Source organism: Podarcis filfolensis (genome assembly GCF_964270895.1).
Source record: "Podarcis filfolensis genome assembly, chromosome: 14".
In the NCBI taxonomy this organism is placed as follows: Eukaryota; Metazoa; Chordata; class Lepidosauria; order Squamata; family Lacertidae; genus Podarcis; species Podarcis filfolensis.
This window is the reverse complement of record NC_139616.1, coordinates 33586637-33658271: the sequence shown is the minus strand read 5'-3', so window position 1 is coordinate 33658271 and position 71635 is coordinate 33586637. Positions and strand designations below refer to the sequence as shown.

Here is a 71635-nt window from a genome sequence, read left to right as displayed (position 1 = left end):
TGACAATTTGGGTGTTTCCCCCCTACTTCTTAATACCTTTCCGCCTACATGGAGGAGCCTGCTGAACAACCTGCCCTGTCCTGGGATCTAATTGAATGGTTGCCACCAAGAGGAGGAGGAGGGCCGCCACTTAACATATCACCAAAAAAGGAAACCAAAGGAGACGGGTATTTGCATCACATTTGCATATGCCAACTTACGTGTCCTGAATCTGCATGTTTAGGGTTGTTGCCGGTGCTAGTCCTAACCAGAGTAATCCTACTGAAGTTAAAGGGCAAGACTTACTTTGGCACATTAATTTCGATGAGCCTACTCTGAGCAGGACTTGGAGAGAACCCTGAGTGTCAAAAGAGGAGGGCCTCCACCCAGCCTTTCTGGCAGACAAGAGCTCTGTGCTTTATCAGACACATATTCAGCTGGTTCTGCATTCCCCCAGCTTTGCCAACTGGACCGCTGCCCATCACACTGCTGTTAAAGAAACAACTAGCAATGAGTAGGGGGAAATTGTTCATTTGCAGGATGACCCTTTGTTAGGTTAGCACCTTATTAATCCAATGCTGAGCTTCTTGCCAAAATAGAAACCTCCTCGGCGGTCAAAAGTACAAGAGGAATCTGTCCTGTCCCGCCAAGCCCTGTTCCCCCCCCCAACCCCACTTTTGGTTAGCCCAGGGTGTTCCTTCTTCACGTGACACACAGGTATGCGTGGCATTCTCATTTCACCCATCCCTCAAGAGGGGCGTGAATCACCTTTCTGGCACTTGGGCTATGTGGGCAGAACCGGTGCCGCATTGTCCGAAGCAGAAGAAATTTAAAGACCTGGTGCAACGCTCTGATTTTAAATGCCTGCACAAATGGGCTGCTGAGACTCCGGCACATGTTGGCTCCTCTTCTCGTCTTTGTTTGCTTGTTTCATTTTTGTCCCCACCCTTTCTTGAAGGAACTCCCACGGGCAGACTGGATGGGCCTTTGGCCTAATCCGGCAGCCAGGCTCATGCATACACTCCAACATTTCTCCAATGAAAATAGGGACGTCCTATTCAATTATTATTATTATTTATTAACTTATAGCTTGCCATCTGACTGGGTTGCTCCAGTCACTCTGGGTGGCTTCCAACATATATAAAAACATAATAGAACATTAAACATTAAAAAAATGTCCCTATGCAGGGCTGCCTTCAGATGTCTTCTAAAGGTTGAATAGTTACTCATCTCTTTGGTTCAGGGGGCACATAACTCTATACCCTCCAACATTTCTCCTTAGGGATATCCTAAGGAAAAGTGTAACATTCCAGGATCGGATCAGAAATTGGGACGGCTTCTATAAATCTGGGACTGTCCCTAGAAAATAGAGGCACTTGGAGGGTCTGCTTATGGTTCCTTCCAATGCCCCAGTTCTATGATTCTACGCATTGTTCAACTCCAGAGAGGCCTGGAGCAGAGCTGGCTCTGTCATTAGGCAGACTGAGGCAGCTGCCTCAGGCGGCAGAAGTCCCTAAGGTGGCACAGAAGCAGCGCCAGTGTTAGTGCCGATTTTGACTGAAATCGCATCCAAAATTGCATGAGATCTTGTAAGAGCGTGCAAGATCTCATGCACTATCGGCAAGATCTACTCAAATCGGGGGCGACCTTGCCCCAAAATGGGAACGATGACAGCACTGCTTTTCCACCAGCAGCTGAGGAGGTGGGTGGAGAAGCAGCGGTAATGGTGGCACCAATGGAAGCAGCAGAGCAGGACAAGGTGGCACTTCCCATTGTGCCTCTAGCAGCATAATACAATATGTTACCCCTAGCCTGGAGGTCTGCATTTGGCCTCTGGACGTGAGGCTTCTCTCCCCCTGCTCTAACCACTTCCCCACAGGGGGACTGAGCTTTAGACTGATCCTTTCTCCAACGGCATTGCTATGCTATAGGAGAGGGAGTTGCCGCTGTCATTCCCTGGGCTTCTGGTCGGTGTACAGGTGCAAGCCCTCCTGACAGGGCAGGTCTGTGGGCCTGCTGTTTCTGTGTTCGCACACCTGAAACCGCCACCGACCACAGAGCACAGGTTCCCTTTGAGCGTTGACTTTCCCAGCCTTGACTCTTGGCAGAGCCTCTCCCTTGACGAACCAGCTCTGGGGTTTCAGGAACAGGTTGGGCCTGCCCTGCGGAGTTGCCTTCACCCCTCCCTCATTCCATCTCTAAAGAAAGTAGAGGGTTACACCCTCCCGTGTGTTGCATCTCTCTCTCTCTCTCTCTCTCTCTCTCTCTCTCTCTCTCCCCCTGTCAATGGATTGGAATCTGCAGCCCATCCCTGAGAGCAGAGCTTGAATCTGTGGGTGACAGCATCAGGCCCCAAAGAGTCTCTTGAAGCCCCCCACCCTCAAAGCCTGTAGAGGCAGCACCCACCTCTGCTGCCCTGTCAGATGCATTCAGATGGGTTGGGAAGCAGAAAGAAGACTCATGAAGCTGAGTGCTCCTTCCAAATGCCCTTCCGAGTATGGTGGATCAGGCCCAGGAGCAGGGAACTTCAGGTCAGGAGGTCAACTCTGGCTCTCCAAGCTTCTCCTCGGCCCACACCCTTCCCTGGTCTTAATTTACACCCTCCTTGAGAGCTTTTGCCTGGCTGGAATGTGCCCTTGAACTGGGATGGTGCTTCTTCTCTGCCTTGATAGAGGATGGAGAGGTGGGATGGGAGATCCCTCTGACTTTTCCCTGGCTAGAATGTAGCCTGCTGCACCTACGTAAGGTCTCGTGTCTGCACTATGCATTTAACACAGTGCCACACCCCTTACACCAGGGGTCCTCAGACTTTTTCAGCAGGGGGCCGGTCCACTGTCCCTCAGACCTTGTGGGGGGCCACACTATATTTTTTTGGGGGGAAATGAACGAGGGATGATGAGCGATGCATGAAAGGGCTCGGGAGAGGGGTACTTTAAATGGCAGCTGCTCGAGAGGGGTGCTCAGCCAACTGCGGCTCCTGTGTCTTGTGAGCAGCAGGGGCTGGCAGCGGCGGAGGGACAATGAGAGGCATGCGAAAGGGCTCCGGAGAGGGGCTGGCACCAACAAAGCCCAGCCCCTTCCTCCTCTAGGCTGGGTGGGAAGAAACCAGGAGGGGGGGAGGTGCCGCCGCCGCTGTGTGAGGGAGCAGGAGGGAGAGGGAAAGAACGTGCGCACTGGTGATCCACACACTGGCAATCCACGCAGCGATTCCTGGAACATCCGTGGGCCGGATTTAGAAAGCAATTGGGCCTGATCTGGCCCATGGGCCTGAGTTTGCCAACCCATGCTTTAAACAGTTATGGCTCCCACCCCAAAGAATCATGGGAACTGCAGTTTGTTACAGAGCTGCAATTCCCATCATGGTTGAACCATCAATCCCTCTTCCCAGGGAACTCTGGGAATTATAGCTCAGAGATTAACAGGTGTTGCCTTAGACCAGCAATGGAGAACTTGTGATATACTCACTGTTAGCTCTGTGAGGGACATAATAACAGCTCTCAGCTCCCTTGGGAAACTACAGTTCCCAGGCATTTTGAGGCCCCTGGATGGTTGCTCATGAGGGAATGGCTGGCCATACCTGATCTGGCCTAGAATGCTATGTGTGGGTCTCTGACTGATGAATTGCTACTGGTTTGAATGAACGGCTTCTTCTGCAAAGAGGTGTGCTTGGCTGTGACCTGGAGATGGGATCTTTCCCTGAATCTGACACTGTGGGTGAGGGGCCTTAAAGTTTCCCATCCACAGACTGAAAAAGACAGAGCAGACCCTAGGGGACAGGAAAGGAATGTAAGCCAAAACACTGCTCTCCTTTGACATCCAGCAACCCTATCAAAAAGCAGAGTGATCAGGTGCAAAAGGCAACAGATACTTGAGTCATATCACTTCCTGGAAACCACAGGAGTGGGGAGTGTTCCAGTGCCCGGATCCTGCTGGCCACTTTCCCACAAGCACCTAGTTGGCCACTGTGAGACCAGGATGCTGGAGTAGATGGGCCATTGGCCTGATCCAACAGGCTCTTCTTATGTTTATAGTGGAAAAGACAGGGTGCTCACCCATTGGCATTGCGGCTTGCTTTTGATATATCTTATTTTTATTGCATCGCATTCTCTTTGCCTCTCAATATTTGCATGTCAAATATTATCACAGCTAGAAACTGCCTTGACACTATGAGGTCTGACAAGGAATGTGCATTTTTGTAATAATAATAATAATAAGAAGAAGAAGAAGAAGAAGAAGAAGAAGAAGTAAATATAGTCCCTTCACCCCTGCTTAGGGCTGGCCCAAAGTGCCCTTGATGTAGCATCATTTTTGGGGTGTTGTGGGTACAGTGGTACCTCGGGTTACAGACACTTAAGGTTACAGACTCCGCTAACCCAGAAATAGTACCTCCGGTTAAGAACTTTGCTTCAGGATGAGAACAGAAATCACGCAGCGGCGGCGGGAAGCCCCATTAGCTAAAGTGGTACTTCAGGTTAAGAACAGTTTCAGGTTAAGAACAGACCTCCAGAAAGAATTAAGTTCTTAACCTGAGGTAGGTAAAGTAAAGGTAAAGGGACCCCTGACCATTAGGTCCAGTCGTGGCCAACTCTGGGGTTGCGGCACTCATCTAGAGTATAGCATCTAGATCAAGGGAAGTAATAGTGCCACTGTATTCTGCTCTGGTCAGACCTCACCTGGAGCACTGTGTCCAGTTCTGGGCACCACAGTTCAAGAAGGACACTGACAAACTGGAACGTGTCCAGAGGAGGGCAACCAAAATGGTCAAAGGCCTGGAAACGATGCCTTATGAGGAACGGCTAAGGGAGCTGGGCATGTTTAGCCTGGAGAAGAGGAGGTTAAGGGGTGATATGATAGCCATGTTCAAATATATAAAAGGATGTCACATAGAGGAGGGAGAAAGGTTGTTTTCTGCTGCTCCAGAGAAGTGGACAAGGAGCAATGAATCCAAACTACAAGAAAGAAGTTTGTTCGACAGTGGAATTTGCTGCCAAGGAGTGTGGTGGAGTCTCCTTCTTTGGAGGTCTTTAAGCAGAGGCTTGACAACCATATGTCAGGAGTGCTCTGATGGTGTTTCCTGCTTGGCAGGGGGTTGGACTCGATGGCCCTTGTGGTCTCTTCCAACTCTATGATTCTATGATTCTCGCTTTATTGGCTGAGGGAGCCGGCGTACAGCTTACCACTGTAATTAAAATGGCAGCTAGATTCAGCCAAGCAGTGTTGATTGCAACAATGGCTGCCTAACAGAAACCTACAGGGCCTTCCTGACAACGGAGGGGACTTTCCAGGGTTCACTTCGGACATAAGAAGAGCCTGCTATGTGAGTTCTGTTCTCACACCGGCCACCCAGATGTTTGCAGGAAACCCTCAAGCAGGCCCTGAGCCCAAGAGCACTGCCCCACCCCCGTGGTTTAGAGCAACTGGTATTCAGAAGCACTACTGAAGGCAGAGCATAGCCATTGTGGCTAGCAGCCACTGACAGCCTTCTCCTCCATGAATTTGCCCAATCTTCTTTTAAAGCCTTCCGAGTTGGTGGCTATCACTGCCTCCTGCTGCGGCGAGTTCCATAGTTTAGCTATGCTCTGCATGGGTCTCTCTCAAACTTGCAGCTTCCCCTGCCCATCAGTCTTGGGGTTTGCCTTTCCTTTCTTTTTACGGGACCAAATGCCCACTTCACCTTCTTGCTTGTGGATTTGCTTGCCTTACACTACTGTATTTCTCAAATGAAATGCTTGGCTGAGAAACAACAAAGGCTAAAGGAGGCGAGCCTTTTGCTGTGACAGGAGCTGCTGCAACGCCCAATATCTCAGCAGATTTGTTGGGGGAGGGCCGGCTGAGCTCCTCGAACCCAGAGTCACCTGGGGGCCGGGCTGGATCCTGAACAGTTTCAACAAAGCCTCCCCCAATTTCTGAAGGTGGAGCCAGTTTTTGCCAATCGCCTCCTTGTGTGCCTACTCGCCCCATGGCTCTCTTGCAAACAGGAGAAGGAATTGGCTTTGCAAAGAAAATAAATAACACTTGTGGCATTGTACTTGTGACACCAGTGGCCCATCCCTGAGAGGAACAATAGAAGGAATAGCTGGGCCCGAGAATGGACAGAGAAGAACACAGGGATGTTTAAAAATAGAGTGGGTTGGGCTCCCCAGGTTGTCTGGCAAGGGGGTGAGGCTGCCTCAGCTTTGATTGCTACACCAGGGCTGATGCCTTTGTGAGGCTTTCAACATGACAGAGATCAGAGAGCGCCCCCTGGAGGCAGTATGTTTGCATGCATCAACAAATCTCCAGGAAAGCACGTTCCAAGTGAGGGAAAGGTTATAACCACAGATGTGAGGAAGGAGTGTAACTCAGTGGCAGAGCACTGGTTTTGCATGCAGAAACTCCCAGCATCTCCAGGTAGGGCTGGGAGAGATCCATGGCCTGCAACCCTGGAGAGCTTCTGCCAGTCCGTGTAGACAATACTGAGCTAGATGGACCAATGATCTGATTGATTAAAAGGCAGTTTTGTATGTTTCCCCACAATGGAGAACCTGGGCCCTAAGCGTTGAGCAAGTATGATAGATTCTCCAGTATTTTGCACACAAGACCAGAAACTCTCTTTTCTAAAGAAAAAGAAAAAACCACCCAAGATCTGTCCTTGGTTAACAGGCAGAACTAAAGCTCACAGCACTGATCACCGTACGTGGTCCATGTTGCCAAACCATGCTAAGCGGATGTGCTCTATGTTGCCCACAAGAGGGAGCCCCTGGGCTACATTCAGTTGGTGTCTAGGGGCTTTTAAATAAAGGTGGCCTTGCCAGCTAAGTAGGACTCAGATGTTCAGTTTGGTTCGAGTGCTGCTGCTGCTGTCATGAGTGAGAGGCTGGGTTTTCAGTTTAGGGTGAAAAGAGCACGCTAAAATGCTGGTGATTTTTTTTTTTAAAGCATATTGTTGCACAAATGTGAAGAACTGAATTGAAGACTGGAAAAATGAGAAGATGAAAGAAAATGATATTGACAGATTTGTCTGTCCCCAATCTTGGCTTAACCAGCTGAGAACTCAACAAACATTTTGCCCAAGCACACAGTACCTTTGCTGCAAACTACCATTGTTCCCTATTTTGTCCACAGAGCCTAGCGCTTGCCAATCAGAAGATCGGCGGTTTGAATCCCTGTGACGGGGTGAGCTCCCGTTGCTCGGTCCCTGCTCCTGCCAACCTAGCAGTTCGAAAGCACATCAAAGTGCAAGTAGATAAATAGGTACCGCTCCGGCAGGAAGGTAAACGGCATTTCCGTGCGCTGCTCTGGTTCACCAGAAGCGGCTTAGTCATCCTGGCCACATGACCCAGAAGCTGTATGCCGGCTCCCTCAGCCAATAAAGTGAGATGAGAGCCACAACCCCAGAGTCGGCCACGACTGGACCTAATGGTCAGGGGTCCCTTTACCTTTACAGTCAGACTATGGTTTAAGATCCTGGCTTGCTCTGAGCCTGGTAACCTGGAACATAAAGAGGCATGTGCTGATTTTACAAATGAGGGAGTGAGGTGGACAGTCCTCTTGATGCTAATAATAACAATAGCAATTACTACTACTACTACTATTTGTTATTATATTTGCATGCCTCTGCCTGCCACTCCATGCCTCGGTGATGCCACAGGACTCGTGATGTGGAGAGAGTGTTGTTACGTTCAAGTCCTGCTGGCGGACTTCCCATTGGGGCATCTGGGTGGTCACTGTGAGAAGAAGATAATAGACTAGAGGGACTGATCTAGCAGAACTCTTTTTAGGTTCCTAGGCTCTTATGCTGAAGGTGAATGCAGAAGACACCATCTCCCCAACCAAGTCTAATATAGGAAGCCGTATTACGCCAAGTCAGACCCTTGGCTCATTCTGCTTAGCATTATCAACAGCATTATCAACCAGTACGTTTCAGAGCACAATTCAAAGTGTTGGTGCTGACCTTTAAAGCCCTAAACGGCCTTGGGCCAGTATACCTGAAGGAGCGTCTCCACCCCCATTTTCAGCCCGGACACTGAGATCCAGCACCGAGGGCCTTCTGGCAGTTCCCTCATTGCGAGAAGTGAGGTTACAGGGAACCAAGCAGAGGGCCTTCTTGGTAGTGGCACCTGCCCTGTGGAACACCCTCCCACCAGATGTCAAGGCAATAAGCAACTATCCTACTTTTAAAAGACACCTGAAGGCAGCCCTGTTTAGGGAAGTTTTTAATGTTTAATGTTGTATTGTGTTTTTAATATTCGCTTGGGAGCCGTCCAGAGTGGCTGGGGAAACCCAGCCAGATGGGCGGGGTATAAATAATAAATTATTATTATTATTATTACTTGCTGGCAGCTCTTCTGCAGGGTTTCACAGAAGGGGCATTCCCAGCCCTACCTGGAGATCCGGAGGATTGAACCTGGGACCTTCTGCATGCAAAGCAGATGCTCCACCCCTGAGCCCTTCCCCTACACAGATCTCTCCTTGGTTCATTGAGCAGGTAAAGTGGGATGGGGAACCTGTTCCAGCTGGAGGGCCACATTCCATTCTGGGCAGTCTTTGGGGGGCCACGTCAGAAGAAAAAGTGAGTGGAGCAACAAACGTGAATTTTACTTCAGGCCACTTTCTACACATGCTGGCACACCCTTCTCCCTCCTCCATCCAGGCAAGCAAGAGGCATCTTCAAGGTTCAAGGACACATGCCCGCTGTCAGGAGTGAACCAGCAGTAAATCATACCATTCAAATTGGAGGTAACTCCCTGTTAGCAAGAACCACGATCTGCACTGACAGTGTCAGGCCTCATGAGTACAGCAGGGCATTCCCAGTAGGTCTTGCCCCATGGATCAGTTGCTGAGATTGCAAGTCCCCACCTTCCCACAGTTTCTAAGTCCACTCCTCTCCAGGGCTTTTCCCAAGTAATCTGAGACTGCCCCAGCATGGAGCCATCTTTCCCTACGCTCTTTTCATGCCTCTTCTTGTTCTGGGAGACAGGCAGGGAGAAGGGAGCTTGTCGCTTGCAGGAGGGGGAGACACCCATGACTCTTCACTGGCCTAACTCATCTCTGCCTCTTGGCCTATTTCCTTCCATTCTCCTGCTTCAGCTTCTGCCTCTGATTTTGCGCTTCTCTCTGCTACGGACTCTCCCAGGTCTCTAAGTCCTATCACCACTTCAGCTTCTGACACCTCCTCTTCCTAGCCTTCTCCCTTTGACCACTCACGGTTGTCCGACCACCACTCCCCTGGCTCTGAGCCTCCTTCCCTTGGGGGTTCCCCAGCTGGTTCCTTGCACCATTCCTCTGCGTCCAAGCAGTCCATGAAACCAGCCAACCAAAAATGCTCAAGTCAGGTGAGGGGTGCAGCCTGGAGGGTATGTGTGGTCTAAGGAGGGGTGAATCCCAACAGTGGCATTCAGCGCCCAAGCCTGGAGTTCCCCACCCATGGTGTAAAGGGGGCTGCTCGCCTGTAAAACAGTCCTCATTGGTGGGCTCAGCACTGTTTAATCACAGCAGTGCCTATTAAGAGGCCTGGAGCTTCAGCGTGGCTTTGTGCCACTAATGCCTTTGCTTGCCATCAACTCCATCAGGAGCCCCTTGCCAAGGTGTGACACATCTCCACCAGCGATTAACCTCTTAGCTTCACTAACACCCGTGATCCAATAGACCTATGCACCCTGGCAGGTTCCGTGGTTCTTCACAGCTCCATGCCCACCCACCTGCAGCTTCCGCTCATCTCTTTAACTATGGCAGGGGGAAGTTCTTGCCAAATCTGAAAGCTCTTTCGTTGTGGTGGATCTCAGCCGGCATTTGCGCAAAGGAAGACATTTGAAAGAAGATGCATACCAAAGGATGGACCAGTCTTGTCAGTTTCAATTCTCTCTCTGTTCCTCTTCCTTCCAGTTTTCTGTACATCTTTGCCCCATCCATTGCTGATTTTTATACATTTTCTTTTTAAAAAAAAAACAGCTATATTCTCAGGTTTGCAGGAGGTGGCAGTCTTAGGTGTGTGCAAACACTCCTTATGTTTGGCATTCTGTGTCCTTTGCTGTGTGCTACATAATACTAGGGATCATGATTCAAAAAGCGCCTTCAGCTAAAGACAGTCAGAAGGTCATATTCTTCTCCAGTTTGCAGTAATAAGCTGTAGGGTCACCAACCATTTACTCCAAGATAAGGTCCTATGTCTTTTATAATTGCTTTACAAGCAGAAATCAGTAGGTCCCCCAGCTTACACTTCTAGGGGAATGCTTCATGGGTTGAATTTTTGAATCACTCTGTGCAGACTTAGATCTTAAGATATGGAGGTCTAAGCATGCAGCCAACATTTTACCTAATCGCTCACTAAGAAGTAACACAATTCAGTAAGTTTAAACATATTGGGCTACCTCATCTCCTCATTTTTGGAAAGCAATTTCCCCTGATATATTTTGCACACTATGTTCACAAACATCTGGGTTCTTATGCACACTTCCCCGATAAAGACATTTTTAATTACTTGATTGCAAAAATGTGCACATTTGACAATATACTATACAAAAATATGTGTATTAGCAGGAAGGTTCCCTAAAATGTAGACAAATTTTCACGAGGACCTCTTTTTTTTTTGAAAATAAACATTCCATGCTGATGTGGAAATGTATTGAACTGAACCATAAACTATGAAAAATGAGAACCTGGGAGAAACCGAGGCAGATACACCCACCTCTCATAGGACAATCATCTTGGCCTGTTGCTTGTCTGTGTGATTCTATTAATCACACTGTGAACTATCCCTTTCTGAGGGTAGGCCAGTCATGCTTCAGATGATATGGAAGCTCTGCTATTTGTGGCTTTGCTAACTCGTATCCCTCAAAGCAAATACAGAAAATGTGACAAGCAGGCATGCATTCCTAAGCACCCAGGGAGTAGCGATGGGCAAATATATCAGTTTCCAATCCTTTCCCCCATCTTAAGTTCAGTTCTCCACCTTCCCACATCAGTCTGTGATTTTTTAAAAAATAAAAGGCCTCATGGAAATTTGTCAGCATTTTCTTGAATTTATCCTAATACGCACCTTTAGTTTATACACGGTCTTTCATAATTTTTGCAAAACAACTTTCCCTAATAGGATGCACTTCTGTCCATCATTTTTGCAGTGTTTTTACACACAGCTTAGTATATGTATTTTTGCACACGTCGCCTGGCTGGAGAGCTCTGCAAAATTCTGAGAAGTGCAAATTTTGAAGGATGCCTGTGTTTTGCTTCATGTAGTGTTTCGGAAAGTGTGCATTAGGTTTGCCTTTAAACATGAACTGAATTGAATTCCCCCCGCATCCCTGACAGGGAGCTCTGATGGACTACCAGGCCACTACATGCCTGAGAGCATGTCTGTTTGCAGCTCTTCCCACACGGCAAATACTGTTGGAATGCAAATGTGTATCCATTGCAAACATGATTGCCGTGAAAAGTGTGAAGGCAGCTCTCTAATCTATCTCTGGGCAGCCTTCGAGGGGGAGGGCTTGAGCTATCCATTAATCTGTTTTCCTTAGCTGTTGAAATTGGATTTTTAAAGTTTCCAAGAGGGACATTTCTATTCTCTTTAATCTCTTCTTTCCCAGCCTGAATTTTGTTGTTGGGGACAGAGCGGGTGAGCAAATTTATATATGTGTATATATTGCGATTTTAAAAATAAATAACATGTGATCAACAACACATGTGATCTAAAAGAGTTTTCTATATTTTAAACATCCTAGAACAAACATCTCTCTCTCTCTCTCTGCCTCTCTTTTTTCTTTTAACTGGCTGGCGGGATATTTGGACTGTTTACATACTAAATAAAACCATAAAATCTTCTTTTCCTTGATCTGCTCTTGGGCAAAGGATATTTTATCAACTGAGTGGGAGGGAAGGGCTGCCAACTTGATTGGCAGCATCTGTAAGTCTGGAACGCGGGGAGCAATGAAAAGGCTCCGTGCCAATCTGCCGTTTATTGCGTCCCCAGTGTGATTCCCAAGGATACCTTGCGGAGGGCTCCTGGTGCGCCTTGCTTGTCTCCCCAACGCATGAAACAGACTCATGACCCACTAACAGCAGCATCCACGATGCTCCCGGGAGCTCTCCTTCATGCAGGAGGGAAAAGGAGACACAGGGGGTCCCTCTGATCCTAGCTGTCCCTTCCAGGAGGTTTTTACAGCCACCCTCTTGTTGTTATGTCTGGAGCCAGAGCTAAAACCTTTGGAAGCCCTTGGGAATGATTCTGCCCTTGACGGACCTGCCACTTAGGATTAACAAAGAGTCACAACATCTGTTCCTCGCACGCTGTGCCCGAAAGGCTGCCAGAATGAAATGCTCAGGCCAAGACCAGCCCACCTTTGTTAGCCGATGCAGGAGGGAGTTGAGGGCATTGCCCTTTTGCAAATTATTCCTCAAATCAATTCGCATTTAGAGCCAAGAGGCCTCCAACTCTGGGGAGCCCGCCGCATGTCGCGTATTTTCCTTGGAATTAGAGGCATCGGATCCCACCCCTCAAACGCTCCCGTGATTCTGTAGGTGTTTGGATTGTCGGGGAAAGCGCTTGCCGTCGGGTCACTGACATATGGCTTTGCAACTCAGCAACCAGATTTGTTGCACGGTCTTATTCCATCGCTGGGGACAATAGGAGGGAGCCAGTCATTCCGGGGCCACGAGAGAATGTCCTATCTTAAGCCGACTGGCAGGGAACTTGAACGCTTTGACGGACTCTCTCTGATTTATTGGTAAGAGGGGCTGCTTGTGGTCTGGGGAGTGGGGAGTGGGGAGAAGGCTTAATTGTCTTCCTGCACAACTACTTGTCTTTTGCACGTCAGTGGAGACGTTTCGGGGCTTTTAGGAAGCATGAGCAGAACCCTGCCAAGGCAGGGTGTGGGGTGTGTGTTTTTGTGTGGTGTTGTGTACTTTGGAATGTTCGCCCAAGAGATTCGTGAGGCCGGACCAAGTTGCAGATCAGAATGTCTTTTCATAAAGCTTCTTAAAAGGAGGGTAAATGCCAAGATGCTGGTACACAGCCAAAAGACTGAATCAGAGGATACTCTGTTTTGGAAAAGGCGAGGATGTTCCTGGGCAGGTTTCCTTGGCATAAAATACTTGCAGGGAGATATAGTGAAGTTCCAAGCCTGTTAATGGACAAATTGGGAACCAGCTATCCTTTGAAAACCACTCTTCTGCTAATTTTGCAGTGTAATTTTCCAGCTTAAAAATGGGCACAAACATGCATGCACTGGGGGGGGGTTATTTATAAAAATGCTCATATTAGTAAAAAAAATGACCCAGATTAAAACCATTATATTATGGGGAAATTATTGCGAAAATTTGTGTATGAAGCAACGTTGCATGCAGGAAGTGTGTAGTTTAGAAGAAACATTTAAATGCTGACAAATTAAATGCTGATGCAGAAATATGGTGAACAAGGCTGGGGAAATGAGTTGGGGGGGGGAGAGAAACAATTTCCACCCATCTTTACCTCTTCTAGTGTTGCATTGGTACCTCAGTCAACAGATCCTTACACCATTCAAAGTGTGTGGCATGTGATGGGCTTGCACAAGAATTCTGTGCACACGATGACCCCAGATATGACTTCTGGTGGGTTGCCAGGTGGGGGAGAAGCGGCTTAGGGAACTCAGTACATTTAAAGGGGTGCCTGGGTGACCAAAACAACAATGAAAAGCTTGAGGAACATTCCTCTCTAGGGACTCGCATCTAAAGATCTGTGGGAGAAATCAGTAACGTCTGGATTACAGTGCAGACATCTATTTTAGACTGAACATTGGTTTGGGACAATGTTTTGAACCTTGTTGGTATTGCTAGGGAGACAAAATCCTAAAGTTCCCCTTGGCAATGCAGTTGTGGTACTTGCAGCCTACAGGTCAAGCCTAAATCTGCATGGAGCGTGTCCACCACCCACATGCCAACATCTTTAGGCAAGGCGTGGCTGTATACCTATTGCACGGGCAACTAACTTGTATCCTTCCATGCATATGTACCCGTGTGTATCCTCTTTTGTGCACACAGAGTTTGGGTAAGCGAGCCACGTGTGGGAGGGGAAAATGTTTTGTGCACACAATGGCCCCAGTTTGCATTCATGATTTTTTCCCCCCTTGGGGGGTCTCCTCTGTTATATTGCAAGATACTTCTGTAGGAGAAGGAAAGTCCTGATGTGCACACATAGCCCGCTTTTGCATGTAGACATGACTGAAGGCTATCCTGGCTGACGGCTATTTTCTCTGTAGATTTGGGTATGTCCCTGGATGGATGGGGTCTGCTTGGGAATATTATTCATGCCTACCTGAATGCCTTTCAGTGATGTGCATGCAGTTGTAAAAACCCTGGGTCAGTCTACTTCACAGGATTGGTATGTGTGCCTTGAGTCTGTGTTTGCACAGATGCATATGCTGTGGTTCGTGCAAGCTGAATGGAGAATGTGCAGGAACACTGGTCGTTGCACAAGTTCCTGCAAATATATTGAACTGTACACAAACACGTAGTATTAACAGGAGATATTTTGCAGTCTCCAAGTGTAACTGGAGACTCTGCAGAAACAGATGTCAGTCAGGTAGTATGGACATCACTAGGTCCCGATGTACATATTCTGAGCCTGACCAATAACTATTAATGGATTTTGTCTAAAGCAAGGGTGAAGAACTTAAGGTTTGGGATCCAAATGTCACCCCCTAGACCTCTTGATCTGGCCCTCAAGACTCTCCCTGGGGCACGCCCCCTCCCAGACCCCATATACCTCTGAAGGCAACCTCCCTCATTAGTCCTCCCCACTCTTTGATCGGCGTGCATGAATGGAGACATGTGTGGCATGTAAAACCCTGCACCCCTCCTCCATGCGTTAAGATATTTGCCTAGTACACCTGGTAGAGACTGATATGCATCGGGTTGCCATACATCTGGAATTTCCCAGACATAGCCTGAAAACGGCAGTCAGAAGTAGTGTCCGGGAGGGAAGTCCAAACAAATGGCAACCCATGTCAAAAGTCTAGATTTTGCTAAATTTCCTTTAGCTCAAAAACTTTTTTTTTTTTTGAGATTTTGCAAAAGCAGTTTTGTGTCTGGGTTTTCACCTTTTGTAATATGGCACCCCAGATATGCAGGTACAATGGATTCTGTTTGCCGCTTTTTGGTGGTAGCACAGTGTGGAAGGAGAAGGTTGGTGGTAGCCAATTGTAGTAGGTTGTAAAAGAGAGCTGCTGTGCTGTAGTGGTTAGAGCAGGGGTCAGCAAACTTTTTCAGCAGGAGCTGGCCCACTGTCCCTCAGACGTTGTGGGAGGCCGGACTATATTTTTTTTGGGGGGGAATGAACGAATTCCTATGCCCCACAAATAACCCAGAGATGCATTTTAAATAAAAGCACACATTCTACTCATTTATAAACATGCTGATTCCCGGACCGTCCGCAGGCCAGTTTTAGAAGGTGATTGGGCCGGATCTGGCCCCTGGGCCTTAGTTTGCCTACCCATGGGTTAGAGTGGTGGACCTGGGACACCAGGGTTCAAATCTGCCCTCAGCCATGAAGTTCATTAGGTGACCTCAGGCCAGTCACTGTCTTTCAGCTTAGCCTACTTCACCGGGTTGTCATGAGGATAAAAAGGGGGACATGGACTGATGAGCCAGTGTGGTGAGCAGCAGGCTGTGAAAAGACCCAGTAGCAAAGGAATGACACCAGCCTACAGAAGAAATGGGAGGGAAACATCCAAAAGTATGGTTACCAGATGTCCCCATTTCCCAGGGACAGTCCCCAGATTTACAAATCTGTCCCCAGACAAAATCCGTCCCTGGAATGTCCCTGGATTTCATTTAATGTCCCCGGCTTTATATTTTACGTGTTGTAGATTTATTAGTAGGGAATGAATGTTGCATGATTGGTTCAACGGCACAAGACACATCATATGGGGACTTTCAGCAAGGCAAAATGGCGGGTGCCAGGGCAGCGAGCAGCTCCTGAAGCCAGCAAGAGCCAGCTGCCCTACCAGGCTGGCTCCAGGCTGCTGAGACTGCCACTGCTGAGGGGGAACTGGGGACGACCGGTGCATCAACTGGAGGAACCGCTGACCCTCTCCATGACCCAAATCGAGCCAGGTGAGAGAGCACCTGGCCACCTGGCTGACTGCCCAGCAGCGTTCCAGGGCCAGTAAAAACCCCAGAGCCGACTCAGAGAAGGAGGAAAGGAGAAGGAGGAAAGAAGGAGAAGGAGAAGGCGAAGGAAGAGAGAGAAAGAGGAAGGAGAAAAAAGAGGGGAGCCCCAACCTTGCCGCGCTGCTCTGGCCGCTGCTGCTGAGGAAGAGATGTAGGAGAGCACCAGGAGAGCAAGGACATGTGGCCAAGTCCAGGCCCGACCCGAGCCTACTTCATGGCAGATAGCGCTCCAAGAGATCAGCCCAGAGAAAAGCTGCACAACAGAGGAGACCCAGAAGAGAAGATATTACTTCTTAATTTTTTTAAAAAATGGTTTTTTAAAAATAACTTTTTTTCTCTTATTTTTTTTAAAAAAGTGTCCCCGGATTCTTTGGGGGGGGGGAAATCTGGTAACCTTAGCCAAAAGTGCTGCAACAGAATGTTATCTGGTGCATTTGAAACTTGCTGCTCTTTTCAAGGGTATTATGTTTTTGCAGGAAAGGGATTCTTTTACCTTTTGATTAGATCAGGGGCGGGGAGCCTCAGGCCTGGGAGCCAAGAGCAGCGCTCCAAGCCTCTCTAGCTAGCCTTCAAAACTCTCCTTACACCACAGCCCCTTCCCAACCACACCCCTTCTCCGCAAGCCACGCCTCTCAAAAAATCCTGGTTTACACCCCCACTTGAGTGTTTTCGCCTGGATGGACTGTGCCCTTGAACTCTGATAATGCCTCTTGATTGTCTGGATGGAGGACAGAGAGACTGCACTTTTTTGGTGTAGCCCAGCTGTTGTGTACACATGTACACCCATTGAACATTGCATGTGAATAACTGTATGAGTGTACAGCTCAGCTATCTGTGTCCGCAGGTACAAAGATTGTACACTCGTTGAACGCAATGTGAGAACGCCCCATGGGAATAACAATACAAGTGTACAGCTCAACTATTAGTGTATATAGACACACTGATTGTACACTCACTGAATGTAACACGTGAACACCTCTAGAATGTGCACAGGCTCAATGCATTGGATGGGCAGCATGTTCACAGCCGCTGTCCCCAATCTCATCTCCCTTGCTTTGAGTGACTCTAGAATGCACAGGGCCTTTAGCTTCTCTGTGTACAGGCACTGCACCCAAACTTAATTCGGTACCCTGCAAAATGCAGCAACCCCAACTCCCGCTGTAGAGTCGCATTATGTGCTGGAGCTACAAGTGAGATCAGCAGGTGCAATATCTGCTCTTGCTCTGAGCAATGAGCCTAAACAGTCTAAATATGTGGAAATAATTCCTGTCCCAGCTGAGAAATTTGTATCAAAAGGAATATATTATTATACTATCTGGGAGGACTCTCCCACACAGCCTGTTTATTGAGTGTCCGTCCTCATTTGTTTGCACAAGATTTGCATGGTAGTCACACAAAGTTGCTGTCCATTGGGTGCTCTTTGCGATTGGTTCGTGCGGAGGTTATTAGTAAGCTGCTCAGCATCGACATTATCTCACCCTTTTCCAGGGCATTTGCCCATCACTATCCTTAAGGCAAAAAACTTGAATTTTGCACAATCTAAATATGCTGGTATAAAATGGAATCATACCTAGGAAAGTCTGGAGGCAGCTGGAGTCTGAGTTTGGGCAGAGAATGACCAATGGGTCTGAAGTGCCTTTTTAAAAGTGCATTACTAGCCAGTTATACTACTGCCAACCACATCATTGGTTAGGGAAATTACAACTATAATGGGGCCAGAAGAGTAGAAAGTAGCTACTAGTAGCATGGTGGGGTGGTGATGCTTGCCTGAGATCTCTGCAGCTTATCAGGAGAGAGATTGGGAGGAATGGCACAGCAGCAACACACCAGCAGAGCCAATATAGTGCTCCCACCAGGGTGTCTACACCATACTGAACTCACTAACACCTTGACCCTCTTCTGCCCAGTTAGCTGCTGTGATACTGCTGGTGGGAGGTCAGGTAAGCACCCTCTGCAACACTGACTACTTTGGGTAGCTGCTAGAGATGCTTCTGAAAGGGGGGAGCTTTCCTTAGAGTTGGTCTCTTAGGCTGCAAAGGTGGAGGTGTGCTATCTTCACACTCACAGGGGTGGGGCAGGAGAAATCCAGGTGACTTTCACAGTCAAAAGATCATTGCACAGTTGAAGATCTCTTTTTTTCTTAAGCTCCTCCTTAGTTGCTTGCCTGAAACAGTTTTTGCCACAATTTTCCCGTTTACAGCTGCATTCCTCCTGTATTTCAGATGACCTGCAGCCAGGGGACATACTTTTGGGGGAGAAGTTGGCTTCGGATTGTGTTGCAATGCAGACCTGTTTAATTCGCAATCCATGAATCTATTTGTGAACTGAAGCACAACTATCCTTTGAAGTTCGCTCTTCTCTAAATTTTGCAGTGAAATTCTCTGATCCCCAAATTCTTATATTAGGGGAAAGTGTGTACAAGAATGCATGCATTGGTGAACATAACAGGCAAAAAAATGCATCTTCTTGCACACAAATGCATACAAAACTGTGAATATTAGGAGAAAATCAGATTAAGGTGTTGGTGAACTTTCATGAGGACTTAAAAAAAATAGAAAAATGAGAAACAGAGAGAAACTGAAACTGACAGATTCTTGGAAAATGAGAAAGTGAAGTAGGCAGATTCTTTGAAAATGAGAAACCAACATTGACTCAGTGGCGTAGCGTGGGTTGTCAGCACCCGGGGCAAGGCAAGTAATTTACGCCCCCTAACCCGTGGATTTGCGCCCCCTAACCCGTGGATTTGCGCCCCCTAACCCATTGATTTGCCCTAACCCCAGATGTTGCGCCCGGTGCGGTCCGCCCCCCCTGCACCCCCCACGCTACGCCACTGCATTGACTGGTTCCTCCATCCCTATTAGAGACAGTAGCATAGTCACCAGCTTCTTCTTTTTAAACTTCCCCTCCATCTTTCCTTTTAAACAGTTTAGGCTGCCACTTTCCCAGGGCATCAGTGACCTGTTCTGAAAAATGTGTGTATTACTTACTATTTCCTTGAAGGAGAAAAACAATCTGCTGGTAAACAGCTTCCTTCAGCTGCTCCTCCAGCTGCTGCCCTGTGGGTGCAGCAGTGGCTGGTAATGGTGCTGGTGGCAACCAGCAATGGCGGCTGCTGCAGTCGGCAATGGGGGCAGCTGGCAGTGGCAATGCTAGCAGTTGGCCATGGCCTGCTGGCTGAGGCAACCACCCATCTATGCATCATGAACACACCAGCCCTGCCAGATGCTTTGTGGGACAGATGCCACAGGTGCTGGCCCCAGCCTTGGCTGATTCCCTGTTTCCCTGGTCCCTGTTGTGGACCCCTTCCTGCTGTACTGGACCTCCAGGCCCCTTAGGCACAGTGCATGGGGCAGATGCCCCACTGTCTCAACTACTTCTTCCATCACCATGGCCACCACCTTCCCCTTTCTCTTCTAACCTCTTCCAGCTGGTGCAGAGTGCCCGAATCACTGCTGTTGGCACAATGAGCATCAGGGAAAGGGCTGCAGCTCAGTGGCAGCACACCTGCTTTGCCTGCAGAAGGTCCCTGGTACTTCCAGATACAGCTCTGAAACCCCGGAGAGTCACTGTGTAGACAATACTGGACTAGATGAACCAGTGGTCTGACTCAGTATAAGCCCCTTCATGTTCTTCTAGGAGAAGAGCTGCAGCTCAGCGCTAGTGCATCTGCCTTGCATGCAGAAGGCACCGGATTCAATCCCCAGCATCCCCAGTTAGGGCTGGGAGGGTCACCTGCCCGAAATCCTGGAGAGCCCCTGCCTGATGGCACTGAACTAAATGAGCCAATGCTCTGACTTGGTGTAAGGTAGCTTGCTATGTTGCACTGCATCATGGCTTTGTGGTCTTTAAGGCCTTCTGGCAAGGAGAAGGTACGCACTTGCACTGCATTGAGACTATGTAGTCTTTAATGCCACTCAGCACCGGCTGGTTCTGGGAGGTGCTGGGAAGGGTGAAGGAGATCTTAGCAGACTCAGCAGCTTGCCTGCTTCTGGGGAGGAAAGCAGGGGGCAGCCATGGTTGACAGTGAGCCTTCTGTCAGAGTGTGGACCCCAGCAGATGCCAGGCCCATCCCAACCCTGGCCAGAGAAAGAGAATAAGAAATGGCAGCCCTCCCGGCAGAGGCTGCTCTGTTTGTTCTCCAATATGGGGATGATTAGATCTGGTGACGCATCAGCGGCAAGTTGCCCGCCCTGAGCAAAAGCCGGAGCTCTATGGCCAGAGCGGCCCCCTGCGTGTGAAAAGGGCCAGCTGTGCGGCCTGATGTTCAGCTGTCCTTACACTTTTATTAGGATTTTGTCCAGCAAGCCAGCTTTGGAGGGCAGCAAACAGATGGCCGGGGAGATAATGTGTCCCCATCACTTTGATAAATATGGCCCAACTCAGTGACTGATTAAAAGATTAATTTGTTAGAGAGTTTGGGGATGTGAGGGGGAGGAGGAGAAGGAGATGGAGAAACAGAAGGAGAAGGAGAAGGAGAAAGAGAAGAAGGAAAAAGATCTTGGCCTGGTACTTTTCCAACCTCCACATGTGGCAGAATTTGATACGGAAAGGTAGGAGATAATGCCCCATTACCCTCTCTTTCTCTCTCCCCCCAGAAGGGAGCATGCCTAGCCAAATTCCTCTCCTCCTCCTCACCATTTCAAATAAACAAGGAAATTCAAGGATGCAATATGATGCCATTATATACTGTATGGTGCATTTTTACAATAGGGCAAAAAATGTTGTACGGATGAATATTATCATGGATTCTGATGATGATTATCATGATGATGATGATGTAAATGCATAGGATTGCAGCCAGTGTTAATTTTACTCGGAGTAGGTTCATTGAAATGAATGAACATGACTTGGGTCTATTACTCTCAATGGGGTTTTTTATGTAGCAAACAGGGATGGGGGAGAAATTTGGCCCAGTTCACATTTAAAGGCCAATCTACCCAATACTTGCCTTTTGAAACCATAAAAGAACCAAAACATAGCCATCCTGCAAAAATTCTCATTTTTCTGAATTTTGCAACGCAGTTTTCCAACCAATTGTGCACCTTCACTAGGGTATTAGAATCTAAAAGAATAAAAAAATGCACTATATTAGGGGAAATTGCTTTGCAAAAAAAAATGTGTACATTAGGAAAAACTGCATACAAAGATGAGTAGAGAAATTCGCAATAAATGCAAATAAATTTCATGAGGGGACACACACACACACACACACACTGCCAACTGAAAAATGAGAAACAAAGATATAGACCAAAATTGACATATTCATCCATCCCTAATAGCAAGTGACTAAACCACTCTATTGTTGTGGTGGTGGTGGTGATGTTATGACTTCCTTAATCTTAGTTGCACAAGGAGTACTTTTCTTACTCTGTGGTGAGAAAGACTCTGTACATGCTCAGCATCTTCCACTCCTATCACATCACTTCTCATTTCCTGCAAGGGCTCTGAAAACAAGGTCCAGGGTCTTAAAAGGTAAAAGTAAAGGGACCCCTGACTATTAGGTCCAGTCGCAGACGACTCTGGGGTTGCGGCGCTCTTCTTGCTTTATTGGCCGAGGGAGCCAGCGTACAGCTTCCAGGTGATGTGGCCAGCATGACTAAGCCGCTTTTGGTGAACCAGAGCAGCACACGGAAATGCCGTTTACCTTACCTATCTATCTACTTGCACTTTGACATGCTTTCGAACTGCTAGGTTGGCAGAAGCAGGGACCAAGCAATGGGACCTCACCCTGTCGCAGGGATTTGAACCGCCGACCTTCTGATTGGCAAGCCCTAGGCTCTGTGGTTTAACGCCACCCGTGTCCAGGGTCTTAGGCCTAATTAAAATTAAGCCCTGTTTAAAATGGATCTAAAATGGACAGCAAGTAAGACTGAAGCTTGCCAGGAACGAAACCCATTCTCACAGAAAAGTTCTTTCCCCCATTCTCAGATGGGAAATGCACTCTGCACATGTTTACAGATACCTTTGTCTTGCTTATTATGTCAGCTGTTCCTAATTGAGCCGAGGGGGCATGATTACTACATGTCTTCTAATGCTAACATTTGGAGAGGGGCGGAATGAAGGTGCACTTCTTTAAGCCAAGTCTGTGCTAAAGTGGCTGGTTTTCCTGCCTTGTGCTTTTGGAAAGACAAATATATCATATGCTCCAACATTCCTGGACATTTTAGCGATTTCTGCCTGGACACTGTTTCCGACTGCCATATTCCGACTATGTCCAGGAAATTCAGGACGTATGGCAACCCTATTATACACACACACCCCCACACACACAACCCACCCATCTGACTGGGTTGCCACAGCCACTCTAGGCAGCTTCCAACATATATATAAAAAAATACAGTCATACCTCGGGTTGAAGTAGCTTCAAGTTAAGTATTTTCGGGTTGCGCTCCGCAGCGACCCAGAAGTAACAGAGCGCATTACTTCTGGGTTTTGCCACTCGCGCATGCACAGACGCTCAAAATGACCTCATGCGCATGCACAGAATCAGCAAAATGCAACCTGTGCACGTGCAGACGCACAGTCATGTGTTACGTTTACTTCAGAATGCGAACGGGGCTCCGGAACGGATCCCATTCGTATCCAGAGCTACCACTGTAATAAAACTTGAAACATTTTTTAAAAACTCCCCTATACAGCTACCTTCAGATGTCTTCTAAATTGCTTATCTCCTTGGTTCAGGGGCCGCATAACTCCATGCCCTTCAATAAAATTAGGGACATCCTACCATACCCGCCAACATTTCTCCAATGAAAATAGGGACGTCCTAAGGAAAAGCGGGACATTCTAGGATCAAATCAGAAACCAGGACGGCTTCTCTAAATCTGGGACTGTCCCTGGAGAATAGAGACACCTGGAGGGGCAGATGTATCTCTCTCCCTTTGCATTACCAGCTTAAAAATCTGCAGTTGAACTACCTCAAATTTTGGGGAGAAGGGACAGCTAAGAACACAGTCAGTGAATTAGTCATTTTTCAAATGTATTTCTTATTATTACTTATTAAAAATATAAACAGGCTGCTACTCACTCAGGTTCCATGGCGTGTTTTTAGGAAATGTAATGTAACAGTGATATGTTACTTTCACAATGCTGTTTTGAAATCACATTTTTGTTCATATCAGGGAGAAATTGCATGGAAACCTATTCTTTCTTTTTAAGAGTGTGTTAAAACTGTCCATTTTTATTTTTGACCCCTGATCCAAAACATGCTTCCACTCCCAATATGGATCACAGGGCCGTGTGCCAATTTTCTTCTGAAAATAACCTCTTCTGACAGCTATTCCCCCCCTCCCGCCGAAGGTGATGCCTGTTGCAAGCTGAATCTTCAGAAGCAAATGGTGGGGGGTGGGGGGTGGACATGATCCTGGGTGAGAAAAAAATGTGGGGCTTTAACCCAGATTGAATCACTCTCCATGCTACCCAAGTGCCAGCCTTGGTGATGCTGCCATTCTGTTTAGAAGTCAAAATTGATGGGTTCAAAAGTAATCAGATGTATACTGGGTCTGGCGCTTTCTCTAGCAAATGATAATATTCTTGTAATTCAAATCAAGATCAATTAGGAGTCGATTTGTGCACAAATGCATTGAGCATGGCTAACTCAAGGGCTGACTTCCTGTCTTTTTCCCAAGTGACTTGTTTGGTGCCACCAAGTAGGAATTCCCCTGTGCTCAGTGGTTTGCCTCAAACTCAGAGCAGGTCATTGGAATTAACAGGCCTGTTGTTGTTGTTTAGTTGTTTAGTTGTGTCCGACTCTTCGTGACCCCATGGACCAGAGCACGCCAGGCACTTCTGTCTTCCACTGCCTCCCGCAGTTTGGTCAGACTCATGCTGGTAGCTTCGAGAACACTATCCAACCATCTCGTCCTCTGTCGTCCCCTTCTCCTTGTGCCCTCAATATTTGCCAACATCAGGGTCTTTTCCAGGAAGTCTTCTCTTCTCATGAGGTGGCCAAAGTATTGTCAATGCCTCTACTTTCAGCAGGACTAGCAATGAATACATGGGGCATATATTGAGCCCATGATAGTCTCCTAAGGCCACCATTCCCAAAGAAATGCTTTCTAGGGAATAAATCCCATGGAAACAGAGGGATTTAATTCCAATCACACACACATGCCCTTCCTCCCAGGGCTATCTGCTCAAATACAGCGGCAACACGTAGCTAATGAACGTAATAAATGTATTATTATTGGTAGCAGAATGTCATCCAAAATTAACAATTTCCAAATAATATATATGTCAGTCCATAACCAAAGAGTAGTCAACATAATGATTTACTGGCGAGGAAGACCATGATGCAGGCAGGATGCCTTTCAATGTCCAAGAAGTATTGTAGTGGGTGCTCCAACGTAACGAATTCAATAGCAATCAGCAAACAAGCAGAACAGTATAACTGGATTGGATCAACTGTTTCGAAGATGAATCTTCGTCAGCAAGTAATTTTTTAGAATAGCCATACAATTTATAAGTTCTTACATTGGTTTTATCAGCCTCAGTTAGCTACACTGGTTAATGAGCTCTGATCCACAAATATTATATTTACCTGTATGGATATTCTAAAAAATCACCTGGGTTCCTCGCCAGTAACTCATTACGTTGACTACTCTTTGGTTATGGACTGACATATGTATTATTTGGATATTATTTGGAAATTGTTGATTTTGGATGACATTCTGCTACCAATACAGTGGTACCTCGGGTTACATACGCTTCAGGTTACAGACCCTTCAGGTTACAGACTCCGCCAACCCAGAAATAGTACCTCAGGTTAAGAACTTTGCTTCAAGATGAGAACAGAAATCGTGCTCCGGTGGCGCGGTGGCAGCAGGAGGCCCCATTAGCTAAAGTGGTGCTTCAGGTTAAGAACAGTTTCAGATTAAGAACAGACCTCCGGAACGAATTAAATACTTAACCCAAGTTACATTTATTACATTCATTAGCTATGTGTTCCCGCTGTACTTGAGCAGATACCTCTGTATTGCAACACAGGGGTTTGTTTTTCTTCCTCCCAGGGTGGCAAAGGACAAAATCACAAAACAATGCATACATTAAAAACATTTTTTTTAAGCTACCTAAACTAAAGTACCCATGGATGGGAGGAGGGAAGTCTGAGATTCGGAAGAACCTTGTGTAATTTTTATTATTTGTGATTATGAGTGTGAACGAATTTGTAAAATCAAATAAAAAATATTTTAATTTTTAAAAAAAACATTTAGAAGCATTAAACATGTAGAAACATCAAAGCACAGCTGTATGTCCTCATAGCTAATAATTTCAAGGTTGCCAAGAACAGTAGCTTTCATCTATGAAAGGCCTGGCTGAAAATGAATGTTCACCAGAAAGGGTGTTCCACAAATGTGGAAGCAATACCAAGAAGGCCCTGCCATGGGGTCAGTATCGACTGAGAGCCAGTGTGGTGTAGTGGTTAAAAGCGGTAGACTCGTAATCTGGTGAACTGGGTTCGCGTCTCCGCTCCTCCACATGCAGCTGCTGGGTGACCTTGGGCCAGTCACACTTCTCTGAAGTCTCTCAGCCCCACTCACCTCACAGAGTGTTTGTTGTGGGGGAGGAAGGAAAAGGAGAATGTTAGCCGCTTTGAGACTCCTTCAGGTAGTGATAAAGCGGGATATCAAATCCAAACTCTTCTTCTTCTCCTCCTTCTTCTTTAGCAACAGCAGGGCTGGATGCTCTCCTATGTAAAGAACACCCCCCTGAATTTAGAAAACTAGTGCTGCAGGGAATGAAATAGGGCTAGAACCTTTCTACCTGACGTGGCCAGTGTTGTTGTTGTTTAAACTTTGCAGGGAGCTTGTTTTTCCAAGGGGGCACATTCAAAAATGACACCCCTCCATTTGCAGCCTCAAGTGGGTGCTGTCCACCCCCCACCATATCAGGATGCAACCATCTCGTTCTGCCACAGCAGAATGAGCCAGACCACAAGTTAGGCATAGAGGGCTTTGAAGTGGTACATAGATGCAATCAGTCGTGTCTTCCACCCCCACTCAAAAAAGGAATGCTTGGTGTATCTTTTTCGCTTCGGAGCTTCCATGAAATCAGCTTTTCAAAATTGTCACAAAACGGCACGGCTCGGTCTGCCAGCTTCTAGTGGGATGAGGATAAAGCAAATGAGATTTTAAGCGCCTGTCAAAATTGGAAGCTCCTCTCTCATGAGGGAGGGAGGGAGGGAGGGAGGGAGTTTGCAAGAGCTGCTGGTGGGGAAGCACCGGGCATGGCTGAGATTGCTTCTTCACACAGTCCAGCTCCATAGCCAAGCAAACACAGGGTCCCATGGACTGGGATTTTATTTTATTTTTTATCCCTATGCCAAGGGCACAAATATGCTTGCAGAAGACATAAATGTGATCAAGTTCGCCACGACCACATTCCAAGGGTGTCCCCCCCCCCCCCGGAAGGTTTGGCTGATGCCTTCATTATACACCTTTAGGAGCCATGCGAAAATGTTCCTCTTCTTTGGCTGATTGACATTTGATGACCTTTTAAATGTGTTGTGGGAGGAGGGATGATTGGTTTGTTCTTATTTTTATTCTGTATTCTGTGGTCTTTATATTGTAATTTTCATGTTGCAAACTGCCCTGAGACCTACAGGTATAGGGTGGTACAGTGGTACCTCGGATTACATACGCTTCAGGTTACAGACGCTTCAGGTTACAGACTCCGCTAACCCAGAAATAGTACCTCGGGTTAAGAACTTTGCTTTCATACCACCGGTATGAAATTTACGGCATGTAATGCCTTAAGAGAGAATATTATGAAAATGATATACAGGTGGTACATGACACCAGTCAAGCTTGCAAAAATATATCATTTGCCAGATAACAAATGCTGGAAATGTAAAGAAAAAGAAGGTACATTCTTTCACCTTTGGTGGACGTGCCCAAAGATTAAGGCTTTCTGGGAGATGATCTATAATGAAATGAAAAAGGTATTTAAATATACCTTCCTGAAGAAATCAGAGGCCTTTCTCCTGGGCATAGTCGGCCAATTGGTGCCAAAGAAGGATAGAACTTTCTTCATGTATGCAACAACAGCAGCAAGAATACTCATTGCAAAGCATTGGAAGGCACAAGATTTACCCACCCTGGAAGAGTGGCAGATGAAGGTGATGGACTATATGGAATTAGCAGAAATGACTGGCAGAATCCGAGACCTGGGAGAAGAGTTGGTGGAAGAAAATTGGAAGAAATTTAAAGACTATCTTCAGAAACACTGTAAAATTAATGAATGTTAAAAATGATGTTGGATTGAAAATAAGAGGCACTAGCAACAAAGTTTGGTTGGATAGTGTCTTCGAAGCTACAAACATGAGTCTGACTAAACTGCGGGAGGCAGTGGAAGACAGAAGTGCCTGGCGTGCTCTGGTCCATGGGGTCACGAAGAGTCGGACACGACTAAACGACTAAACAACAACAACAAAGCAACAAAGTTAGTGAGAATATGCAAAAATGAGTTGATAATTGATGAAAATATAGAGCTATAATATGTTAAGATATAGAGTTAAGATAAACGAAAGAGGGTAAGGATTTGCTGATTTGATTATTTAAATGGGAATACAAAAAGGGGAGGTGTGAGGAAGTCAAGGAAACAAGCTAATGAGTTTAAAGTTACAAAAAATGGGTTTGTATCTATTTTTTTTGTACTTTGTATGTTTATCTTTCTTTTTTCTTTTTTATGTATTTTTGTATGTTTCTTTTCTTTTTTCTTTCTTTTTTTGTATTTTGTAAATCTATGTTTTTGTAAAATTTCAATAAATATTTTATTTTTTAAAAAAAGAACTTTGCTTCAGGGTGAGAGCAGAAATCGTGCTCTGGCGGCGCGGCAGGAGGCTCCATTAGCTAAAAGTGGTGCTTCAGGTTAAGAACAGTTTCAGGTTAAGAACGGACCTCCGGAATGAATTAAGTACTTAACCCGAGGTACCACTGTATACAAATTTCAACAACAGCAACTTCCATTACCTTATGTGGTAATATCCAGTGGTGATTTTTCTATTCCTTTGTTGAAGCAGTGACATTTATTATTATTATTATTATTATTATTATTATTATTATTATTATTATTATACAATATTTTAATTTCTCTACTGCTTACCACACAGGGCAAACCAGTTTAGGGAGCAGAGGGCAGGAAGTACAAAGCAGGTTAGCTTAAGGAATGCAGGGCAGATTGGGAAGTACAGGGTGAGTTGCTTTAGAGAGTCCAGGGCAAGCCAACTTAGCTTAAGGTTAGTTTAGGGAGGGCAGTGTGGGCCACAGAGCACATAAAACTCCACCCTCCAACACCACTGCTGCTTGAGGCATATGCCTTACTCTGTATAAAGGTAGGGATGGCTCTACACACTCCTGGCAAGCTTCCCTCCACCATCCTGCAGTCCTGAGTCATGAGCCCATACGACCTTGAAGGCAAGTCCTCATTTGTCATATCCAGACACATGCAAATCCCACCCCCACCTCAATCCCCACAAGGGCATCAATTTTGCAATGGCTTCTCCACTTCCTTCCCACCCACTATAGTCCTTCAGCCAGTTTCCTGAGCCCCACATGATCTGGTGAGGTCAGCTCTGGGATAGACAGTCTAGAGACGGGAGTATCGGACCACCTGCTTCTGTTAATAAGTTTATAACCGGTAAAATCCTACAGACTGGGGAGTATGGTGGGGGGTGGGGTGAAGAGTTGTGGAGGGATTTAGAAATGTCAGAAGACGGATAATCACGTTAACCCTTAATAACTTACTAGTGGAGTGCAAGGAAAATGATTTCAGCGAGGACTCCAACTCTCCCCCTCCCTTAATATTATAGAATCAGATGTGGAGTTATTATAGACTCATTCTCCTGAATGGAAAGGATTTAGGAAGGGCAGGCTTGCATCATGTTCAGTGATTCAATTCTCACATAATACGAAACCATGATTTGGCACTTACGATGGTTCAGAACCTAAACCTTTGCCTGTGGAAAATACTTCAGTCCTTCTGGTGACTTTCCAGTGTCTCTTCAGCTGGGATAAAGCAATGGCTGCTCCTTTCAGAATTGTTCCCCTACTGAAAAGAAAAGAAAAAAGTCGTGCAGAGCTCCTACATGAGAGCAAGTATTCATCTGTTGAGTTGTTGTTTTTAAAAGGAACTGTAAATAAGGGCTTTTGTCAATGTCTGTCTTAAAATGTGGTGTCCATAACTGGTCTTGGTACTCCAGATGTAATCTGGCTAGTGCAAAACAGAGTGGGGCTATTACAGGATGGATTTGCATTCAGTTTAGCTGGTTCCCTACTCACATCTGGTGATTTGTGCTGAAGTAGATGTCAGGATGTACAGTTCTGTCCCATTTAGATACAGTTTTATCTTAGAGCTGCTGTAACCTGTTTAACCATTCGCCATATTTTGTAGAAGGGAAAAGAAATCCTCACTTTTCCAGCCTGTCCTTTTTTTGTTTTGTTTTGTTTTCAGTGATGTCAGCCAGTAAGTAAAGGTAAAGGGTAAAGGGACCCCTGGCCATTAGGTCCAGTCGTGGCCAACTCTGGGGTTGCGGTGCTCATCTTGCTCTATTGGCCGAGGGAGCCGGTGTACAGCTTCCGGGTCATGTGGCCAGCATGACTAAGCCGCTTCTGGCGAAACGCTGTTTACCTTCCTGCCAGAGCGGTACCTATTTATCTACTTGCACTTTGACGTGCTTTTGAACTGCTAGGTTGGCAGGAGCAGGGACTGAGCAATGGGAGCTCACCCCGTCGTGGGGATTCGAACCGCTGACCTTCTGATCGGCAAGTCCTAGGCTCTGTGGTTTAACCCACAGCGCCACCCATGTCCCATTGTCAGCCAGTAGTCAAATGTAATTAGCTCCACAGCACATTTCATCACACCCCATTTTTTTCAGATTACCTGATTGTCTGGAATCACCAGTGTGACTCCTCTAGGAAGCATTACCCTAATCCACAATTGCATTCATTTGCTCCTGGTGATGTCACCATAGTCAAACCTGATTGGTTCCATGATGATATCATCAAATCCACTGAATGCTTTCTTGATGGAACCATTTCCTTTGGAACCATTTTCCTGGTTCTTTCTCTTTGTGGGTTGCCTCTGATATTGCTGAGATAAAGCTTCTACTCTGAAGTGCCTGCTGTGCCTTGTGAAAGATTGGAGGGCCACATTCTTAAGAAGGGTGACATTGAAGGACTTCAAAGACATTGGTGGGTGGAGGACATGCCCTTTGACTGTATATCCAGGGGAACTGAATACAAAAAATGTGCACGATAGGAAAAAAATTGCAGTAAAATGTTGATGCTTTTTTTTGCAATTAATAATAATAATAATAATAATAATAATAATAATAATAAAATAAATAAATAAATAAATAAATAAATAAATAAATAAATAAATGGAGAAACTGAGCTTAAGAAGGAAAAAGAAATATTGACAGTTTCATCCATCTCATCCTTCGGTTGAGCCCTGCATGGGCAACTGATCTTCAGAGGGCTCAGCCTATTGCAACAGCTACTTGCTCAAGGGATTCTTTGCTCCTTTTGCCCACAAAGCTTCTTCCTGCTATCTACTGCTTTCTGCACTAAGCACACCTCTGTGGTGCATGGCCTTTCTCCCCCGTTGCTATGGCCACAGCCATTTTGCATCATCCAGCTCTCTAATCACCCTATTCTAGCACACAGTGGGCCCTTGATCAGATTAGGTGGCCGACTCAGCAGAGGGGGAAAGAAGATGAGATGACGTAGCTCTTTGGCAGCGGAGGATTTAACTCTCTGTGGGAGACGGAGATGGAGGAATGGCAGCAGTAGGGGGAAACGGAGGCCTTCCATAGATGGTGCCCAGAAGGTTGCCTAGAAGGGAAGGATGAGGGGGGAGACAACATTTATTCAGTTCACATTTAACAGCTAGTCTGCATCATTCACAGTTCCCCAGAGAGTGTGCAAACCCCCCCAAAAAGTTATCTTTTGAAACTGGAACTTCTCTGAATTTTTCAATGCAGCCAAGTAATGTGCAGAAAAACACATTTGCCTCTATTAAGTGGAAATAATTTGCACAAATGCATTATGTTAGAGGAAATTGCTTTACAAAAATGTGTTGATTAGGTAAAACTGAATACAAAAATTTGACTATTCGGATAAATTTACACTAAAATGCTGATGAATTTCCATGAGGTCCCCCGCCCCCAAATTGATGCAGAAATGTGGAGAATTGAATTCAAGACTGGGGAAGGGGTGTGTGAAACTGACAGATTCCTTGATCCTACCAGAAGGGAACGTGACTTCTAAAGAGTTGTTTTGTCAAGACTGCTGCAGCATAGGAAAGAGCTAAACTCATGTTGTCTACCTGCTGCTTCCCTGATTATGACGATGCTATATATACAGTATAGATAGATATAGGCTTCTGAGTGGTTTATAAGATCAATTGTAAAATCCATGCATAATTAAAACACACAATAAACCATTCAATCAAAGCATTAAAACAGTCGTAATTTTAAAAATACAAGAAATTATGCCAGTTTAAAAGCACAGCAATTAAAACAGTGAAAAACAATTAGAAAAATAAGACCAGAAGGTCATGTTCGGGGGAATGTTTGCCTAAAACAGGTGTTATCTCCCAGAGCCGGTGGAATGCCAATGCAGATGGGATTTCTCATATTTCAGGAGGGAAGGCATTCCACAACACTGATGCCACCAGGTAAAAAGCCTGCCTCCACGTTACCACAAGCTTATAATGATCAGTCTCCCTCTCTCTGAAAAAACTACTGCACATAAGGTGCATTGAGCACCACATCTAAGGCTCTGAACCGGCGGCTGTTGGAGCTCATTTGCAAACAGACATTTATTTGCTATCTCACAGCTTTTGTTTTATGCAGCCAAAAGTCACTGTCTCATCCCAAATCCTCTAATGCACCAGTGACCTTGTAGACCTCAATATTCAGAATAATGATCAGAGAAAAATAAATAGGCCACCATCCTGCCCCTTATATAGCTGCATTAGGGCAGGGCTCAGATTTTTACGTTGTCAGCAGATCCCTTGAAACACAAGACCAAATTAGGCCTGGCTGGGCACTGTGAAAAACAAACAAATCTGAAATGCAGCCAGGAAAGGCCATCTATTTGATAGGAGCAGTGATAGGTGGTATTTGGGGGAGGAGGGTGGGTTATGTAATCCTTTTCGTGCGGGCCATTTTCCAGTCAAAATTGCCTTTCCTCCAACTGTTTTCCTATCCAGATGTGGGAAAAATGCACAGAAACAAAGAGATATTTTGATGAGAAAAACACAATGTTGATAATGGGTCAGTCATCATCCATGCCGCCTCTAGTTCACCCTCAGCTTAAAAAAAATACTATTATTTTTTTTTTTTGTCATTTGTGGACTAGTTTCTCAGTTGGAACATTGCAGGTTTGAGCAGAGGTGACTAACCATTTCAACCTGATGCCTGCATTCACTTTTTGCCAACTCCCTGGATGCTGAACGCCAGTGGTGGTTGTGCCCAACCCACACTCTCACATGCTCACACACAGGACTCTGTTATTTACATAGCCAGATAGTCCCCCTCTCCACTTCCTGCAGATCAGCTGAGGAGGATGGATGGGGGAATGGATTCTTGCATCTCTCTGCTCATCAAAGGGAGAGTGGTCATTTGCATCTCCATGCAAACCCTAAACTGTGGTTCATCTTAGCTATGGTTTGTTGAAAAAGCCAGCTTCCTAAACCATGGCTTGTTAAAGTGTTTTACTGATGCTCAGGTGATACAGAAAAGCACTTCCAAATCACAGCATGGCAAATGTTTGTGTAAGGCACGTTGTATGGAAATGGTGGTGTTGAAGCCTAATCAGTATGCACAACGGCTGGGTTGCTTTTGAATGTTCAGTCTTGGATTACACCCACTCCATTCAATCTGTGAGACTACCTTAACAGGCATGGCTTCCTGCACAGACTCCAGAGAGCTGTGGTTTTTTTAAGAGTCCTGACAGCTGTTAGGCGAACTCCTATTCCCCCTCACAGATCTACAGTTCCCAGAGTTCTCTGGGAAGCAGCAGGATTGACTGTTAGACCACTCTTCGAATTGTAGTTCTGTGGAGGGGGGATAGGAGTCCATACCGTCCAACCTTTGGAGTCCCCAAACCAGCATGTGCGTCTTCCGGTTATATGATGTCATGTCTAGGCAGCAACAAATCCATCCAGAGGGCGCCCTTGTTGTGGCAGGGGACTTTAATCAGGCCTGCCTGAAGACAGTCTTTCCTTTAGGGCTCCCTCCATTTGTTTGTGTGTCTCCAAACCTTGGGTTCCACCCCTTGGTCTGCTGATACCTCCCTGCGGTGTGTGTGAATTCTGGGCAACCTTCCAGGGGCCACCTGCCAGGGGTGGGAGGGGCCAGAAATAAAAGTGGGCAGAGCAATAAATGCAAATTTTACCTTTGCACAGTAGGCTAGGTACTCAACACACACACAAACAAACAAACACACACCTCTGTCCTCCATTCAGGCGAGAGAGAAGCCTCACCAGAGTTCAAGGACAAATCCCTGCCAGGCAAAAGAATTCAGGGGTCAAAGGAGGACCAGTGAGAATCATGGCTTAGGGAGAGGGTGTGTGGCCCAGATAGAGATCTGGGGCCAGACAGAGATGTTTTGAGGGCCACATTTGGCTCCCAAGTCTGAGGTTCCCCACCACAGTTATATAGGGCAGCAAAAGGAACGGGGTGACGTTAATGAGAAATTCGGCAACAAGTTATTACAATGAGGGGCTTTCCATGGATCTCAACATACCCCGGGCAACATCAAGGTTACCTGACTTCATCTGAGCGGTGTCCTTCCCTTGCTGCCTGTTCCAAACCAGGGCACCTGGCAAACAATAAAAACACATCAGAATAATTACTCTGCTGCTCTAATTATGCATGAGCAACGATGATTTAAGAGCAAGGGGAGGGAACGTCCAGAGGATTTATTTCAGTCTAATTGAATTGTTTTGCCCCCTCTCTTCTGCCGAATCCCTCTGTGATAGGCCGAGGCTGCATCCATAAAAGCCTTGCGTAAGCTTTAATCTTAAGAGAGTGATGGTTTCCCAGTGATCTGTGTTAATGTTTGGGGTGGACCTGACGTGCCATGGGGATGGTCACATGAGCCGCTCCCCATCTCCGCCACTTTTTGCCGGATCTCGGCCAAAGCAGAACGCTTACAGGCCAGGCAGCGGACTGGACATCTCCGGCACGCAAGATGCCAGCCATTTCGGTCCTCTACAAGGGAGCTGTCATTATTAGCAGGTAACGGCTCAGAAACAGGGCTTGAAGGGGGGGTCAGGCAAGCGCCGGCACATCATTGGGTCATGTAGAGAACTTGAGGGACACACGTAAGAACGCAGGCTCCCCTGTGGCTCCATGGCAGAGCCTCCGCTTTGCATGCAGACGGTCCCAGGTTCAATCGGGCTGCCTCAGTGGGAAAGATGGGAAGCAGGGCTTCCTCCATCAGCTTTGCCGAAAGCCTGGCTCCACCAGGCACACCCTACCCTTGAACTGTGCCAGCTGGTCATTATAAGAGCACATGTTTAAGAATTGGTTCTTTTTTTTCTCCTCTTCCCTCCCTGTCCTTCGCCCCTTGCGTGCTGTGGTTGGTGGGTTATTGTTGTTTTTTTAGCTTGTAACCCTACAGGCAGAGGCTGCCTTGTTTTAATTGATTGTATATAAGCCGCTGTGGGAACTTTCCTAACTCAAGAGCAGGGTACAAATGCTCTAAATAAACACATAACGTCAAATTTATTCTCCATCTCTAGGACTCTGTTTAGTGCTAGGGCTGATGGGAGTTGTAGTCCAAAACATTTGGGGGCCATGAGGGTTGTCTAGACTGTCCTAGAAGGACCATAGGCCTGATGCAGTATAACAGTTCTTCTCTTTAGAATCAGGGTGCCTCTGGTGTCCACAAACAGTTTCCTTTTCATCCTGGTTTCTGCTTTCAGGACACTAATGGGACCATACGGAATGGATCGGACTGTCCATTGCATTGACTTCTATGACTGCGCCAATGGGCTGGGTGAGTGTGTCTTTTTCTGGTGTCTGTAGTATTGTGGAGGGGTGAAAAAAGGGGACTGAGAGGGAGTCTGGAGCTTTGAAGGGTGCTTTCCCTGTTTTACTTTGCTTTCCAGAAGTCCCTAATGCCAAGATTCACTCTATCTGCTGCAGGCAGTCTATTGCTAATTGTCTGTCTGCAGGGAAACATTAGGAAGGCTACCTTAAATTAACATTTTGTTGAAGTCGACGCCTATGATTGTTTGACACCCTTTTTGTACAGCAGGACTGAGACGGTTCAGGCCTGGAGGCTGAATGTGGTCCTCACAACTCTGCCTTAATCACAGCCACTCCCCAAACCACACCCCGTCACTGGCCCTGCTCCCTGCCCTCTATCAACGCATTTGCAGTGATGCTTGCTTGCCTGGATGGAAGATAGAGACTTGTGGGTGTGCAGAAATCTCTGGGTTGTGTGTGGCTGGCATGTAGCTTACTGAAGTTGCACCCATCACCCTGGCCACGTTTGCCTCTGGCCCTGCTCACCAGGGGCATGTGGTACCCAAGGGAATGTGACCCTTCGGCTGGAAACTGCCCCCCATCCCTGTTAAACAGCATTGTAAAACACCAGACATCCTTGCTTGTTGCATTATGACTATCCATTACAACCTTTCTCAACCTGTGGGTCCCCAGATGTTGTTCAACTACAACTCCCATCACCCCTAGCTAGCAAGGCCAGAGCTCAGGGATGATGGGAGTTGTAGTCCAACAACACCTGGGGGCCCACAAGTTGAGAACCGCTGATCCATTACCAGTGGCAGAAGAAGGGGGTGCGGTGGGTGCGGTCCGCCCCGGGTGTCATCACTGAGGGGGGTGACAAAAATATGAGTTTTTTGTTTATGGGCTCACAATTTTTTTTAGTTCAGTCAAGAAATGTAACGAAACACTGCTGGTACTGGATACCACACCGTGGCACTTACCGCAGGGCCTGCAGCGTGCCTGTAGTTGAACATACATCTCTACTGGGAGTGATGTGGTGGCTTGCAGACTTCGTGCTGAAACGGCAGCGTGGGGCTTGTGTCTGCCCACCGCCTCTCCCTCAGCCACCCTGCAACTGAGGGGGAGGTGGAGGAGAGGGTCCATGCAGTGCGTCCCACCCCCATGGCTGGTTTGCCCCGCCCCCATGACCGGCTCACCCTACCCCTGGCAGCAGGACGCGCGTGCCGCACTGGGCACCCGAGTGGCTAGCTACACCGCTGTCCATTACCCAAACATGGTGGAGGAATCGACAGGGTTTGGGAGCAGACCCGTGGTGTAAACATGTATGGAGACTGGCTATATCTGAGAAAGTAATTCATAATGTAATGGGGCTGAAAGGAAAGGGGTGTGTGTGTGCATTTGGTGGCAGTTTATTTTATAAACTACTGAAAAGCATTTATGTGTTATCAGCCACATCGCTGCAAATGTGGATGTCATGACTATGCATACTTGTGGATGCCTTAGTTGGAGAAGGTGATCTCACTGGGGATGGGTGTTTTCATACAATGGCGCTGAACATTGTAGGATAATTTTGTATAAAAACTACAGGGTATCATAAAGACATGAATACTTTTTCAGTCACTGGCAAGCTTGGGAGGAGGCCAGGCTTTGTTTGTGCTATTGCTTATGTTTATGCCTAATTTGTCTAGTTATATATTTATGGAAGCCAGTAAAAATTACTTTAAAACAAAACATCTTAGAAATTCCTCCAGAGGAAGGACAAAAGCTCCAGGGCAGAGCACCTGCTTTGCCTGAAGAAGCTCCTGGGTTCAATCCTTCGCATCTCCAGGTAGAGTTGGGAATCTTCCTTGCCGAAGACTCTTGGGAGAAACTGCCAGTAGACAATACTGAGCTAGATGGACCAATGACCTGACTCAGTGCGAAGCAGCTTCCGATGTTGCACTGCATTATGGCTTTGTAGTCTTTCATGCCTTCTGGTCCAGGACAAAGGGAAGGCACATCACTTGCTGGACAGTGGTATCTCCTGTCCTCAGCACTGGTTCGTTCTTGAAGGTGCTAGGACAAGTGAAGGAGATGTCAGAAGAATCCGCATCTCCAGGTAGGGCTGGAAATGATCCCTACCTGAGACACCTGAGAAGCACTGCCAGTCAGTTAAAACAAATACAGCGGTACCTCAGGTTACATATGCTTCAGGTTACATACACTTCAGGTTACAGACTCTGCTAACCCAGAAATAGTGCTTTAGGTTAAGAACTTTGCTTCAGGATGAGAACAGAAATCGTGCTCCAGCGGCACGGCAGCAGCAGGAGGCCCCATTAGGTAAAGTGGTGCTTCAGGTTAAGAACAGTTTCAGGTTAAGAACGGACCTCCGGAACGAATTAAGTACTTAACCCGAGGTACCACTGTACTGAACTAAATAGGCCAGTGGTCTGGCTCAGTATATTTTAAGACAGTTCCTTATATTTCTGTGCACCTACTATGTTTTGAGTAGTGTCAATGATGACATGCCAAAGTCTGGAAATAGTGCAACCTGACTACTGGGCATGGTGCTGGCATTCACACAGCCACTCACTCTTGGCACAGCGCTTTTAAAACACACACTAAGTTAAAAACATGGTTGCTGTGTCCACAGACTTTGTAGGATAGACCAGGATATTATATCTACTCTCTGTTGTGCAGGGTGCAGCTGGTAATCTGGAATTAACTCCCGGAACCTAAATTCCACGAGTGTCTTAGAGATCTGCACTGATCATTTAATTGGAAATTAGTTACCATAGAGAGGTGCCAGTTAAACAATGTTTTTTTCTTAAAAGCTGAGATCCAATTATCCTAACCTTCATCTTCTTAAATCTAAGCTTAACTTCATTTCACCTATAGCCAAATCCTCACCCCAGGCAAAGGAAAAGATGCTACAGAGACTGGAAAGCAAAACAAAGAGATTAAGCCAAATGTAATTAAATATAGTTGTCTTAGTCACAGATCTGGGTTGCTGTTCCAGAGTGCAAGAGGACAATTCTAGTGCATGAAACAAACAGGCCAAAATATTGTGGTGTGTGTGTGTGTGTGTGTGTTGCAATTGCATGCAAGCAATGGAGGTAAATGGCAAAACCTGGAATTGAGTGCAGCATTTTGGAAATCTCAGTTCTATTTTTATTTTTTAAGTTTCTAGTCTTTATAAGTGTGCAAGCAACATCTGCTGAAATATTAAGTGGGAAGGGATGGGTGACTAAGGACCACTTGGCACATTATGATAGTTGTGGAAAATGCCAGGGTTGCACTAGCCTAGTCCTATAGAAAATATGCACCTTGCAAGCATCATGCACTTCTCACAGCTGTGTGTTTCCGTCTTTAAAATACAGGTGTGCACACACACCTGGGAACTCCACCAGGCTTGCCCCAATATGTAAAGAGAAGGTGGTATCCCACAAACTCATTCCATCCGTGAAAGGATTTATGCTTGCACCATGGAAATTCCCCTCCTCCTCCTTCCCCAGTGAGTCCCCTAAATCTGTTCTGGGAGTTCCTCAACCCTCCAGAGCAGATCTGGGAAGAGGATGGGAGAAGTTCCATTGTACAAGGGCAAAGCCTTATGCTGACATAATGCGCACTGCCTTGGATACAACTCTGACTGTTGTTGTTCTATATACCCATTGGTCTGCAAATGTCATTCAGGTGCTCTGCAGGCACTCCTCTCATCTCCCGGCAGTTTACTATGCTGCTGCCATCATACTGGTTGGGCTGCAGTGTGCACAGGACAGGTGCCCCCCTGGGGAATGCTGCTGCTGCCACCTGTAGCCAAATATGTAGCCAGCCTGAGTTTCCCACTGCCCTCCCACTAACGCATCATCTGGAGAGGCAAACCTCAAAAAGGGGGGTGGTGGGCAGAGCTGTTAATGTCAAGCTCTCCCTTCATGGGAAACCTTGCTTTCCTGGCCTGAAATCACTGAAGTCTCCCCTTTCCCCACAGCTGGGAGAGTGTCCAGTTTAGAGGAGGAGAAGGTGGAGTTGCCACCGCAGTCTTTTCCCCTGCAGTGGTGAGGCCAAGCAGCTTGTAGGCCTGCTGCTGTTGCTGCAATGCCTTGAAGGGCAAGGGACATGGCTGGTACCCTCCTGGCCCTGGGCTACATTGCTATGGTGATCTCCCAGCAGATGACCAGGATGCAAGAGGAGTACCAGCAGCATCCTGGCAAATTGCAGGATGTGGGTGAGGAGCTGCAGCAGGCCAGCTTGCCCTGCCACGGTTGCTCAGTTGGGTGGAAGATGCTGGGTGTGGCCAGCCAACCAGGGAAGGAGAGCAGGGGGAACCAGCATTCCAGCTGCCCTTCACTAAGTCCCATCAAATGGCTCTGGCTCCACACCCTCTTCATATACAGTGGAAGCTCGGGTTGCAAACGTGATCCGTACAGGATGCACGTTCGCAACCTGCAGCGTTCGCAACCTGCGTCTGCACATCTGCGCACGTGCGGGTTGTGATTCGGGGCTTCTCCACATGCGCAAAGCGTGATTTAGTGCTTCTGCGCATGCGCAACTGCCGAAACCTGGAAGTATCCCATTCCAGCACTTCCAGGTTTCGGCAGTCCGCAACCCGAAAAAACGCAACCTGAAGCGGCTGTAACCCATGGTATGACTGTACTCAGTTTGGGATCCTTGAGGATAGCTCTTTCCTTTCCCGCAGGCTTCCTTCCTCTCCTGTGAAAATGGGTGTTTGTCAAAGGGGGTGAGGAACAGAGGGGAAGGGTGCATGGATATGGGAGCAAAGGTGAAAACGGAGGTGCCAAGTGGAGCTTCAGAACAGAAGAGAGAAGTGGCTTCAGAAAGTGAAACTTAGTGCTTACATTGGGTGGGAGGGGGAAGGTCTGGGGCACTGATTCCTAAAGTGGGGTGTGCCACCCACTGGGGGGGCAGGTACTGGAATTACCTAGGGGGACATTAAGAGGCAACCGGGTGGCAAGAGGCACTGGAAGTGTAAATGACTAACCGACTTTGAGCAGTTGGCATCACTGAATGAAGTTCATCAATTTGGTTGACTTACTGTAATTAGATTAGATAGTTTTAATTGGAATTTGAATAAATGTGCAATTGATTGTTGTTGGGTTTTTTTGCATTATTATTATTTCTTAATGGGTTGTGCAAACTGCTATTCTGAGTAATTTTTTTTAAGGAACCAAGGGGGAAGTGGTCGAAGAAAGTTTGGGAGCCACCACTCTAGAGGGTGAATATGGGGGAAATAGCAGGGACGCGGGTGGTGCTGTGGGTCTAGGACTTGCCGATCAGAAGGTTGGCAGTTCGAATCCCCGCGACGGGGTGAGCTCCCGTTGCTCGGTCCCTGCTCCTGCCAACCTAGCAGTTCGAAAGCACGTCAAAGTGCAAGTAGATAAATAGGTACCGCTCCAGCGGGAAGGTAAACGGTGTTTCCGTGCACTGCTCTCGTTTGCCAGAAGTGGCTTAGTCATGCTGGCCACATGACCCGAAAGCTGTACACCGGCTCCCTCGGCCAATAAAACGAGATGAGCGCCGCAACCCCAGAGTCGGTCACAACTGGACCTAATGGTCAGGGGTCCCTTTACCTTTACCTTTAGCAGGGTGTTGGCAAGTGGGGTGAGCAAGGGGCTCTGTTGTGTGTGTTTGTGTTCCCATCATTTCAGTTCAATATTGGGCTATTGCAGAGTAAAGGAAGATAGCAGACAAAGCAGACCCTTCCATAATGTGTAAATGGGAAGGGTTGTAGTTCAGTGGTATATCATCTGATTTGCGTTCCCCAGTTCAATCCACAACAACTCCAGGTAGGACTAGGAGAGAGCCATACCTGAAATTCTGGAGAGCAGCTGCCAGTCAGTATAGGAGGGTCTTGTTGGCTCACCCTGTGGGAATGCCCTCTCGTCAGATATCAAACAGATAAATAACTATATGACCTTACAAAGACATCTGAAGGCAGCTCTGTACAGGGAAGCTTTTAATGGCTGGTGTTTTATTGTGTTTTTCGCAGAATACCTCCAAGCAAAACATGTTTGTCAATGGTGTTGATTCCTTGGTTCAGTTGCCTCTCGTGCTGTGTGTGTTGTGTGTGGTTGTAATAGACAGATGCTCAGTGTCTGTGGGCTTCCTTCCGTCTGTTAACACATCTATTTGTGTCTTGGATTGAGAGCAAGGAAGTCTGATCTCGCTGGCTCTCACTGACTGGCTGATTTGTTAATTAAAACCAGCATTCATAATCCCACAGCCTTCAGCCCAGACTCCAAGAAATTAGAATTTAATGAGCCTTTGATAAATTGCATTTTTGCCCTTTTCCTGCCAGGCATTTCTGTGTCAAATCTCATGTTTTTAGTTTATCCATTCACCAGCAGAGATCTCAGGGCAGCTTACACATCCAAACAATCAGAACCACAAATTCCACATTAAATAGTAAAATATAAAACAAAATTAAAAAAAACCCAGTAGAGAGTTCATTTCATTGAAACAGTGCAATTGTTTAAAAAAACATCACCAGAAATTCTAAATGACCAAAAGCCAAGTTGTGTCGGTTGTACCCAAAGGCTGAGTACACACCATGTGCTTAAAGCACATTTTTATTGCTGCCGGGGGGGAGGGTGTACTTGTTACCCAGAGTTATTCAACAATCAATCCCTCTTCAGAAGGAACTCTGGGAATTGTAGTTCTGTGAGGGGAAGAGGGGTCTGCTAACAGTTCTCAGCATCCTTAACACAGTTCCCATAATACTTTGAGGGAAGCCATGGCTGTTTAAAGTGGGATCATGGTGCTTTAAATGTATAGTATGAATGAGGTCTCAGTTTCTCATTTTTCTCATCTTATGTTCTGTTCTCCACATTTCCACATCAGTTTGTGAATCTTTTTTTAAAAAGGTCCTCATCAAAATTCAGCATTTTAGTGCAAATTTCTCCTAATACACATTGTTGTATGCAATTTTGCCTAATATACACATTTGTGCAAAGACGCTTTCTCTGATATACTGCATTTCTGCATGTTATTTTCATGACTATGTGCGTTTTTATGTACACATGCATTTTGGTACGCAGTATTTGAGCACAGTTGTGCTGCAAAATTCAGAGAAGATTGAATTTGAAAAGATGCGTATTGTTTTTGAAAGTTTTGAAAGCTGTTTTAAAATGTGAACCAAACCAAATTTCTACTCCATCCATAATTCCTGTCATGACAGCAGATTCTGGGTAAGGGTTTGGATTTGGGTTATGATGAGGCAAGCAAAATTCTATCCCCCCAGTAGCACCCTGGAGAGCTCCACATGGAGCTGAGACTGGAAATTTCACATGCACACTTCATCCTGATTTTTTGCCTGATTCTGAACTAGAGTTCTGTTTCGGATTTAGCACCAGTCCTTATATATTACCGCCAGAGGGCACTGTGGGTGTGCAACAACAGACACTTGAAAAATTGTTTGCGGGAAGGGATCCTCTTCCTATTATTTGTGCTCAATCAGTCGCCCTTGGCTACGTGTGTGTGTTTAATACGGATGAGATGCGACTATCTGCCACGCTTTCTAATAGGATTGCATGAGAAAGAGGTGAGAGCCAGCCAAGAAAATTGAAACTGGAAGAATTTGCCTTACTCTGGGTTTCCTGACCTTTTGGGAGCTGGGGACACATTTGGAACTGTGCTGTAGGCACCACAATATACCCATTTCACAGAAGGAACACTGGCAATGCTGAGAATGCCTTTCCCTTAAACAAACACACAAAAACACCTACACATACCCCAAAACCAATAAAATGCAGGCTAAAGAAGAAACAAGCAACTCTTCCCAAGCAACCCCCTAAAACAAAAACAAAAAACACACCTCAGTTGTTGTTGTTTTTAACTAAAATTTGGGAGGGGCAGGAAGCCTTAAAGGGCACCAAGGAAGATGCCTGCCCACTTACCATGTTGGAGACCCCATATCTAATTGGGTTCTAACACGGGTACAATTAATCTGAATTCAAGTGACTGATGCATTACTGAGCCCCTTGAGGAAGGATATTTAATATTGTGTGAACATGTGCAAATATTAAGAAATACTGAAGCTCTCTATTGACAGATATTAAAAGAGTTAATGGGCATGACTTAGCAAAAGTCCATGAGGACATGAGAAGAGCCTGTTGAATCAGGCCAGTGTCCCATTCCTGCTTGCTCTTTCATTCATTCATTCATTGCATCTATATCACATCCTTTTCTCTCAGGAACTCAAAGTGGCCTATAAGGCTCTCTCCCCCCCCCCCGCCCATTTGATCCCCACAACAATCCTGTGAGGTTGGTTAGGGGCAGTGGCGTAGCGTGGGGGTGCAGGGGGGGCCGGCCACACCGGGCGCAACATCTGGGGGTTAGGGGGCGCAAATCCACGGGTTAGGGGGCGCAAATTACTTGCCTTGCCCCGGGTGCTGACAACCCACGCTACGCCACTGGTTAGGGGCTGGCTCCAAGGTCACCCAGTGAACTTCATGGATGAGTGGGGATTTCAATCCTCATGTCCTAGATCCTAACCGCTCTAACCATTACAGCACACTTTGCCCAGTATGGTCCAACTCAGGGTAAACCACGGAAATCAATGGACATGACTTTTGTTGTTGTTGTTGTTGTTTAGTCATGTCCGACTCTTCGTGACCCCATGGACCAGAGCACGCCAGGCACTCCTGTCTTCCACTGGAAGAGGGAGTCTTCTCTTCTCATGAGGTGGCCAAAGTACTGGAGCCTCAGCTTCACGATCTGTCCTTCCAGTGAGCACTCAGGGCTGATTTTCTTAAGAATGGATAGGTTAATGGAGATGACTAGCTTACACCTATTGATTTAAGTGAGACTACTCCGAGTGAAATTTAGATGGCTGCAACCCCCTGCTTTTATAATGCTATTTTACCATTTTTATTATGCTATTTGATACTGTTTTATGTTATTTTTATATACTGCGGAGGGATTAAAACCATTTATGTGGTTTAACTTTTAAATAAATAAACAGCAATCAAAACTGACCTATTTTCCTTCCTCTCCCTCCCCAATGAACTTTTCACCCCAGCTGTTTTTGGCTTGGAATCCTCCTCAGCCGTGCACTAGAAATACAGTGTACAGGCATTCTGTGTCATTTTAATGTCAGAGATGTTGTGGCACTAGGCATTCTGGGCAGGTATCCAGCACATGCCCTAAGCAAGGCATAAGAGACAGAAGACTTTGAGCAAAGCGAGGACATGTAAAAGGGTACAGTTTGATTTGCAGAACTGTTTGCCTTGAAATCTTCCTATCCCTCGGGCTTGAAGCAGTGTGCATGCACACAAAAGCTTACACCCGGAACATACTTAGTTGGTCTCTAAGGTGCTACTGGGCATTTTTATTTATTTATTCCAGTTCATTCAGATTAGGAAGACTATGCACAGTTTTCTGGGAGTATCACTTGTGTTACTTCCAACCCAATAGGTTCATCTTGCAAAACACATTGATCTATAAAAAAGCTTCCCTGATGAAGGAGTTCCATATCCTTAAGGCCACTATTGAGGTTGCTCACTTCACTCTCGTTCTCTATACCTCGAGTGGAATATATGTATTTCAGTGGTAAGGACTGATACATAAGGACCTAAGAAGAAGAAGCTGGATTAGGCCAGTGGGCCCTCAGGTCCAGCATCCTGTTCTGGCAGAACCTGAGCCCAACAGTCATTCTTACCACTTGCAACTCCAGGCATATGAAATTCAGAAGCATTACTGCATCTAACAGTGGGGGAAGAACATTGTCATGATGGCTAGTATCCATTGTCTTAGTCTTACCCTCCATGAATTTGTCTCATACTCTTTAAAGCCATCCATATCAGTGGCCCTTGCTCCTTCTGGGGGGAAAGAGCTCCATAGTTCAGCTATGCTCTGTGTGAAGGAGTCCTCCCTCCACCTCCATCCTGAACCTCCCATCATTCAGCTTAATTGGATGCCTCTAAATTCTAATAATATCTATCCACTTTCTACCTGAAATCCTTGAGAGCTGCTGCCAGTCAGTGTTGACAATACTGAGATAGATGGGCCAACAGCCCAACTTGATATGAGGCAACTTTTTTTGTTGACATATCAATGTTTAGTTAGCCCTTCCAGGCCCCTCACCAGGCCAACAATTCCCAGCATTCCCATAATAATAATTTATTATTTGTGCCCCAGCCACTCTGGCCGGCTTCCATCAAAGATTAAAAATACATTAAAATGTCACACATTAAAAACTTCCCTGAACAGGGCTGCCTTCAGATGTCTTCTAAATGTCAGGTAGTTGTTTATGTCTTTGACATCTGATGGGAGGACATTCCACAGGGCGGGTGCCACTACCGAGAAGGCCCTCTGCCTGATTCCCTGTAGCTTAGCTTCTCGCAGGGAGGGAACCGCCAGAAGGCCCTCAGCGCTGGACTTCAGCGTCCGGGCAGAACGATGGAGGTGGAGACACTACTTCAGGTATACTGGACCAAGGCTGTTTAGGGCTTTAAAGGTCAGCACCAACACTTTGAATTGTGCTCGGAAACGTACTGGGAGCCAATGTAGGTCTTTCAGGACCGGTGTTATGTGGTCTCGGCGGCCGCTCCCAGTCACCAGTCTAGCTGCCGCATTCTGGATTAGTTGTACTTTCTGGGTCACCTTCAAAGGTAGCCCCACGTAGAGCGCATTGCAGTAGTCCAAGCGGGAGATAACCGAGCATGCACCACTCTGGCGAGACAGTCCGCGGGCAGGTAGGGTCTCAGCCTGTGTACCAGATGGAGCTGGTAGGCAGCTGCCCTGGACACAGAACTGACCTGCATTTCCATGGACAGCTGTGAATCCCATGGCTTTTAAACTAGTGTGCAGGGTGGGTGTGCCTTCAGAGGATGGGGTAGCAGTTGCTTCTTAGTAAAGAAATGTTATGTTATGTTATGTTATGTTATATTTTCCTGATAGGCATTAAAGTGATTGGAGGCATTAAAGAATTTACTGGAGAGGAATATGGGGTTTACGTTAAGAGAATCCTACCAGGAGGTGTTGCTCATGCTGATGGTAAGTGCCATTTATTGGTTCTGTTTCTGACCTAAAGGCCTTGTGATGCTGACCCTGTGACGAGATTCCCATTTGTTGAAAACGCTGGCAGCATTAAGATAAATTCAACAGTGTAAATAAGCTTTGATGGATGTAACCATGGAATACTGAATGGTTTAGTTTATGTAAAATATGTTATGCGAAATGAACCGCGGAAAGAGAAGAAGGGATGTAATTGATACTTTAAGGTTATTTAAATGAATACTCTCAATTGCAAACAGAAAAGTTAATAAATGAGAGAGAGAGAGAGAGAGATATTCCCATCTGACAGAGAGCCACTGCCAGTCAGTGCAGACAGTATGGAGCTAGATGGACCAAATGATCCAGCTCAGGATAAGGCAGCTGCTGGTGTTCCTATTGTCCCCATGCAATTATGGATAGGGAGTATGTTCTTTTTCCATATGTGTGACACTTCTCTTGCCTGTTTGCTTGATTTAGGCCGCCTGCAACCAGGGGACCAGATCTTAGAAGTTAACGGAGACAGTTTGCTTGGCGTTACAAGCGAAAGGTATAGCATTCTGGATCAGGGCTCTGAATTTGTTTCAGGATGCTGGACTTGATGGGCCTCTGGCCTGATCATCAATCATCAACCTTTTTATTCGACCGTCAGTCAGAAAAAGTACATTTGTCAATACACAGTTAAAACATCCAGGAAGATTTTTAAAAAAGCCAACACTAAAATGGGCTAAACAGATAGCCCCATCTCTGGCCTGATCCAGCAGGCTCTTCTTATGTTCTTAACATCTGGAGACCCAAGTCTGAAGATGCTTTGCAGGCTGAAAAGGCCTCTTGGTGAGTGTCAGTCACCTGCCGCATATCACTCTCTTTCCTCTTCCTTGCAGAGCGGTGGATATCCTCAGGACGGCTTCTGCCACCAGCCACATGCGCCTTCTTATTGCCCGAGATGACGATGCCCGGTAAGGACTGACTTTTTCTTACACCTGGGGCAGGGAGGAATGCATGATAGACAGCAGAGACAACAGGTAGAGCGAGCACGTCCAACAGGTAGAGCGTGACCTACCAGTAGATCACTGAGCGTTTGTGGTAGATCACTGGTAGATCACTGGCTCCCTGCAAATAAGCTCAACAAGCTTGGCTCCCCTGAAAAAAGCTCAACCATTTTGCGCTGCACCCCCCCAAATGCGGCTTTCCCCCTCCCTAAAAACAACTCAACAACTTTGACCTGAACCCCCAAAAAGGGGGTAGATCACTGCCAGTTTTTAACTCTGTGAGTAGATCGCAGTCTCTTGGGAGTTGGCCACCCCTGGATTAGAGCATGGGTAGACAAACTAAGGCCCAGGGGCGAGATCCAGCCCAATCACCTTTTAAATCTGGCCCACGGATGATCCGGGAATTAGCGTGTTTTTACATGAGTAGAATGTGTCCTTTTATTTAAAATGTATCTCTGAGTTATTCGTGGGGCCTGCCTGGTGTTTTTACATGAGTAACACGTGTGCTTTTATTTAAAATGCATCTCTGGGTTATTTGTGGGGTATTGGGTTGCGCACCATGCCAAATCCAGAAGTACCGGAATGGGTTACTTCCGGGTTTCGGCGCTCGCACAGAAGCACTATATCATGCTCTGTGCAAGTGCAGAAGCACCAAATCACAACCTGCACGTGCGCAGACGTGGTGCTGCAGGTTGCAAACGTGCCTCCCGCACGGATCACATTCGCAACCCGAGCGTCCACTGTATATAATCTGGCCCCCCACAAGGTCTGAGGGACAGTGGACTGGCCCCCTGCTGAAAATGTTTGCTGACCCCTGGACTAGAGTCTGGTGTCGCAGTTCCTCTGAAACTCCACCAGAGTGCTGGAGCCTCTCACTGCAGTCAGCTAGCCACAGAAGGGGAAGAAACAGCACTTTGGGTGAGGAGAGAATAAAAGGAGCAGTTTCTAGGTGGGAGAGAGTTAGACAGGGCTGGATTTAAAATGAGAGATAGGATTTGATTTTGTGAAGGGGCAAAGGTTCAGGTTAAGAGATAGGGTTTGATTGGAGTTGGGAGTTTGGAGTGTGATAAGAAGAACTGGTTCTGAGTGACGTTAAACATACACACTGAGGAGACTATCCATAGCGAGACGACAGAGCCTCACAGCTTGGATAGGGAGACCAGGTCAAGGGTCTGGGAAAGGTATACAGATAGGAGTTTCCTGGGAGGGCTGACTCTGAGCCAGGAGAGGTAGATCTTGTGGGAATTCAGGCTACCTGGGTCTCCGTATAGCCAGGAGGGGAGAGTTCTTCTAGGTACTGAAGACTCCCAACCCAGTAACAAGGGGTGAGGTGATCCCTTGGGTCTGTTATGCCATTTAGAAGACCTCAGGTGTGGGATTGTTAAAAGAGTGGGTGCCTGAGGAGAAGTGCCCCTCACTCATGAACCAAAATATTAAGCTGTGAAGGAAACTGTACGGTGTTGGAAGTATTTAACTGTAATATCTAAGTGACAGAACTGAGCTGAACATTCTACCATCTATTCTAGAAACCTGAACATCTACCATCTGAAGTGATTTTTAGTAACTGGAGTTTAAGAAGAGCTGTGCCTATAGTGTTTTTTTTAAGCCTGAGACGTCTTAGAGTTAGTTAAAGTAAACACGTTAACTTCTACCTGAAAGAACGCAGTTCCTGACCCACTTTGTTTCATAAACCTCTTTTGTTTAATCAAACTTTTCTTGTTTGCTCAATGAACTCCTGCCTGAGACTCACACAAGTCCCCCCACTAGATAATCTGTGGTATATGGTAGAAATCTGTGTAACTGGTGTATCGTGAGGTGGGCGCACTATATTTAATTGGGGGCAGATAGAGAGGAGTGGATCTGCTGCATTATTAATTGATGGTATTAAGTGGTGCGTTCACTACAGAATGCTAGTGAAATTATGTGTATATTTACTCTGAAGTAAGCCTATTCGTGGGGCTTACTCCCACGTAAGGGTGCTCTGGATTGCAGCTTCACCGTGCAGGGTTGGCATTTTGCTGCCAGGACAAAGGACAATGTTCCTCCTTCACACATTCCGTATACAGAAGCCAACTGGGCTGGCATTGACTCTTCCTTCAAAACTGGCAATGGACTAGCATCCTCTACTGCACCTGAGGCAATGCTGGCTGGTGCCCTTTGGGACTGGGGGTGGGGGTGGAAGGCAAGGAACCCAACAGTAAGTGGAGCCAGAGTCAATGACAGGCAGAGCTAATTTCCCCCACCTCCTGCTTCCTCTTCTCGGCTGAGTTCCACACTGAGGTTAGCAGAAGGAAGGCAGCGCCACCTCATGGACAGGTTGCAATAAGAAGGCAGGCAGATGGGGGCTGGCTAAGGTTGGCAGGGCAGTGTTCCATTTGCCTGAATTGACCAGCCTTCACTGGCCTGAGGGTAGCAGGCTAGCTGAGTGCAGGGCAGGGCATATTCTTGTGCCCTGCCCAGCATATTCCACCTGAGGCAGCTACCATACTCTGCCTAATGGTGAAGCCAGCCTTATAAAGTTTTTGCATTTCAGCTCAGAGTTTACTGCTTTTACATAAACAGACCCTCCAAGTGTCCCTCTTTTTCCAGGGACAGTCCCAGATTTACAGAAGCTGTCCTGGTTTCTGAGTTGATCCGGGAATGTCCTGCTTTTCCTTAGGGTGTCCCTATTTTCATCTGAGAAATGTTGGAGGGCATGGAGTTATCTGACCCCCAAGCCATCTGAAGGCAGCCTTGTATAGGGAAAGCTTTTTTTAAAAAAAGGAGCGTCTCCAACCCCATTGTTCTGCCCAGACACTGAGGTCCAGCACCAAGGGCCTTCTGGCGGTTCCCTTGCTGCGAGAAGCCAAGTTACAGGGAACCAGGCAGAGGGCCTTCTCAGTAGTGGCACCCGCCCTGTGGAACGCCCTCCCACCAGATGTCAAAGAGAAAAACAACTGCCAGTCTTTTAGAAGACATCTGAAGGCAGCCCTGTTTAGGGAAGCTTTTAATGTTTAATAGGTTATTGTATTTTAATATTCTGTTGGAAGCTGCCCAGAGTGGCTGGGGAAACCCAGCCAGATGGGTGGGGTATAAAATTGTAAAATTGTTATTACGGAATAAGATGTCCCTATTTGCTCTCAGAGGAGGAGCTGGCTCTCATCTTATCTGTTGGCTGCACAGGACCTCCCCCAGTCATGGCATATAGAGAGCCTCCCTCTTCAGAATCGGTGTCCCCCTGAATTAGGGTCCTGCTTGAGGATAAATAAGAGGAGAGGGCTCTTGCCTGAACGACCTGCTTGTCGGCTTTTGAGAAGCACTTGGCTGCTGTAGGAAAACAGGATGCTCTTTTAGATAGACTTGGAACAAAGAGTGATGATGGTGGTGGTAATGACCACTTATTTATTATTCTAAACCACGGTCTCAGGGCGATTTACATATACGATAATTAAAAGTTAAAAACAGCAAATATATTTAAAACCCAAGCAAATGGACATTTGTGGTAAAGACCCATTTATCCAGCTGAGAAAGCCAGTCAAAGCAAAAATGTCTTCTGCAGTTTCTAGAGAGTGAAGATCATGGGCTCCTGTCATATGCCAACATGAAGGGTATTCCACAGAACAGGGGCAGCCCCACTAAAAGCCCCACTCTGAGTTACTGTGTAAGGGGCTTCTGAGATCTTTGGAACTTTCAGGAGAAACTCTCTTGCAGTCCACAGCAGTCTACTGGGTGTATAAGGGATAAGGTGGTCTCTCAAATGACCTGGTCCTGAACTGTCTTCTTCTTCTTTGGCAATCACTCGTAACCGAGTAAGATTGTTTTCCATAAACACAGTTTTAACGGTGAGTGTGGAGGCCAATTCTGGATCCACACATCCTTCCACAGTGGGGACATAGGTTTCTGGGCGGGAGTTGATTGTGATAAGGGTTTGCCAAGTGTGCCTTCCTCTTAGCACGTTTCTCCCTTTCGTCCTGAGTTCGAGCATCTTCTAAGCCCATGACCCCTTTGGTAAAGGCTGTTCTTCCATTGGAGCGCTCGCAGGCCAGTGTTTCCCAGTTGTCGGTGTTTCTGCTACATTTTTTTAGATTTGCCTTGAGAGAGTCTTTAAACCCCTTTTGTTGACCACCAGCATTATGCTTTCCATTTTTAAGTTCAGAATAGAGTAGTTGCTTTGGAAGATAATAACTGTATACTAGCTAACACATAATACCCTGGTAGCTCTGACTGCAGTCTCCTATCTTTGATTTTATTTCAAAGCAGTTGGCCTTGGAGGGCACATGCCATCTGAGATTAGATTTCCCTACCCAAACAATCCTTTCACTAATAATGGAGATTCCTGTCTTCATCACTAGCAAGATCCTGGGAAGGAGAATCAAGACCACAGTGTGTGTATTATCTAAGCCTTAATGGGGCAGAATACATTGGCAAAAGAGACTGGTCCTCCTTTCCACCAACTGGGAAACAGCTGGCCAAGTGATCTGACTGGATCCGATTGGCTGTTGATTATTATTAATTGTTTGATTGCTTTTTATGAAGCATCTCAAACCAATATGGCACAATGGTTTGAGCATTTTAGCAGTTTCCTTTTCTTCAGAATCTCATTTTCAGATTGAAGGAGACCTCAAAAGCCCATTCAGTCTAACCCCCAAACTCATTCCAGTAGGCTTGTGAGCCCTCTGATGAAATCTTCTGTACTCTTGCAATAACTGCTATTTGCTTGTTCCACGCTGCCCAGTCGTATCTTCCTAAAGTCACATCTTTTAAACTGCAGCATATGTCTGCTAATATAAAGAGGCTTTCCTGCCCCTCAATGGCCAGGAAATTAAATCATATACAACATACCGAGCCCAAGGAAAGGTGGTCAAACTTTGAGCAACACTTACAGCCATCCTTTGCTATCAGTTATGCACTAAATCTGCAAAAGATCATCCACAGGGGGAGTTGGCCTGTAAGCTTTTGGGAGGGGCAAAGATTTGTAGAGATTTCACTTACATAATCATCTCACAAAATGTTTAATACAACCAATACATATCTCCAAGATTAAGAAGAAGGGGAGAGGAAGCGAGAGTGAGAGGGTGGTTTTATGCTGGCCTTTTTAGCATTATTATTTTATTTTATTTATCCTTTATCTTTCAGCCATGCCCTTGAGCTTGAAGGAGTAATCATCCTTCTCTCCACCTTAGGGTCAGAGGTGCGTTTCTGACGCAGATCACGTGACCTGGGTTGGTGAGGTGCCCAGATCGCCCCCTCCCTGTCCCACCCACTCTGTTCTTTTGAGGTCAGCTGTTTGAGCATCAATGAATGACTCAGCCTGTCAGTGGTCAGCCTGGCCAATCTTTGTCCAGCCTATAATCCTATAGGTCTCCACGGCATGATCAAACATCCATATTCTAAATGTGATTTCTCATTGCATCAAGACTTGATAGTGTTTAGGGATGGGGAAGAAATCTGATTCAGGTCACATTTTTGAAGGTTGAACCAACTTAATTTCCACTTTCCTAAACAATGCACAAAACAAAAAAGAGCCTTTCGTTGAAATCCATGCTGCTCCGAATTTGGCATCACAGTTCTGCCGCCGAATAATGTATAGGTAAATGCATATATCAGGGGAGAGTGTCCCCCCACCCTCCAAAACCTGGCAAATGCAAACCTTTCTGAAAATAACAGAAAAATACATTGAGTTAGCAGAAGCTTGCGTTGCAAAAATGTGTGTGTGAGGCAAACTTGTAGAGGAAAATGTGCATAGTACAATCAATTTGCACTGAAATGAGAATGAATTTCATGACACGAGGACTTAAAATTAAATAAATTTCCAAACTGATGTGGAAATGTGGAGAACTGAATTTAGGGTGCAAAATACTGAAGTTATTAATTTAACATTATTGCCTTTACAATATGTCTGCCAGATATAAGATTCTATGTGATGAGGGGTTTTTTTTGGGGGGGAGTGCCACAGAAAACCTAATTTTAGAAAGAAAGAATAATCATGAAAAGTTCACCTTTGTTTCAGATAGGTGTAGTTTTGAAACATCACAACAATCCATGTGTGATACACACTCACACACTATACTTGGGGGTAGACAGTTGTACTAATTAGCATTCTTTTTGTTGTCTAGGAGAGAATTTGCAGAACTGCTGGAAAAATTCGGATCTCATAGCAACACAGGTTCGGCACGCAGCTCACCGGTTCTCCATGGTGGGGGTCAGTATTTATTATTTTGAGTGAACTGAACTAGCAGTGGAACTAGGAAAGAAGGAGGACAAAAAAACAAAACAGTACATACTTAGGGATGTAAGATATTGTCATTTTCCATTCTGCCCTCTCTTAGTCATTGTTTCTCTTCCACTGCAGGTCAGCTTCTGCCTGAAACTATTTTAATGATCTCACTAACCACTATGAGCTCAGAACCTCTATAAGTTCTGACTCTGTGTCTGAATTGCTGCTGGACTGAGTGGTCATCCCCCCCTTTCAAATGAAGTTTTATTAAAAACCAATAAAAATGATTTTTAAAAAATGAAGTTTTATTAAATTTTGCACACTGTCCAACTTATCACAGCCCTTGTTGCTGCAGTCAAATGGCTCAACAGCTCTTTATGCTTCAAGCAATTGAGACACAGAGTCAGAAATTGTAGAGGCAACAGCTTAGGAGGTGGCTCAAACTCAGGCTCTAAAATGATGGCTGGAGATCAGGAGACAGCAGCACCTGGGGCTGTCAGACAGAAGCATCCAGGAGGAACTCCTGGACCACCAGAGCCTATAGGGCTAGAGTCCCCGCCCTCATGGGCTCCCGAGGAACCAGATGCCTCCCACTTCATGCCACTGCTCCCGTGGTGAGGGAGCGCACTAGGAGGCAGGCTATGGGATGAGGGAGGAAGCAACGTCAGGCCCTTCCTCCATTCTCAGTATGACTTGAAGCTTGTTGATGTCCAGGGAAGTCTCTCATTCACCTCCAAACAGTGTCCCTGGCTTTGTTCTTCAGGCAGGTATTTGGAGAGTACATCCTCGGGGTCTTCGTCTCGTTCCCAGAGCCCTTTGTTGCTGAGCCCGGCAAATTCCCATGGACCACTGATTGGGAATGCAGGACACTCGCCACACCCACCATCGCAGTATGTACTTCATTGTTCTCGAGAGGTGTCAATGGTTGGCTGCAATCCCGTTGGATCACCTGTATGTGCTCATGTGCCTCATCATGTGTGGAGCATCCTGGCGGATGAGAGTGCGCATGCGCACACATCCTCCTCGTGCAAGCTGTGCAGCCGTTTGTGTGGCAGACGCACCTCTCGTAAGAATGGATGTGCCACATTCATTCAAGAGAATAACCAGCATGTGAGGAGAAAGGACTTTCACCCAAGCCTTTTCCCTGAGGGGTTAACTTTCCACATGCACGGAGTTCTGTCTTTGTTTCACATTGCAGAGCTTTGAAACACATTGACTTGCTCTGCAGTGTGGCAAGGCAAAGCTTAGCCAAGGTGTAAGACCAGGTGACGTTCTGGCAGGAGACAAGGCAAGGTGGGATGAAGTTCCAGCAGAACACAAGCTGGTTACCGGGGGGAGCAGGGTCCAGGCTGGATACCCAGCTCTGGTGGTGCTTTGGGAAACACAGTGCTCTGAAGTTGCTCTAGCAAGAAACCAGCTGCAAGTGAGCCCTTTTATAGCAGGAGCACCAGAAGTGGCCTCGTTGTTGGTACCACACACCCATTTTCAGTAATCTACTGTGATGGAGTGGGTGAGCCTCAGGTCTTCCCGGGTCTTCTATTGCCATCATATTCTGTTTGTGTGCCTCTAAGAGGTATAAATCAAAAGGGTAATAGCACCATGACAGAACATCAGCTTTGCATGTAGAAGGACCTGGGTTTAATCCATGGCGTCTCCATGTAGGGTTGGGAGAGACTGGGCAATATAATGTCTGAAACCTGGGAGAGCCACTGTCAGTCAGTGTGAGACTGAGCTTAGATGGACTGGTGGTATGACTCTTTGTAAGGCCTCTCCCTACATTTCTCATGGCTGGTTGCTGTTGGATACAAGCTCCTTGCCTGATTCAGCTGGGTTCTTCTTAACATCTTCCACTAACCTGCTACCCTCTTCCCTTGCAGTTGCGCCATCGAATCCGGGATCCAGAGCATCTCTATAGCAAAATCCTCTGGGCTGGGTGTCACCATCGGAGGAGGGGCCAACCGGCCGGATGGACCCATGGTTTACATCCAAGAGGTGCAACCAGAAGGCGACTGTTACAGGGTGAGCTGAGCATTTGAACAGCTTCAGGCTGGCACTGCTATATTTCAAGGCATGTGCCACCCCACCAGGCCTCTCCATCGAGCCCTAGGGACTCTTCTGAGTCCACAGCCCCTCAGCAAGGAGTGTGTCCTCAGGGGCTGGATCAAGTACCATCCCAGAAGATAGTTCTGGTCCCTCACTAATTTTGGGGATGGTGGTAAAAAGGGGAAAAAGACACAATGCTGTGATGAGCAGAGCAGTTCAAACCTCTTGACCCTGGTAAAGATACAAATCTCCACCTCCCAGATCATCAGATTGATCATGTGATGAGTGAAATAGGCAACAATAGCCTCTCTCCTCAGCTGAGCCATCTCTACATGTGTGTAATGTGTGTGCTGCATGTGCAAATGTGTGGGTCGGTGTGGCCACATCCACCACTGGCATGCAGCCACCAGATGGTTGGTCAAGGGTGAGTGTGACCCTCAGGCCAATAAAGGTTAATTACTCTTAGCGAAGGACAACTGAGGAAATAATGTGGTCCTGATTCACCTCACTCTTCCATGTTCCATGAAGCTTGATCTCACAGAGATATTCTTCTCTGGCGCTCTTACAGGATGGCCGTCTCCGGGTAGGCGACCAGCTCATCGCTGTCAATAAAGACTCTCTGGTGGGGGCCACATATGAAGAGGCCAAAAGGATTCTTGCAAAAACAAAATTCAGGTAAAGGAGACTTTCTGAAAGCCCTTTGGATGCTAATGATGTGATGCTGGAATAACTGCAGTGGGCCATCTTGAACAGAATTGAGATAGCCAAAGCTGCCTTCATTCCCACTTCCAGATCAAAATGTTGATCTCAGTACCCTTTTAAAAAAGTGCACTGCATTTAAAAATGTGTCTACAACAAGATTGGCTCCAGGCAACTGAAGCATGTTCCCCTTGCAAGCTTATGCTTGTCCAACCTCGTTTTTGACCATATTCCAAGGAACAGAAATTCCACAGCCCTTCAGACTGCAATGTCCACACACATGTTCACACAGCCACATGGGGCAGCACCACAGGGAAGAGGAGTTTTTGATTTTTTGTGTGTCTATGTTTGGCTACAACTGGCCACCATTTTGAATCAAGATGGCAGACGGAACCTTTCAAAACTGTGCCGATATTTTGGCATCTCAGAATTCCCGGGCATGAGGCTGTTTAGTTCTAAATTGGTTTCTCATTTGTTTTTAAGACATGAGGGAAACACTGAAGTGGCCTTTATTTCCGGAAGAGGACGGTTCCATCCTGGACTCTCAGCTCACAACAGCACCCATTCCTTGCCGGCGAAGGCTGTGGGGAACGGCCTGGGCACTTGCAGGTTGAAAGTCCACGTGAGGTCCCCTGAGGTAAGGTGGTGAGACTCAATGAAGTCACAAAGATCTCACCCAAATGTTCTCCATTTCCAACAGGATTTGATCTTGGCCATAATCCTTATGGATTACTTGTTTGGGGAAAGATGTGGCATATAGCAGCTTGGGCCCAATTGCCCTCTCCTTGTTCAGGGTGAAGGTGCTGTCTAGAGCTTTCCATATGATGTCTCTTATATTTCAAAATAGCCAGCTTGTTGTTTTTGCAACACTCCTGTTGACAGAAGGGTCCTAGACAGGGCAGGGAATTTCTGGTAGTATTGCTAGCAAGCTTTCCTCTCCCCTCCCCCACCCCTTGGACAGCAGGGATTTTACTATGAAAAGCACCAAGTCTACGCCACAAAATATTCCCTCCCTCCCCATAAATGTAGGAACTGTGATTCTGAGTGAGGAAAAGAGTTTTGAAACAAAATTCTCCAATAATCCTTTGAGGCTGCAGTTCCCAGGATGCTATGGACAAATGTTGTGACAAACTGGTCTGTGGTTGTAGTCAGAAGTGGCTCACCAGGTGAAGCAGAGCTGTTTTGCTGGCTTTCTGGAAAGTGGGCTGCTGTTGCTTACCAGGAAGAGCAAGGCAGTGGGGAAGGTGACATGGTGCCAGCACAGTGATGCAGCCAATCCAGTGCTCCTACCTGTGAGCTTGCAGCATGCGACCTCACCCCTCCTCCACCTTTCTCCTAGTAAGCAGCAGTGATATCCCTGATGGCATGCTATCATAGCCCCACCTCATCTGGTGAGCCACTTCTAGTGTCATGTATTCAGGGTCCACATCCAAAGTCAACATGACTTTTTCTTCTGCTTGCCCTTATGATCACAAACACATTTGCTCTTCTGCTTGTTTCTCTTAGGTCATTCCACTAAAATATTGCAAGTGCAAATGCTCACATGATGTTTGAGAGTGGCAAAGGATGCTTGAAAGATCCTTCTCTGCTCTGCAAATAGACTCAACTTGTTTTTGGTCTTTTAGCAAGCTCTGGTGTGGGTATGTGTGGGGAAATATCCCACATCTTCAGTGTGGTTTACCATTGTGACAGTGCCTATTGGCTAATGTCCATGCCATCACCCGTAGACTTCCTTCCTTCCCAACCCACAGCACACATTTGGTGAGGGGAAATAGATATATTATGCAAGCAAACTGTTGTGGGCACCATTCAGAGAGAAAATGCTTCTTTCCGCTAGCATTTCAGGGGGGTCAGGTGGCTCTGTGGACCTCAGGGTTGTTCTCTGTGCCCTTTGTGCCCTTGGGCACCATGTTAGCAATCCCCACTGTAGGTAGATTCACTTGCCTATTCAGTTTGCTGGACTGTATGGATTGTATCCAACTCAGAGTTGAGCCAGGGAAATTAAAGAATCTGTTAGTCGTGTTCAGTAATTTTAATGAATCTACTCTGAATAGGACTAGCATTGAATACAACCCTGTTTCCACACCAACACTTGTGAAGCTGAAGACCCTTTGTGGCTGCTCAATGGCTTCACTTTATTGTGGCTCCAAGGGAGCCTTTCAGGCTCTCAGCTTTTTCCCAGTCCAACATGTCTTCTGTTGCATTTCTTCTTTTCCAGAGCAGACACGACAGTCCCTTCCCTGTGCCTTCTCCATCTCCAGACATCTGTCCGCCAGAGCTCACCATTTCCGGTAGGGGGACTTCCTCAATGGCATGTTGAACTGGTGGAATAAATCAGCCCATCACTCCTTCCAGTGTGCTAAAATAAGCCACTGAAGTCCTTCCTGGACTGTACCACTGCAGACCTCAGGGGGACAGGGGGCAGGCTGCACATTGTAGATTGTTTTCCTGTACTGTTCTTACCTACACATGGAAATCTAAATTGTAAGGAGAAGACTAGGCAACAGACCAAACTAGATGTGATCAGGGAAACACAGAATTTCTTTCTAAGTCGCTGGTGGATTTTCAGGAGGACTTCTTTATTTTTTAAAAAAATCGCAAACTGCTGTGAAAATGTGGAGAACTGAAATTTTTTGGGGAAACCGAGAAACTAAGATAAACTAAACTTGACTGATATGTCCATTCCTACCTCCTGAAGGTGGCCCTGGATCTGGCTGCCCATTTTGTTTCCCAACCTGACCCTTTCTTCATGTGAGTGCAGCCCACAACAGAGAAAGGCACCGCTAGTTCAAAGAAAGGTTGAGTTATATTGGTTGAGTTATATTCGGAGTGATCTCTGCCACAGTCAGGGCAGGACTCCACCTTGGTCTAGCCACAGACAGAAGGGGGCTATCAGAGAGAGAGAGAGAGAGAGAGAGAGAGAGAGAGAGAGAGAGAGGGGAAATGGGTGCTGGCTGGCCTTTAGGTGCACCTGGGAAATCTGTGTTCTGATCTAATGAGCAAAACCCCCGGTTAATCCCGATTAGCAAGGAGGCAGAGGGGGAGTTGCTCTGTCCTTGAACCCGCCTGGGCTGAATGGTGGGTGACAAATCCTGCAAACCCTGTCAGTTCCCTCAGGCCACATACAAAGCCCTTCTGTGCTTGGCAGGGACTGGCGGAGCTCAGGATTTAGCTGGATTATGCTTGTGAGGGTGGCTCCTCTGCCGCTTCTTCCAACCTTCCTGTGAAACACCCTCCTCCTCACCTGAGAGGTGCAGCGGGGTGGCCATCAGGAGCTGCCTTCAGGGTGACCTTCCGCCAGGCAGCTCTCCACAATGGGGGACAATCAGCCACACACAACTGCCCAACAGCAGGGCCAGCTGGTGTTCGTAGCCCCCTGGCAGGGCCCATTGCTCTGCTTAACCTCTAGATTGCAAACAGAAACTCTTCCATTAACTTTGTAGTGCTGTTGGGTTTAGGTTTGACTTGGAGTGCAAAGAAGAACTGCAGTAACAATACAACCATTACCAATGCCGCTTCCATCCCAGCCCAAATCTTCCTGGATCCTGTCCTTCATCCGTATCTCTGCCTGCCTCCCCTCCCCACCCCCCAGCATGTGGAAGCAAGTGAGGCTTTAATTCTGCCCCACAGGAAATGGGGGGGGCGGAGAAAGCAGAGTGCAAACAGACTTTTTTTTTGGCACCTAATGCAAGGAGCAGGCATCCTTGCATTGCTAGTGTAGATGAACGGTGACTTCTTGTCTTACAGCTCCTGTTTCCTCTTCAAACCAGCGAGCGGCTCCAGCCACCAAGCCAAAAGTGGCCCTGGATCCTCACATTCGCCTCAAGGACGGCAAACTTGAACTGGTGAGTCTGACGAGAAAGTCCCACTCAAAACAGAGGCCACATTCACACCACACCCTATGACGCCGCTTTGAGCAGTCATGGCTCCCCCATCAAATTACAGGAGCTGTGGTTTGCTAAGGGTACTGACAGTTCTTAGGGAATCCCCTCCCAGAGCTACAGTTCCCAGAGTTGTTTAATAATCAATCCCTCTCCCCATGGAATTCTGCATTGCAAAATTCGCTGTTTCTTTCCCCGAAATCAGATGCTGCAATATTTAAGTCTCGATGTGAATGAGGAGAAGAAGAGGCAGTTGCGGCAAAGTTTGACAACTGACTCTCAGGGGACAGTAGCCTATGGAGGTGAGTTTCAGCAGTGTGGACTTGATACAGTATTTATTTTATTTTTCTTCCACTCCCATGAAGAAATGGGGGGGGGGGGGCTGGAGCAGTTGAAAGCATTGCTGGCCCAAACTGTAGCCAGAAAAAGTAGGCAAGGGACATACTATCTGAGAAAAGCTTTGCTCAGCAGCTAGCGAAAAGTAGAGAGGTGCTGCCCTCTGTAGTTCAGTTTTGTAAATGGCTCTTTCAAGGTTCGTGCAGTTCTGGACGTTTCCCTCGTTAATATAGCGCCTCCTGGATCAGGGAGTCACTCCCTGCCACAAGGAAACACATTATAAAAAAAGAGCAAAATCGCAGCAGGGGGCCTGTATGGCTTAAAACCACTATTTCTGGTGATTTTAAAAGCTCAACAATTTTGGGGCCTCCTAAAAAAAGCTCAATAACTTTGTGGGTGTAAGGAATTTTACTTTTTGAAATATGGCAACCCTAATTGAGTGGGCATGCTCAGCCAGCGAGGGAAGCCTGGGAATCCCTGAGTGAGCTCCCCTGTAGGGCAAGTGGGAAGGGCAAATAAGTGGGCAGGGAGGTGGCCAGGCAGGCCTTTCTGCACTCCCACTGTTGTCATCGCAGCCACTGGCAGGAGGAAGAGGAATGAAAGGGGGGAAAGTCACCAAACCAACACTGTCCAACAAAACAAGGTGATGGTGTATGAGATGTGAGTGAGCATGTGCAATAACCAGGATCTGAGACTGAAATATACTCGGAGTCGAGTGTGAATTTCATGCTCTTTATTCAGCTCATAGTAGTAATGAATGAAACTTTCCCCAAACTTTACATTATTTACACAATGGGCCCCGCGTGACTGACTAATTCCGGATTCACCTCCTCCAGAAGCCTGATTGGCTGCTCCTGATTCACTTCCACCTGGAGCTGGATTGGGTGGCTCCTGCGAACCAATCAGACTGCTGCATTCTGGGTCCTATTGTTCTAGGATTCAGCTCAGGACATAACAGAGACTATAGTTTGAGGCTTTGCTCATGGTTTGGGGACATGGCTCCTACGGTTTGGGACATTGCTCCACTCTCAGATGCCACTGTTTGGGACAGCATCAGGGAAGGTGATGAAGGAAAGGAGCTGGCAGCTCATGGTTGGCCTGTATGCCTGCTACAAAACTTAGAGTCTAAACTTCAGCTTTTGGAAACCATGGTTTAGATTTGTTTCTGAAATAACCTACTGTGAGTTACTGCTGCACCAAGAGATCTCAACGGTCTCTCACCACTGTGCACCTCTTCTAACACTTTCCTTTTCCATCGCAGACTTCCTCCAAGCCCTGAGGGATCTGCTGCCAGAGGAGCTCGAGGAGGCCGGCCTCAATTCCAACTCAGTGCTCTTCACTCAGCATGAAGTGGCCACCCTACTGGACACGTCAGCTTTCCATTCTCTGGTCAGCCTTGGGCTAGTCCAAAGTCTCTTCTTCCTTTTCCCATCCTTGCTCCAGGCTGGGGAACTGTGCCCATATTCTGAGAAGTGTGTGCTTACTTAATGATAGCCAGTAGTGCAGTGCCAAATTAAGACATGCATAGTCCTTTCGTCATAGTCCACACCCCCTCACAGCCACACACCCTTCGAATGTTATACAATAGCCTTACAATTATGCAATAATAATAATTGGGGATGCATTGCAAGGATCAGTGCTGTATCCCACCTGAAAATAGCAGCAAACAAAAAATTTATGGCACAAGTTTTCGCAAACCACAGTCCACTTCATCGGTTGCATGAAGTGTTATTCCGAGTTACATGATCATGTACACGATTTGGGGGATGAGATCAGAAGGAAATGAAACACCCATAATGAATGTGTTAGTCTTTAAGGTGCCACAAGACTCTTTGTGACTTTCATTGCAACAAGACTAACACAGCTGCTGGAAATCCTTACTTACAGACTTTCGACTCTGTCAGTTGCAATGACAGTGAAGAGTTGGAGCAGCTACAGCTGGAAATGACAGACCTGCGGCAAGAAGTCCGGAGGTTAAAGGTGAGAAGCTCACCCAGGTGGGTTTGATTCCAAGCATGTTGATGCCATGCTCACAAAAGCTGAAAGACACCACAAGCTGCCATATACTAAGAAAGGCCATCTAACTCAGTATTGTCTGGTGGTTTCATATGGGGGACTATTATTCTTTCCTGGAAATGCAGTTGAACCTGAGGATTTCTGCATGTGTTTTTTAAATGGATGGTGAAGTTGCAGATCTGTCCAGGGCAGTGTTTTTCTTTGGGGTTGGACAGTATTGCCTGGCTGGCTGGATGAGTTTGTGACATTGCAATCTGTCTTCTAGTCTCTCCTGAAGGAGGTAGAAAGCAACAAGAAGTCCATGGAAGATGAGCTCCAGAGACTGAACCAGGTCAGTGAAAAGCTGGGTGATTGATTACACTCTTGATTTTTTTCATTGGCATTTTTTGTGCAGGTAATTAACAAGAACGCAGGAAGCTGCCTTATACTGAATCAGACCATGGGTCTACTATCTCATTATTGTTTGCATTGACTGGCAGCAACTCTCTTGGGTACCAGACTAGGGACTTTCCCAGCTGTTGCTGGAGGTGGATGCTATACTACTTAGCTGTGGTCCTTCCTCAGATGGGTAGAATTACAGTCACAGGTCACAATGCAGAAATCCAGATGAAAGATGCAACTAAAACCTAACTATCTAACTAAAACATATATCTCGCAATAACAATAATTTGAAAATTCTTTATTAATTCTTCCTTAGCATATATGAAAAGCAGATCAGTTATTTGTGCACAGATTTATAAGCACAATGTGACAAATAATGTTGTAGCAATTACATATTGCTACTTGTCACCCCAGTGGTGAGAGATTCCTTGAATTCCAGGGCTTACCCAGGGTTTGGTTTCCTGGAATGAGAGACAGCAGAGACTGTGGTGTCCTTATGATATATATGGCTTTACTTACACATATATACAACCTGAGCATAAGATTTGGGGGAGAGGGTGATCACAGCATTAACACCCCGACAGATCTTGCTTCTCCATTAGTCAAAGCTGTGGCTCCATCACAGATCAAGTATATCTTTGTGTCCAGCTTCCAACCTGCTTTTTGCACAGCTGTCTCTCTCACACATACACACTGTGTATTGTTCTTCTAGGTAGCAGCTAGGTGAGTGCGGTAGAGGAAAGGCCTGCGCATTAGCCTGGAGGGAACCATCTCTTAGATGTAGCTCTTGCAACTTAGCTAATCTTTTTGGGATGCTGATGAGGACACTTAAGTGGCCCGCTAAAGTCATTGTCTTACAAAGAAACTTGTCTGACTAGTTTTGCTAATAGAATCCTCTCTTGAGATTCAAACCCTCACTAGGTACGGGACCCCAAGAACTGGAAGGGAATCAGGGCATCATTCAGATTGACAGCCTCCTCCCCACCCGACAAAGGAATAATTCTGCCACATTGATAATGTCTGTTTTCCCTTGTCTCTTTTTAGACCAGTTGTGTAAAACTTGAAATTTAGTCTTTGTGGGATTTTTAAAATTTATTCAGAAGTCCTAAGCTGTAGCTTACTTAGTTTGGGTATAAATCTGGCCCTCGTGATGGGGAGTTTTATTGATGGACATGTAAAGGATATGGTTTCGGGAAAAGGGAAGGGACTGATTGTTGCACTTTGGGAGTAACATCCCGCTTCTGTTCCCCCATTCCCAGAAGGCACTGGGCTTCCTCTCAGAGAACCGAACTCTGCATAACAAGCTGCAGGTAGCAGAGGTGTCCCAGCGGCAAGCCCACAGCGCGGAGCAAGATTACGAAGAAGTGATCCATTTGCTGGAGGCTGAGATCACAGAGCTGAAGACTCAGCTGGTGGGGAAGAAGACGAAACAGGTTTCAGAAGCAGAGGTCAGTCTGCAGTGAGAGGAGGTAATAGAAAATGTAATTTTCTGGAGTGTGGGGGCAGATGGAGTTGGTCAAGCGAGCCTATATGGGGCAAGACAATCCTGGCAGTCATGACATTCTTACTGGGAAAGATGAGGAGAGGGATGGCAGCCCATCCTGCTGGCTGTCAAGTGAAGTCCTTGCCTAAACTCCCATGCTTTCTCCCATGGGAAAGCCTATTTTCCCAAGACTTCTTCTTCTTCTGTCTCAATCTTTCTACCCTCTTCTGCTTCTCTCTCCAAAACAGAGTGATGTCCTAGAGCTGAAAAGGCGCTTGTCCCTGGTTGACGGGCAGTTGAGAAAGTCTGAGGTCACGCGGAAACGCCTGGAGCTCCACAATAGGAAGCTGCTCTTATTTGTGCAGGTGATGTGGCAGTGCCGCCCACTCTCGGCCAACCCACCCCCTAAACAGTGCCCCAGCCCAAAAATCTGTTCAGCAGTCTCGGCTTTCATAGCTGGAGTCAGTCAGGGCCCCGTCCTCTCAGGCCAAGTGGAAAATGCCTACAAGGCAGGAAGCAGGTCTTCCAGGATTGACCGCAAAATGGTCTCTGGCCCCTTCAGCAGCCTCAGCTTTCGTAGCTGGAGCTTTCCTGGTACTGACATCAAGTTGACCGGTCAGTAGTTGCCTGGGTCTTCTCCCCCCACCCTTTTTGAAGATGGGGACAGCATTAAACGGCTGTGACTGACTTGTATAGATTGTTTATTTTGCTGTGGATTGACTACTTGGGATCAGAAGTCAGGACACTGACTTGACAATGAGCTCAGCAAAATAAATAAAAAGCTGCACCGTGATTGGTGTGAGATTTGTTCCTGTAATTCTGAAAGCCATTCCCCCCCCCCCCACTCCATTTCTATTTTCACACAGAATGCCCATAAGCTTTTGAGCACATCTAGCACATTACCGGAGGAGAAGAGGTAAGAATGGCGTGTGGGAATTGTTCTTCCTCAGTTGCTTGTGTCAGGTGTCTTTGAATTGTGAGTATGCCTCCTGTTTGCCTGGATGGAGGGGTAGGTATGTTTGTGCATGCATAAAAACCTCTGGCTTTTGTGTGACTGGGATGTAGCTGACTGTACAAAGCTAAGAATCACATTCATTGATCTGGCCACTTTTTGTGCTTCTTCTGCCCAACACCAACATGTACCCCCCCCCATTAAGTTGCCCATGAGGGCATGCAGCCCTTGGACTGCAAAAGGCCCTCCCACCCCCCTTAGTGTGGTGGCCTGCTTAAGGCAACCTAGTGAGTTTGTGGCTCAGATGAGAGTGAAACCAGGTCAGGGTGGTGGGGGCACTTCCCTTGCTTGTTTAGCATGTCCATCTTAAAGAAAAATGGAAAACAAGATCTTTTTTTCTCTTGTAAGAGCTGACAGTCAAGCAGATGAGGATAAAACAGGAAGAACAACAGAAGCTCCTCTTCCACCTCCAGATCTTGCAGGCTTGTTGATAGCAGAGGCAAAAGAACTCTTGGAGCCCATCTCGTCATCTAATGCCACAAAGGAAGGTGAGTTCCTTGCAGCTTGGTGCTGGTTTATCTCATTGACGAAGAATTGGTACTGGCTGCCAACATGCTGCTGGCACTGGTGGTTCGTGCCCATTGGAACTGGTACTGCAGAAGCTAAGAGCCAATGGCACGTGCAACCAACTAACTCCAGGTTGCTCCACATCCTCCTCGGTCCTTAGTTCTACAAGACACCAGCCCATAAACCGGTAGTAAGTGAGAATGTGGGTAGGTGATGGTTGGCTGAGGGCAATTGGAGGCTGGTGGAGTAGTGTCATCTTAGCCCTGATGGACCAGTCTCCATTGGCTACTGGATCAAATTTAAGGTGTTCCTGCCTGTTCTCTGAGATATTCCAGAGTAGCGTTGCAAACTGTCCCATATAACATCAGTTTGGCAGGTGCAATGAAAGCAGCCCTGTTATTGTGGAATTTGGTGGCTTTGTACATTAAGCAGGTGTCCTCTGGGTTTGGGTTCAGGCACTAGCTTAAAGCATTTTTATTTACACAAACGTAGCCTGCCATGTGACCCAGTTTTCAGTTCTGTCAATCTTTTACTTTTTATGCTTTTAACCTTTGATTTTATGAACCCTGCTTTGGTTAGAACTTTTCTTTGATATGGTGGTATAGAAATTTATGTATAAATTCAAAAGTCTCTCCCTAGAGCAGGGGTGGGGAATCCCAGGCATGGGTGTCAAATATGACTCTCTGAGTCTCTCTATATGGCCCTCAGAACTCTCCCCAGGCCACACCCCTCACTGGCCCTGCTTCCTACGCCCAGTTTTTTTTGTGTGGCTGGTGCTGTGTTCCTTGAACTCTGATCATGCCTCCTGCTTCTCTGGATGGAGAACAGAGAAACTAGTCTACTCTAAAAGGGTAAAATTTACATTTGTTGCTCCACCCACTTTTGCCTCTGGCCCCACCCAGCACTGGCATATGTCACCCCACCAGGAACTTTTCCAGAAGGGAATGTGGCCCATGGACTGAAAAAGGTTGCTCATCCAAACCCAAGAGAGGAAGCAGCTGAGATGCTTGATGAATGGGCAGCCCATGTAATAGACATGGGGCTGTTAAACATGAGACACACATCTCTATAGGCAATTTTGCACAGGGGTCTTTTCCAAGGTCACTGCCAGACAACTTGTTTATTAACCATTCATCATAATTATTTTTTGGGGAGGGAGGTTTCAATGACACTAGCTGTTTATTGAACATTCATTCTTAATTGTTTGGGGGGAGGTTATATGATGTTGTCTCCACCAATTGTTATCTCACACTTTTCTAATGCATTTCCCATACCTTATGAATAAGAGAAAGAAAAAATTTGGGGAGGGGAGGAAGAGGGTTTCTTGTAAATGTGTGCCAAACCAACTTGAATTGCGCAACTTGAATTTGCTAGTATGCGATTGAATCACCCACTGGAAACTAGTAACAGTCTGGAAGCATCCCAAGATTAAGTTGTAGCTGATTAAGACCAGAAGATCCCTCCCAGCCTTTAATCAAGGGTGCCCTGTCCAAGGTGCTGAAGCTATGCTCATAGCCGCTGAAAGCCCTGCCCTTTCACCAGTTGCTGCATACATCTTTTGAAGTGGTTCTCCATACCTAGGACTTGAAAGCTGCTTTAGAGAAAAAGAAGGAACAACCCAAACCAAGTTGTACAAAACTTCACAGCACATGTTATGCCCTGTTCTACAAAAGACGAATCATACAAATTGACTCAATTTGTAGGCAATGCACTCAAAAGTCCACTTTTAGAAAACTTAGTTACATCACTGGGGTTCATGTATTTGGGGTGAGTTGAGATTTAATTGATAAGCCAATAAATTTGAGGGCTTAATGCTGTTCTGAAAGTATTCAGCTTCCTACTCAAAAGTCAGCCTCCCTTTGAACCCTCTTTGTGGAAGTTCCTTCCCTGTAATGCAGTTCAATGCCACTTGGGGGAGTGTTTGTGTATGAACACTGAAGTCACACTGGAATATGTGTTTGCACGGTTCTTTCCTTCAGTTAAAATCCTCCCACTCAGCTGACGCAGGATAAGAAAGTAGCTGCTCCGTTGCTCCATGTGTACACACACACACACACACACACACACACACACACACAGGTAGCCTGCATCTCAGATGTATGAGTGTTGATGCCTTTGGCTAGTGGTGCAGCAAAGGTACTCTACACATGCTCAGGGGCATCCATTCTTTGTTGCCACACATATTCCAGGAGTCAGCTCAGGTACTGAGCCCTAGTTCTACCTAAGGTTTGAGAATAGGTGGTTACAGAACAATACTCACACACCTGCTTCATGGACATGAACACAACTGTACAGTGGAACATATATTCCCAGCTTTGACACCCTGGTGGAGCTTGAGAAGGGGCTTAGAGCCAAGTGGGAGAGTGGGCCAGTGGGTTGGTAAGAGAGTGGGGTTGAGTTCTTCTGTGGCTTAGATTAAAATCTGAGCAGGAGAAGAACTTTGGGGGTGTGGCTATGTGTGCACCATGTTGCTGGTCACCTGACTAGATCCTAATTTATGATGTTCAGCTGTTGATTTAAGAACTGATAACATTTAATACCACATTAGACCTGTAGTATATTGATGTGACAGTGCTTTCTGAACTTTTACTCTTTCACTTGGGTTGACAGCTTTTCTGTATGACTGGGATGACTGTACAGCTGATGACAGCACCCCTGACTACAAAGAGTGAGTATCTTGGCACCTTTTCTTCAACAGGAAGCTTGTGAGCCATCTCTGGTTTATGCAGCTTCTTCAAATCACCTATCAGAGTCTCTGCCTCTCTTATTCTCCTGCCTCTCCAAAGCATATGTATCTGTTGCATGAATGGTGTCATAAAGAAATGTAGCAGCCAGGACTGACTTCTGAAATTTCACCAGGAACTCTAAAGCCAGATGGACTAGAAACTTACTCCCCCTTCCCCATTTTAAATCCTGTGCTTGCATAGTCTAGTTATGGAAATGAAGACGAAATACTACCATTTGCATTGGACCATCTGTGTATATGGAGTTTTACAGCATAATACTTACAAATTTTGCTGTTCATTTATAACTGTTTTCTGCTGTTGAAGGTCTGCTGTTTAGCTGGATTTGTTGATGGTCTTTGTAATTGTATTATTGAAATGTGTTCTTTTTGGTTTCTATGCTATGCCTTCGGCTTAGTGGCTCCTTTGTAGTGAGTGACTAATGCCCAAATAATATATATAAATAAATAAATAAATAAATAAACAAATAAATAAATTTGGTAATGGTGAGAGGGCAGAAAGGGAAGAGAGGCAAAGGGAACATGAAGTAAATGTGAGCTCAATGCTGTTACATATATTTAGATTCTTGCCATTGGAAATGAAGACCAGGGATTAGGTAATGGCATAACAAACCTGAGATTTCAAAGCACCAGGTAATGATCCTACAACCAATGGTGCTACATGGCAAGATTTCAGGCAGATGATGGGGGTCCCACTCAGCAGAATGACCAGAGAGGCTCCCAAATGCAACAATGCCAGCTCACCACATTTTGAAGTCAGTATTGCTACCAAGAGACAACATGGCAATCTGCCTTGTGCTGAGACAGAACATTGGTCCATCTATCTCAGTTACCCCTATTCTTACTGGCAGCAGCTCTCTAGGGTTTCAGATAGGAATCTGTCCCAGCCCTTTCTGCCAGAGATTGAACCCAGGACCTTCCACATGCAAAGCAGGTGCTCTATCGCCCAGCTAAACACCATCCCCTAATCTTAGTTCTAAGATGAAAGTCTGTTTCCCCATCCTGTACCCCCTGCTTGTTATCTGAATGCATCCAGTTTATTAAAGATCAACCTCTTTAATCCTCTTCTTCTCATATCCGGATGATCTGCCAGACCACCCAGGCTTCCTAAAACAGCACACCCATGTCATTTGTTCTGTCCCCTGAGACTTAGATCAGCTGCTTGCAGTTTGGACCTCTGAGGTGTTTGCTGAACAAAAATTTGGTGTGTGGGTGTGTGTCACAGACTATTAGAAACTGTGCACACTTCCAGATCCAAGTTTGGGGTGGGGGCTTGGCCAAATGCCCTATGCAGACCCTCCTATTCTTCCCAGGCCCCACTGACATACCTGCCCAGAGGGCAGAGGGACAGACAAGTGGAAGATACTGCTCCATCTTCCCTCACGCTTGCCACTGCTTGCTCTTTTGCAGATGGGAGGCGAATAGGCAGTGTCAGCAAGGAGGAGGACTATGAACATAGGGAGCTGCCTCCCACTAGGTCAGATGGTCAGGGCCAATAATGCTTCTAAAGTCCAGTTGGTGGAAGCCACAGGAGAGGAGAGTGCTCTTGTATTTGGGTCCTGCTTGAGGTTTCCCACTGTGTAAACAGGATGCTGGATTAGATGGGCCACCAGCCTGATCTAGCAGGACTCTTCTTATGTTCTTATGTTTATTGGTCCATGTAGCTCAGTATTGCCTACACTGACTGGCAGGGATTTCTCCAAACCCTACCTGGAGATGCCAGGGATTGAACCTGGAATCTTCTGTATGCAAAGCAGGTGATCTACCACTGATCTATAGCCCTTTCCCATAATAATAATAATAATAATAATAATAATTTATTATTTATACCCCGCCCATCTGCCTGAGTTTCCCCAGCCACTCTGGGCGGCTTCCAATCAAGTGTTAAAAACACTACAGCATTAAATATTAAAAACTTCCCTAAACAGGGCTGCCTTCAGATGTCTCTTAAAGATAAGATAGCTGCTTATTTCCTTCACATCTGAAGGGAGGGCGTTCCACAGGGCGGGCGCCACTACCGAGAAGGCCCTCTGTCTGGTTCCCTGTAACCTCACTTCTTGCAATGAGGGAACTGCCAGAAGGCCCTCGACGCTGGATCTCAGTGTCCAGGCTGAATGATGGGGGTGGAGACGCTCCTTCAGGTATACAGGACTGAGGCCGTTTAGGGCTTTAAAGGTCAGCACCAATACTCTGAATTGTGCTCTGATACATTGGATGGCGACTGGAGAGCTGTGGGCCTTGGAAGGTGCCTGTCCTAGTATGATCTGATTTCAGGGTGTAAGGCAGGAGTTGCCACACCATAGATAGTTCCAAGTAAGCAACTTCCTCCAACAAAGATTGAGAGGAGAAAAACCTCTCGCTACCTGGTTTCTTCCCTGAGTGACTGGATGTGCCCGGGTCACCTTTTCTTGCTGAGTTCCTACATGAGGTTCAGTGCACGGGGAAATCATCCTGCCCCCAAAATCCCGTGTTAATTAGTTGGTGAAGCTGACATAAACTGTTCCTAGATCACTTGTGGTATGATTCGGTGTGCATGCTTTAAGATCTAATGTTCTCAATCTGTTTGACATTGTTTTGAATTCTTTTAAATAATTTTTATTGACTTGATTAATATTATTGTGCTTTTAATTATGTCATTGCCTTTGAGACTATAAAGTGGAATGTGAAATCCCCATACTAAATAAATGAAACAAATAGTGCATCTGTAGAATCAGCAAAGATGCACGGAGGGGAAGCATTTCTTCCCATGAGGCCCATTCTCACATCAGGACTTCCTGGCTGTAATCTTAGGAGCTGAGCCAGGATCCCTTCCTGCTTCCTTTGTTCTTCCCTTGTGTTCTTTCCACCTCCATCTCCTGCCCCCAAACCTCGCCCCGGAGTGACGCCTGCTTTACTTTTCCAGCCATCTTCACCAGAAGACAACGTGGCCTCCTCCTCCTCCGAGTGAAAGCACCAATGGCGATCCACAGCCTCCAAGCACCTCCAAGGGTCCCTCTGACAAGCCTGCATAAGTCTCCAGCCTCGATCTGCTCCTTCTAGTCCTCATTTTGTATATTCTGAGCCTGGACACTCTGCCTGGGAGGCAGAAAAGGAGCAGTGTGCAGCTGATGAGAAGAACCCCACGAATGTTTCTCTTCTTAAGACGACTGACTCTCCTAACCCAAACGTCCAAGGCTTTAAGTAACAATTCAGTCCTCTTGGTGGCTACCTCTGGATTGTTGCACATGAGGCTATTCCCCCTGGATTTGAAGCTTCAGAACAAGAAAGAATACCTGGGGGG

General features: G+C 46.5%; 1 protein-coding gene across 2 annotated transcripts; it reads left to right on the top strand.

Moving 5' to 3' along the window:
• The first annotated feature begins 12223 nt into the window (after positions 1-12223).
• Positions 12224-71375, top strand: LOC310748901 (syntaxin-binding protein 4-like). Of its 2 annotated transcripts, none has more exons than XM_083585081.1 (22): positions 12224-12677; positions 35032-35105; positions 45974-46069; positions 46547-46616; positions 46951-47025; positions 53154-53239; positions 54018-54144; positions 55132-55273; positions 55866-55972; positions 56480-56633; positions 58215-58287; positions 59744-59841; positions 60083-60179; positions 61475-61602; positions 62101-62193; positions 62495-62560; positions 63870-64058; positions 64342-64458; positions 64960-65009; positions 65454-65593; positions 68223-68280; positions 71258-71375. In XM_083585081.1, exons 1-22 carry the CDS (start codon positions 12613-12615, stop codon positions 71364-71366), a joined length of 2214 nt encoding a protein of 737 aa, XP_083441207.1. In that variant the 5' UTR covers positions 12224-12612; the 3' UTR covers positions 71367-71375. The 2 variants fall into 2 exon arrangements, with proteins under 2 accessions (XP_083441207.1, XP_083441208.1); XM_083585082.1 differs by lacking the exon at positions 12224-12677 and adding an exon at positions 34228-34342.
• The last annotated feature ends 260 nt before the right edge of the window (positions 71376-71635 follow it).

What these genes read in the sequence shown, in the direction of transcription:
- LOC310748901 (XM_083585081.1), top strand. Translation starts at nt 12,613, where the DNA reads ATGTCCTATCTTAAGCCGACTGGCAGGGAACTTGAACGCTTTGACGGA. An exon ending in GCCCGAGATGACGATGCCCG is followed by an intron (nt 47,026 to 53,153) that starts GTAAGGACTGAC and finishes TTTGTTGTCTAG; the next exon opens with GAGAGAATTTGCAGAACTGC. An exon ending in AAGAAGTCCGGAGGTTAAAG is followed by an intron (nt 62,194 to 62,494) that starts GTGAGAAGCTCA and finishes TCTGTCTTCTAG; the next exon opens with TCTCTCCTGAAGGAGGTAGA.